We start from the raw sequence: 72,089 nt of genomic DNA on the forward strand, positions 1-72,089 counted from the left end.
CGTCCCGCCCCCTTTGACCTAAAATGCTTGCCCCCCCCCCCCCCCTGCCAAAAGCTCTTTGTCTCCCTCCCATATAATTCACCACCCGGGGCTTACATATTTATTGCACCACCCTAATTCGGTATAACTGGGTAAACATGGTAAAGTCATCAACTCGTCAATTTATAAAGCCGGTTACAAATTTCGCCAAGTCATAAAAAGTCGGAGATTGAAGAAACAAAGTACGTAAAAATCGTGAAGTCGTCAACTAATCAAGTCAGTTAAAAATAATTGGCAAAATGCAACTCGTCAATTCCTAAAGTAGAATCTCGGATTTAAAAAAGTCGAAAAGTCATTAAGTCGTGAATTCGCCAATTCGTGAAGTCGGTAAAAGTCGGTAAAATAATCATCAAGTCGTTAATTCACCAAGTCAGTAAAAAAAGTCGTCAAAATAGTCATCAAGTAGCCAACTCATCAAGTCATTAAAAGTTGGAAAAAACTCGAATTTGTCAACTGACATCAAGTTGTAAAAAGTACGTCATCACTGACTGCATCAAGTCGTCAATCGTGATTCGTCAAGTTTCTATATTTCAGAAATGTGATTTATGAAAACGAAATGTGTGCTACCTACAAGGAGAACGCAATTTACCCTTTTATTGTTTGGACCCTTTCTGAAGGAGAACTGCTATGCAGTGGCGGCGCCAATGAGGGAATGGGGGATGTCCTGAGTCTGAACTTTGCCCCCAGTATCCCCACGGTCTAGTCCCAAATTAAGGGATCTAAAATGAGCGTTTATTGCGTTTCGACAGTATTTTTGTGGGACATGAGAGCACCTCAGACCTATCGAATTGCATTCTGAATACGAAGCATGTCTTTCTGATATCAAATAATTTTCATTTTTGAAAATCACAATATAATACAAATTTTATGACAAATTATAAAAATTTGATATTTTTCAAATTGTTGATATATAACAGTCCTCGAAGTAAATTATATAAATGTAATGATATATTCTTAAAGTGTATGGAGGGGGGATGAAAAGCCGACGATCAATTGAGAATTTTGACCTTTCGTATTAAAGATATGGATTTTTTCCAAAAAGACCTATTTTTTTTGGTGTTTTGGGGAAAAAATCCATATCTTCAATACGAAAGGTCAAAATTCTCAATTTATCGTCGGCTTTTCATCCCACCTACATACACTTTAAGTATAAATCATCAGATTTACAAAGTTTACTTCAAGTACTGTTAAATATCAAAAATATCAATTTTTAATGACTTGCCATAAAATGTGTATTAAATTGCGAATTTCAAAAAATCAAAATTATTTGATATCAGAATGATATTCTTCGTATTCAGAATGCAATTCGATATGTCTGATGTGCTCTAATGTCCCAAAATAAATACTGTCCAAACGTTCATACCCCAGCCCTTAAATTACGAAAATTTCAAATTTTTGCGGCAATGTTGCGTAAAATTTGTTTATTTTACCCGCTGGTATTCAACCCTTGCACCCCCAAAAAAACCCAAAAAATTCCTGGCGCCGCCACTGCTGCAATATCACACATAATAGGATATTTAGCAAAAGATAACAGGCGAAAAATTGGTAGCGTAGAACAAGTTTGTTTTCAGTACCAATTTTACCTCACATTGTACGGAATTCGGAATAGGCCTACAAAATAAAATCAATTTTCAACTGCGTAGCTTGGGAATATTTGGCTCTTTAATTTTAATCTGCATTAAAGAAGCACACTTTCCATAACGTCAATGATTTTTATTATAAAATTGTGTGTGTTTTGTTTTGTTCTTGTATATTAATTAAACCCGGATAGCCTCTTCAGGGTCCTCATATTAATTCTATTCAGTCATACTGCAGTTACTGTCCGTTTTCCTATACACAATACACAGTGCTCTTTCCCATTGACGCGTGACCTTTACAAATAGCCCTACGTTAACAGTATGGGGATATGACTAGTTAACGTCGCTGTGTGAAAAATAACCGGCCAATATTAAAAGTACTCTTCTAAAGTTCTAGAAAATATAGTTTTTTAACTAATTTAGATGTTTGGAAATATTCGTACTTTGGTGTTTTAGTTAATGTTATAGGTAATAGTACATTGCCTAGTTAACGTCGCTGTGTGAAAAATAACCGGCCAATATTAAAAGTACTCTTCTAAAATTCTAGACAATATAGTTTTGTAACATGTCCTAAATTTTTAGCTAATTTAGGTGTTTGGAGAGGGTCGTACTTTTGTGTTTTAGGAAGGACATGTAAAGGACAGATAACACCAAAAATATGAAGAAATTATTTCCAAACCGTGTTAAGTCAAAAATCATTATGTTGCTCATTTTCAAGAATGCTGGTTTACAAAAAGCACGCCATTGTCTGATTTCGTGAACAAAGCCACACATAACATTGTTTCCTTTCGTTTCCTTTATAATCGGTTACCCAACTGAAGCTATGAATACCAGCTTTATTGCGATATCGCACATGAAAACAGTCACTTGTGCACAACCAGAGAAGATCCGATTTAATCAGTTGAGCTGTTTCAATGAGTGTTATCTTGGTTTAATAGCTTTTAATGGGGTTAAGTCCTGCAAAGGTCGAGATGAATTCTACTGTAGACATGACTGCATCATGTGCGGTTTGTATTTTTGTTTTGCGAACACATCACGAGTGTGGTGGCATGACAAAGGTGACGGAAGTTGTTAAAGGGACTCGCGTGCCGCCATGGGAAACATGATGGGAAAATCCCAGTACCCATTAATTCTTTGTTTTCTATTTAATAACAAATGAAATATAAAAAAGGTCCCAGGTTCAAATCCTGGATGGTCGGTGAATTTTTTTCACTGGCTGTCATTTATGTATGTGGAGACGTGTCTTAAAAACCCCCGGGTAAAAACCTTTCTCATATTTATATTAAAAAAATATACTTGTTGAAACTGGCAAACACAAAAACATTGGTCTAATAAATAAATCTGTTATTGTTTAATATCTCCCTCTTTCAATCTGTCCTAATAATATCACTATAATTAATAGTATAATAGGCCATATATAATTTATAGTATTGTAATAAATTAAATTCCAGGAATGAATAATGTACCAAAACAGAAAGCAGCTTGCGTGCACAGTTGGTTGCACAATATTCTCTTTTGACTCTCGTCTCGAGTCAGGGGTCAGGTCAATTTATTTTTCTGTGTTCAACTTCAATTGTTTGTGTGTCTGCTAAAATCTGCGATTTCTGCCACTTTGCCATGCATGAGTGTGACATTAAATGATTTTCACTCCTGCATTAGTTTATAGGCTACGTTGTAAGACATTCACCGGGACATTCACCCTTTACTAGAGCCGTGAAACGATAAGGCAACAGCATTTATCATAATATATGAGAAATTGTTACCTATACCGTGTGCTACACACTGTGTTGTTTTGATGCATGTATTAACTGGCTACAACGCAACCACCACCGAACATGTCTACAAAAAGGTATGGAGCTAATGAAATCACAACCATACATTTATCATTTGAATTTGCTATCTAAACGTCTGCTTTGGTGGGTCGTTTGGGTAGAAATATTCTGCCATCAGTGTTGGACATAATAAAGGTAGATCTATTGTAGATGTGGTGTACAGTACATGTTAAGCACGTTGATAGTCTGTTGTTGTAGCCTACATTAAATGTAGGCTAGAAAAAGAATATATTTAGAACATAGGCCTACGTGTAGGCTACATATTTATATATTTACCGGTATTGATCATGTTGTGCCCTATTTAATATCCTGTAGAAGTTCACCATCTACATCTTATGTATTCAATTCAATAATATTGTGTGTACAACATGCATGGTAGCCATGGTATGGTACATGTTGTGTAGTGCATTTTTACTGTTCAATGTACTTGTCAGTCTATAAAACAATTTTAGGTGCCAGTTATGTTAACCCCTGCATGTATAAATCCTAAACAAAGACAAATATATCAAAATTGATTGGCTGTACCCCGGGCCCCCAGGGCTGTACTCTTTTGCTCAAGGTTTCATTTCTTGAAATCGGTTATTATAAATAAATAAAGAAACGGTGATAAAAAACCAAAAAAAAACACAAACAAAAACCAAAAAACAAAAAACAGGCTGTGGAGGAGACTAAATCAAAAGACTATCAGAAACCCAAGGAATGATATACAAATGAAGCACGGCGCTAGCTTTCTTGTTCGAGAACACGTCGGGTAGGCCTATACACTCTAAATTCCTAAGATTTAAAAATAAGTCTAAGAGACTTGTTAGAATGACAAAACCTTTCAGAGACTTAAAATTCAAATCTTTATTAGAGTAAAATTTAAATCCATTAGATTTGAATTTTAAGTCTTTTCAAGGTTTTGTCCTTCTAATAAGTCCCTGGAATTTAGAGAGTATATGGCATCCAACGGCAATTATAGGCCCTACTGATCTTCCTTGGCATTGTGATTCATCGTGTCTTTATTTCTTGACCTACAATGTATTCAACTAATGAGGCCTTAAATCAGAGCTAAAAGATGCAGCGGTTCTAATTATGATATCTGTCTTTCTTTAGGACAACAGGGGTGAAAATAACTGGTACCTTCTGTATATGCATGCATGCTTTTTTTCCCCTTTTTTTGTTGAGATCAACCACTGTCAACTGTAGAAGTGATATGTGCCTATCAATAGGTCCTCTCTTTTGACGTTCGAATATACTGGAAAGAAAAAGAGCAAGGTATAGCCTACACCTTTTTTTTAAAAGTCATACCCGATGACTCCATCATAACCCGGCTACCAATTAATGACCCTCATTTTTTTCTAGAATATTATCATTCTTAAGGTGGCACGTCCTAAATGTGGCCCTGTATTGATTAATATGTGCTATTATTAGGGGCCCTTTTGGTGACAAACTGTAATAAATAGAATCAGTTCCCAGCCCCCCCCCCCCCCAATTCGGCATCTCGTTCAGCAGTGGCGTAGCTAGGGGTTGTGGCGCCCAGGGCCAATGATACCGGTACATAATGGCACCCCTCTCCAATTTTTTGAAACAAGTGCGCGCGGAAATTTGCACACATACGGCCTATCACTCATTAATTTTGGTTATAATGAAGTTGAATATCGGTCTTAAATTGATCTTTCAAATGAATTTGTGTTGAAATGCGCGCGAAAATTTTGATTCGATGCTGAATTTGTCAATTCGGCGCCCCTAAGGGTGGCACCCAGGGCACGTGCCCCCCTCTGCCCCTGTCGCAACACCACTATCATTCAGTTCCCTAAAAAACACGAGTTTGGAGCTAGATCACCACCCCAAATTCGGCATCTCGCGAGTTCCTTTCCGACTGATCAGTGTCGCAAAGGTGTGGGTCGTCATATGGGGTGGGTGGGTGGGTGGGGGGGGGGGTTGGTGCACCGACCATGATGGGGGGAACTGGGTCTAATTGGCATGATTGGGGAGGGGGCACATGTCATTTTCGGCAATTTTCCTATGGGATTTTCTAAATTTTGCAATCGATTGCCCCTATGACTTTATCCCGTGACGAAGATAACCAGTACGGCGCAACGCGCTATCACATGGAAGTTGAGTGCGAGCTTCTTGATATCGGGTATAAGCATTGTGATCTTCATAATGCATAGGCCTAAACCTGCGTAAATATAGCCTACATTAAGGGTAGACGAGGTATTGTTGGTCGAAACAACCTAAAAATCGATTTTCATTATCTAGATCAATATATTATTAAAAATTAACACCTTGATGTTTTGCAAAAGTTCATTCTACAAATCGTATACTTTGCAAACTTGCTTAATTTATTGTTGCTAATTAGTTATATAGTTTTACAAAAGTGTTGTTGTTTCAGCCCTCTTTACAACGTATAACTCAAGAACCGCAGCACCTATAAAAGTATATCTGTGATATTTTAATTCTTCTACACGCTCGCTATGAATTGAGCAATGCAGTTTTGCCAAAGCTCACTACCATTCGTAAGATGCTGTGAACTACCAAATCTCAACAGTTTAAAATAACTAATAACCTTAATTGCCTATCATTTTACCGACATTTAAGACGATTTCGGGATTTCCCCGACATTTTCACAATTACAAACGATTATAGGCTAATCATGATAATCTGGGATAATAATTGACAAATGGCATTTTGTAGATTGGGCCTATATTAGATATTATTGATAGAGCCTATGGTTTGCTTGTGTATCGGTCAGTGATCTTATGTGATTTCCGTTATTCCAACAAAAATAATGTGTCAAACTCGTCAGATACTGAAAGAACACGTATGCATGGTAGGCCTACGCGTAAATAAGAGGAAATGTCACGGGTAGGCCTACTATAGGCCCTCATGTGAAAATTGTATGTAAGAAAATATCTGGTTTTTTTTTTTAAGGATAAGTAATTTTATAGCTCGATTCAAGTACAAATCATTTGATTCACATAGGCAAACAGAGACAGCAAGACAGGCGAGAAAGAAAGAAAGAAGCACAAAAAGATACAATAAATTTTAAGACAAGGTAAGTAATGAATATTTTCAAAAAAGAAAAAAAATGGTTTGCCTCTAGATGCAGATTCAGGATATTCTATGTTGCAGAAGCACCGTTAATCACGTCCTGCTCGGTCTTTATTATCAACATCATTGTTTTTTAATTGACAAATGTCACTTTAGGTTGCGAAGTTTCTTACGAGATTCATTCTCCTACAAGACTTAGTGATAAAATCATATCATCGGCAAGTCACAAAGCTGATATGTTTAATTTATTGACGTCAATGTACTCACGCCATGGCATGAGCGAGTTGTTACTTTATGAACATTTTTACAGGTCGATCAAATCATGCCGTGGGGGAAGAACCTTTCATAGGACCAACAACATTCATGTGGAGACCCATGCTACAAACATCAAACAATATCAACATCGTATCTTCTAAAATTATATTCAAATTGTACTTTGTTTCACTCCGAGTTTTTAGAGTATAAGTGACGTATGTATATATGTTCGTTGGTCGTAATATCGAATCTCGCAAGTTTATATTCCAATCGTACAGAGCGTATGCACACACATACTTAAGGGCTTATTGCCTACTTAAAACATTATTGTTTGATGTTTTATCGTGGCAATGACTTTAAGAAATTATAAAAACAACAACAACACTACAAATAGCTTTTTTGTTAGGAACTGATTTTGAGACCATTTTTTCACGTAAATCAATACTTGTAATTTTCAGTCTCAAGATACAATTTCGTCAACAGTGCCGTTGTTTTGCTTGAATCAATTCATCAATTGAATAGATGTTATCCGTGTTCTATAAGCTGCATATCCTACCAGCGACTCCTATACCTTGTTCAGGACTTTCAAAAGAACTACCTGCATGTGCAACCATGACTATTTCAAAATAGCCCGCCGAAGTCATGCAGGTAACTCCGAGGTCGTGCATTGAATTAGTTTGAATGAGGAATACTACGGGAACCAGCGCCTTTTGTTAGAAGTCACGCATGAGTAAAGTGGAGAACCTCTATACTTGAATACAAACCCCACCAAAGTGCATACTTTGGCCAAATTGAAGGATGGGAAATTGTTGCGTATACATAGGCCTGTCATATGTATAAAAGAACAACACAAATCCACCCTCTACGTGCGTCTATTGAACATGTGAAATCCCAAAACCACCCAAGTCCAGAACTTGGGTGGTGTTTGCACACATATTATAGCTGACGTTCTAAATTGAGGTGATAGCAACAGTGATGACGAAATAAGTGGTAAAAAGGTAAAGAATACACTAACTATGTGATTTAAAAAAACCACCACCGAAGTCCCCGAAATGCTCATCGTAATATCTAATGTAGTTTAACCCACACATTTGCATGTAAAACTCGCCCAATTTACCAGGTAAATTTAACTGAAGGTATTAAATGATACACAGTTTCTTTATTTTTTTTAGTTCAAAATCACTTTCCATGGACTTGGGTGGGTTTTGGATTCATGTATTCAGTTCCTAATAGTCGATAATCAGTACCAACTTCCCATATTATACCCTGACCCCATAAATTAAAGTTAAAACAACAACACGAGGAAAGTGGTCACTACCAACATGACTAGACTCGAGGTGAAACCATATATATTTAGCAATCATTGAGGCGATGTCCTGGGTGATGTAAAACTCTTCGATAGACCATATACAGAGGATCCACTGCGCTCACGTTTTATGAAGTTTGGGCTTTTTACAATGCCCTGACGGTAACAGACCACAGACATCCGCAGTTGGCTGTACGTTGATTTTAGGAATTTGACCTTAAAATTTACGACTTCATGACATTATCATTTGAAAATCAACAAAAGATATTTCAGCAGTATATGGCCTCATTCTTTCTCTAGAGTGTTTTGAACATGTATGTGAAATAGCTTCAACAATGGTTCGCTGCATAATGGTAAAAACAGACTTGACCTAAAAAAAAAGGGCGAGAGGTGCCATATTTATGGATTCAGGCTAAATTCAAAATTGGTATAAAACGTTTGGTTTTTTGATCGATTACAAAAATTCATTTTTATCATTAAAAGAAATTGCGTCTGGCGTGAATTACACTACAATTTTTATTCCTAGGGCTCTTTGATTTCTTCAAATATTTTTTTATAATGATAGAGTGAATCCCCTGGCCCTCTATAATTACGCACAAAGATGGCCTCCCCTTTAAGGGGTACTACACCCTCGATAAATTTGTGTCTATTTTTGCATTTTTCTCACAAACTAATAACACAGTGGTAACAAAAGTTATGTATATTATAGGGGCAAGGAATCCAATTACTACACTGGAATTTCAGTGACCCAAGACAAGCGGTTTGTTATATATGATCAGAAATAAGGTACCGCTAGGATGTACCTCGTTTCCTATCATATATACTGAACCGCTTGTCTTGAGTCACTGAAATTTCAGTATAGTAATCGGATTCCTTGCCCCAATAATATATATAACTTTTGTTACCAGTGTGTAATTATTTGTTGAGAAAAATGCAAAAATAGTCACAAATTTACCACATGGGTGTAGTACCCCCTTAACCGTGATGCAATTTGTCAAGTGTTTATGGCCGGTCACCCGTAAGCAGGAAAGACGACAATCACGATATTGGGCTATTCCATATAAAATCCATACTAGCCCTGTGGAAGATTTAGCTAAAGTCTGCCACAGAGGGAGTATCAATTTTGAATAGAATAGAATAGACAATTGGGTAACTTCCATTTGAAATACTCACTCCAGTTGTTGAAGATATAGGTAAAGCCATAACGCATGGGGAGTATGGGTTTCAAAATGATTAACCCTGACCAATTGCATTTGAAAAACATACTCCCCCTATGGAAGATATTTCCAAAATCTTCCACAGGGGTAGTGTGGATTTCAAGTGGAATAGCCCATTGCAGCCAACATTGAGGTACCACCACACGTGCGTCTCCCTCGAAATGTCAACGATATGTGTCAATTCGTGCTTTTGAAAGCATAATGTAGATACAAGAAATAATAATTCAAAGAAGAAAAAAGACATAAAAAAGAAATGCCTTATTCAAGAATATCCAAAATATGCTCATAAGAATTCTTTCAGGTTTTATGTGGAAATTGCTCAAAATGATATCAATTTTGGGCTTCCTATACCATTTTATACTGTGTGATAATTATTCCAACTCCAAAGTTGTAAACATGTAAATGAATAAATTGGTAGCTGTTAAGAAAATTAAAATACATCACTTTCATTTTTCAACATCACTTTCAAAATGCAAGTTGATTTCAAGAGATGCACATTGGCACTTATTTTAGTATAGCCTATCGTAGTTCGAGACATTTTGTGAATATTTGCACCCGTAACAGATATGATTTTTTTTATTACTATTAAGATGATGATTGCCGCGCAGCCGAGGTAAATTGAGGTCACAAAAAATGGGTTAATAAGAAACATATTATTTGATGTTTTATCGAAGCAATGACTTTGAGAAATTATAAAAACAACAACAACACTACAAATAGCTATTTTGTTAAGGACTGAGAAGTAACACAACATATGAATTATGTGTTTTTAGGGTACATGTCTCATAGATAATAATTTATTATCACACACCGATATGGACATATTGTACCATATCGAGTTACGGAACATGAAGTGCACTAAATTTGGTAGTTAATGTGTAATTTGGATTTGGAACGGAGATGTTTCGCTGTCGATATTACAACGCTCGCGCTCAAGTTACAAAATTACATTTGACAAGTATAAGAAAATGCTATACAACCTGGCACACGGTTGTTTGGTGTGACCATTTATTATTTTTTCTAACAAAACATTATAATGATCAATTCTAGACCTGAATATAAATACCAAAAGCTGTCACACTAATAAACTGTATAATACACATATATTTTGTAGCAACTTTTAACATAGATTTTCGTTTCTATATCAAATTATTTATCTTTTTCTGATTTTTATAGTAATTTTAATTCTATAAACTGTACATTTGTGTGCAAATTGAGGGCGCTATTAACATATATTCTAAATTTAAATTAGCCAAATAGAGCTTATACCTTACATTTCATGATAAATTTTTTTTTTGAAAATTCCCTTGTCATTTGTTAGTGTGTTTGCTGATGTTTTCAAACCATTTTACAAGTGTCTACCCCTTGTAAAGATGCAAACAAGATTTTAGATAAATAGCGCCATCATTGTTCAACTTTTCTTTAAAATGACTCAGTTTTACATGCCATCAAACAGCCATGGGCATGTGTTATCCCGTAAACTAGATCTCCTTTATCTACAATCATTCACAAGACGTTTTCATTATTGTAGTTGCTATAACCGGAATTGATTATATTTATTTATTTTTCATTTGTCATTTTAGTGACATCGACCGGAAACCAAGACGTAGTCGAACAGAAAGACGTTTTCGTCCCTCCAACCTACCATCGGCACCCCGCCGTCATTCTGATGCCCCAGTACGCGGTCATGCAAGGGATCCCAACATGTCCACTCCTCAAATGAGTGAAGCTCTACTTTGCGCAATTTGTATACATATGCTGGATGACCAGTTTAAAGTACTAGATTGCGGCCATTCTTACTGTTTGAAGTGTCTAGAGAGTTTACTTGCATCCAAATCAAGGCGACGTCGTGGAACAATAATTTGCCCAAAATGTAAACAGGTTACCAATCTCCCACTACAAGGATTAGAAGGTTTAAAAACCAATTTTGACCTCAAAGCAGCCTTAGAGGTTATTCGTGAAAGTAGCAACGGCAACATGGTTGTAGCACCAGTTGGACCCTTACGGGATGACAAGATAGGAATGGCACAGATGAACTTAAACAATGCTACAGAAGAGTACCAGGATTATCTGAAAGATAGTAAAGATCTGGTGAAACGCGTTAAAGATTCGGCAAAAGCGGTTGAATATGATATCAATGAACATTTTAGGGCAATGTTAACTGTATTGGAAGAAAATAAAAAACGCCTCTTGCAAGATGTTGAAGAAGTCCGAAATAGTAGAATCGGTAGGATTGAAGAAGAGCGAGCAAAGGCTGAAAAGAGGGTGAAGATGTACAAAGATTGTCGGGAACGCTTGAAGAAATTGGACAAAATGAAGCCGTCAGAGGAAGAATGTGAGGCCCAAGTGAATTGTTTATCTGCAGAGGCGGATGCACTAACCAGCAATAGCCCACCAGAGATATGTCAGAATTTGTCTTGGATTGAATATGTACCAGAAACGAAAGCAGGAAGTATCCAATGTGGTCGAATTAAAACTGACAGAAAAATAGAACTAGATCTTCAAAGCGAGTTTGGAAGAGGATGGCTATCGAAGCTAGGGAAAGCTCGTGGTATAGCTGTCACGACAATGGGATGGATAGCTGTTGCGGAAAGCAGCTCTAATAGAGTAAGTGTGTGGGAAGAGATGAGAGGCGAGTATGTGCGCAAATTCTGCTTGAGGACACCTTGGCATTACCAGTCACTGAATAAACCAACTGATGTTGCTGTAACAGCAGGGGATAACTTTGTTGTTGTTGACGCAGCAAATACTATCAAAGTATTCTCTTCATCTGGAGAATATGATCCAAATGAATGGGAAAAAGAAGAAGGTACCACCTGTGTCACGAGTCATCCACGTCTTCATGACGGTGAGCGCATTCTAATGGACAGTAGACAAGATATTGCAAAATTTGATCTACCTGACCATCATTTTATTCTGCCACCGATTGCTGCTGGCACAGTTTCACACGCGATTGCAACAAATGGCAAGATTGTCGCCATTAGTAATCTCAGAGAAGTGAAGATATTTGATGCCGACACGGGTCAAAAGCTACTCAACTTTGAAGCTCGCGTTAGAGGACTTTGTTTCGATGATGAAACAGAGTCCATCTTAGCTACTACTTGTGATAGACAGATTGGACAATACTGTGTTAAAACTGGACAACTGTTGGCTATGGTGAACAATGAATGTTTGAATGATCCTTGGGGTTTGGCTATCATTCCTGGACGAAGACTTGCCGTGACGGATGACCAGATTGTCAAAATATACCGCATTGTAGATCACCAATAAAGATTAACGTATCTACAGACTCAGTAATATTCCAAGTTTCACATACATATGCATATTCGTTGGCGAAGTGATGTAATAATTGGATTAACTACCATAGCAATATATAGGGTAAAACAATATTTGAATATACCGCACTTCACTAGTATACGTTTACGCGGTACCGTACCTCGGCAATGAACCATATTATGCTGATCATTCGAACCTGTAAGATTAGTATCTTTGAAAATAACAGTATTGTATTCAATCAATGAGCGTGTTTATAGTGAATATACCGCATTTTGAGTATACCGTACACGATAATCCTTGTATATGTACCGATACCCTTGCTGTTTATAGTGAGACACAGTTACCGCACAAATTATATACCAACTAACATTATCGTACATTTGCAATGACCCCGAGGTCACACGGGGAATGTGTAAATATTGTGGCGCGAGCTATAAAGAGCCCATTCAACAATATGATCATGGCGGTGAACATGTAGCTTCTGTTTTGATAACTCTTGGGGTGAGAATCGTTCCGAATGTCCTGCGTGCATCCTACGCATCATGAAGAAGCTCCCACTTCCGGTAATACCGCACACAATTTATACTGGTGTGTTTATAGTGGGAATATCTCGCCACAATATCCTTCGGTTTAGAAGGATATCGATGTACCGTACATACATATACTGCTAGTGTTTATAGTGGGCAAGTATCCGGATAATCTCTAACCGGGTAGAAATTGTACCGCAATGTACCGCACATCTGCTCCCACTATAAACACGCTCTATGATTGCAGATATGCACAGGTGATGAGTGCAACCTGCTTGTAGTGCAGCACTATATACAGGCTGAGTCAAAAAGAAGTAAACTCATGTTTGAGGGGCTGTAACTCGAGATCTGCATAGAATCTGCTAAAAATAAAAACACCACTGGAAAGAGCAAATTATACACGGCTAAATAAAAACAAGAATTGTTGCAATTGCTCACAGCAAACTAAAGTTATACTCATTTGAATACAACCACCCATTTTTGTAGCTGCACACGGCTGATTGATTTTCATCCATTTCAATTTCGACGAATCAGCAAAGTGCTAACAGGATTTATTATTAATATTCAACAAAGTCCATGACGGTATTATAGTTTGTAGGTATACCAATTCAAGTCTTTACGAACGATACGGCAGAAGCTTGATTGGGGAAAGGATTCAGCTGTTCTTTGGTCTTGCTGTAACGCATGTCTAACTCTAGCAATGTTCACTTGTGATCTAGCAGTTCATGGTCTGCCTGAAGCTTCCGGCTGTCTGTTCCTTAGTGTCTCATGCACATTGAGCTTGTTCACATTCTTATATACTGCTCCCTTACATGAAACCCGGTTAGCTGTAGGAAATTGGAGACGAAAAAGACGCTGAACTTCAGTGGGACTCTTAGTTTCATGATACTTCGTCGACAGAAACGTGCGCTCCCGTGCGGTAAATTGTGGTGCCATGTTGTCATTTGGCCCGTTTTATTATAATGTAGTGCAATGAGGTAAAATTCATATTGAAAAGAGCCCTTTAACATGTAGGAATTATTGATCGAAACCACACCTGCCACATAACTTTATTTGCATTTGAATATCGCGCATTACCAATCAATATAATAGGTAGGCCGCTACTTGGGAAGTGAAACCGTGTACAGCTACAAAAATGGGTGGTTTAATTCAAATGAGAATAACTTGAGTTTGCTGTGAGCAATTGCAACAATTTTTATTTTATTTAGACGTGTAGAATTTGCTCTTTCCAGTGGTATTTTCATTTTTAGCAGATCCCTTGCAGATCTCGAGTTACAGCCCCTCAAACATGAGTTTACTTCTTTTTGACTCAGCCTGTATTCAACATTTTTTTGGGCTATTGTTATGGTGGTTAGTCCGATTATTATATCACTTCGCCAGCGAATACACTGTATGACATGGTGTAAGGGCAGTACATAGTTTGACGTTTTACACGAGTTTTTTCACCGGTACCAATGGGTACGTGTAAATTGCATGTTACATTCTACTGTCGTGTACAATGTAGAACAAAGAATGTAGAACGCATTCACACACCACCAACGGTAAAAACACGCGTAAAACGTCGACCGTAACATAATATTTGTGCCCTTATGACTTGATTGGACTCTTTACTTACCGTTTTGAAGTTCATTTGGAAATATGCACACCAAGTAACTGTAAGGTCATGTACCAATACTAATCATTGAGCCCCATACTTGCCCAATTTTGGTATTTTTGTGTATATTTTCTGTTCATATCTTCATTAAGAAAGAGGGCTTATCAAACCTCATTTAGAAGCATTTTTACTTTTGATATGGCTATTAGCAATATTATCATCCTGAACTCTTCCTCCAATAAGTCCCTGAATTTATATTTTATAAATCCACAGACCAATACATCATTATATTTGTATATAATGCAAAACAGTAATTTCTATGCAGAATATATATTTTGATGCAATATACAGAAGCTTATACATGTATTATACCAAAGCACCATTTATATTATAGACTCAATTAAAAGCACCATCATTTTTATTGAAGCTCTACCATTAATATTCAAAGAAATTTAATAACATGTAATAATTAACAGTACTATGTGTTTGGGGACCATCTAAGAAATTGTATAAGGGATGCAATAAAAAATTGGTTGAACCGCGTTCCACTGTTTAGAACAATGGAATCCAGCTCCAACCGGACGGAACCACCCGGAACCGGTGGTCCACCGCCGGTCGAATTTTGATTTCATCCCAAAGTTTTGATTTAGTCATGGAAGGAGATGCAAAGGAAGTGGTAATAGCTATCCGAATACCGTAAAACCTCGTCTATACAAGCATATATGTGACCGTCCACGTCGAAACGCTCGTATAGTCGGCCCCTGGTCAATTTTGTTTTCTTCCGTGTTTAGAAAATATATATCACAAGCTTTACAATGATATACCGTATCATATGACTTCAAACAATATCCAGAAGCGGAGTTATGGCTTGTTAAACTTTGCTCCTTCAGTAAAAGGGTACATTTGTTTTGGTGCTACATTATTTTTGATTTTCCACATCGCTGGTATTACATATCAAATTGTCATAATTGGCGGTCACTTCAAGTCATCCCCAAGTCAACGAGGTTCAGGAATGTCCTCTCATTGTTGATTGTTAGTTAACCCACCACTTGAACAGGATTTGGCCAAAGCAATCAAAGACTAGAGCTATTTACTAACTCTATACATAAGTATAAGCTTATTATCCTCTTCAACAATAGGATTAAAGATTGGCGTTTGACTGACACTAAAATGAGAAACATGTAGGACAAACATTAAGTAAATATGAATACAACCTTTATGTACATTTTGCACTGTAACTCGAAATACAATTTGCCGACTTTACGAGCGGTTTGAGATGGATGGTCACATATAGTGTTTTTGATGAAAGCTAAGTTAAGGTTATTAATTATTTTAAACTGTTGCGATTTGGTCATTCACAGCATCTTGCGAATGGTAGTGAGCTTTGGCAAAAACTGCATTGCTCATTTCATAGCGAACGTGTAAAAGAATTCAAATATCACAGATATATTTGGTAGGTCCTGTGGTTCTTGAGTTATGTTGTAAAGAGGGCTGAAACAACAACACTTTTGTAAAACGTACATAACTCATTAACAACAATAAATTAAGCAAGTTTTCAAGGTATAGGATTTGTAGAATGAAGTTTTGCAAAACATCAAGGTGTTATTTTTCAATAATATATGGATCGAGATAATGAAAATTGATTTTTTTAGTTGCTTCGACCAACAATACCTCGTCTACCCTTAATACGAAACAAGCGTAAACATGTCAATACAATTGATTGGTCTTACAATAATACTTGTTCGTATATGCTTGGATCTATCATTTATTTGCTCAAACTTATTATTGGCACCTGGATTAAATTATCTTTCATCAGAAGCACTCTATATGCTTGTAGACGAGCTTTTACGGTATTTCGATATATATGAGATATTTCAGTTTTATGAAATACGTACCCGGTATACATGGAGGAGATGAGATATTAGTACCAGTATTTCATAATAATTAGCGGCTATTCGGATTCACCAGACGCAGGCCTGAGTTTGCACAAATCTTTAAAAAACCCGACGTATGCAGAAAAATTAGATTGATTTTGTGAAGATACCTCAATATTGTATCTTTTTTATTCATATATCTAATACATTGAGATAATAATAATAAAGTAGTAACATATAGCAACTGTGTCAAATGATTAATTTATACTCATCAGTTTTCGACGTATAAAGACTTACCTGTTCCGAATACAACATCGGTTCCACTTGAAATGAATAGTGTTTTAAGTCTCCACCGCGAGGCATGCATATTCCAGCATATACTGTTTTTGCAATGTCCGTGCTTCCGTACCTACCTCCACACACCGACACCGCCTGGCTAATAATTATTTAGTGCAGCAGAGACACTAAAATGAATACACGGGATCGATACACGTGAATTGCTATGCACGATTTTGATATCAGACGAAAATCTTCGGATACCGGGTTAGAAAATGATGAATATCTCCCGTAAATGAATTTTTCTCAAGAAATCAGATGTGGTCTCATACACTTGAAAATACGTGTTGAACAGATTTGATGGTCGCTAGAATGCGCTTTGAAAATTGGCCGTGCGCTTTGAACTCAAAATCGGACCCAAACTCTAATTTTATATTGCGTTGGTCCTGTATGGACTACATCGTGTAGTACAGCTGCACTCACTACTAGGCAGTATAAAAGTCGATGACCATTGACCTCAATGGGGTATACAAGCTTATTCACGCACAACCAAGATCAATTACCCGGCTATTGTGAGTAGCCTTAGTCATGTCCCTCGACTAATTATTCGTCTCAAAGAGCTTCAAAGGTCTGAACCAAATGGCCAATCGTGGCTGTGGATTCAACCTACCATGGCGATTTGTGCCATGAAGATATAGGGTCGATGACACTGTGCTCCGTCCCTCCGGATGCTGGCATGAAAATTTGTGACCATCCACCACAACTGAGCCCGGATGTCTCCAGTGCCACTATTGAGATATACTCTATTGAACTTAACAATAATTTTATAAACAATAGGAAACAAAGGATTTATTGACTGTTTTATTGATTTTTCAATACTTAAATGTCAAGTACTATAGACATGATATACATCATTTTAAAGCTAATTTCAAGCAGAATATTTTGGTTGAATATCTCAAAAATTGTGATTGGCGACTTCATGGCTCGGATGTGCTGGATGGTCACATTTGGTCTCATATGATCAGTTTAAAGGAGTATTTCGTGATCCTAGCCGCCTCTTTTTATGACATTTGTCAGTAGATATCCTCGAAAAAAGCTTATTCCCAAAATTTCAGTTGATTATGATTTTGCGTTTGCGAGTTATGCATGACTATAATGTATTACACTGCTCCGTAGACAATGTGTTGTAATTTCCTTCTGGTAGGCCTATACCAGAACGAAATTCAAATTTCACGATATTTTTGTGAAACAAATTAATTTGCAAGAAATATTTGGTACATAAACATTATGTACCCAGAGGTTTCCAGTGGTACAAAAATCTCAACTTTTTTTGAGAAAAATGGGGGGGGTGAGGCTGTGGATCACGAAATGCCCTTTTAAATCGTATTGCAACCAAACTGAGGTCATAGCTGCCCTATGGGAACTCATATCTATAATATAGAAAATTGGTGTTGTTCAACGTATACTGAGGTCAAAGATCATTTGAGGTCAACTTGTAAAATACCAATTATGTAAGACTCTTGGTTTAAATTTGGTCTCATATGAACAGTTCAGTTGGTTGTTTCTAAGGTCACATAACTGAGAGCTACTGAGGTCAAAGGTCATTTGACGTCAACTTGTAAGTAAAAAGTTGGTCTCATGAACTGTTCTAATCTAGAACTATGTAATGAAACGGGTGATTGTATTGCAAATCTGTAAAATGCGTTGGAAGCAAAATTTATTTCTGCGCATTTTGACACCTCATTCGATACGATAGCCCAGAAAACAATAAAACACCGGTCAATTTAATGTAGTGAGGTCCAGATGTGAAAGTTGCACTTACATACAAATGTTTACAATACAAAAACACCGAGATATCATTACACAGATTTCCTTCCATTACATTGAATACAAAATCAATACAATTTACTGCAAATTTTAAATCTTGGGTTACATTGATTTAAATGTACGCTGTGACGTCAGCATTTAGTCAATTGCTACAAATGGGGTGTCAAAATGTGCAGAAATATATTCTGCTTCCAACGCATTTTACAGGTTTGTAATACAATCTCCCGTTTTTGAATAATGGTCATTATTTAAGGGGGTTAGTTACTTTTTTTGAGATGTTTCTTTCCATTGCCAAATTACATTTATACGTGGCATGCTCGTCTGCAACTACAAGAAGTGAATGGATACCAAATTCTACCAAACATTTGTGATTTAAGGTGGTACTACACCCCTTGATAAATTTTGCAACTAATTTTGCATTTTTCTCAAAAAATAACTACACACTGGTAACCAAAGTTATGTATATTATAGGGGCAAGGAATCCAATTACTTCAGTGAAATTTCAGTGATTCAAGACAAGTGGTTCATTGTATATGTTAAGAAATCATAAATAACGTACCACTTGTCTTGAGTCACTGAAATTCCAGTGTAGTAACTGGATTCCTTGCCCTATATAATATACATAACTTTTGTTACCAGTGTGTTAATATTTTGTTGAGAAAAAAATCAAAAATAGTCACAAATTTACCAAGGGTGTTGTACCACCTTAGTTCTGTAACTTTGGAACGTATCAGCAGTTGTTTCATAATCATGTATATATCGATGTAGATCCCAGGAAAGTAATCACTTTATAACAGGCTGAAAATGTCCGATATCTAACTTTAGACAAATTATCCATGAAATACGATTGGAACGTATCAGTTGTTAAAACATGATCATGCCCGGATATCAAGATAGATCCTATTTATGGAAACTAATCACTTTGTATAGTAACAGGCTGAAAATGTCCGATGTCTAACTTTAGACAAATGGACAACAAATGAAAACTTTTCATCTGCTCTTGAGGAAAATGTATTCTTGGCTAAATCAAGGTCGCTGATTTCAAATAATTATGAAGTCAGAATTTACCGAGCACGCCACACTTTCACTTATTTTTACTAAGAATGCTATAAAAAAAGACATGATAAAATATATCCGCCATCGATGTTAGGGTTAAACCGTCACTGAAATGTGACCGTACGCTACGAATGAGCCGTAAAGTCGGCAAATTGTATTCTGAGTAACAGCATAGTACTTCCGTGTTACAGTGTAAAATGTGCGTGAAGGTCGTATTCATTAAGGTACCTTAATTTGGTGCGACATGATTCTCATTTGATCCAATCAATAATCCTATTGCTGAAGAGGATAATAGTCTTCTACCTTTTTCTATAGAATCCTTAAATAGCTCTAGTCTTTGTTTGCTTTGGCTAAATCCTGTTCAAGTGGTGGATAATAAAGCATTGTATTTTGTCTAGGTATGTATAACCAACAATTAACAATGAGAGGACATTCCTGAACCTCGTTGACTTGGGGATGATTTGAAATGACCGCCAATTATGACTGTTTGATATTTATTACCAGCAATGTGGAAAAAGAGACTCATGTAGAACCGAAAAAGGTACCATTTTGTTGAAGGAACAGAGTTCAACAAACCGTAACCCCGCTTCTGGATATCGTTTGAAGTCAAATGATATACATGTACCATTTTAAAGCAAACATTTTGCTACTTATAGTTTTACCCCAGTAGCAAAATCTTTGTTATCCAGTGTTAATGTTATCCATGAAATAAGATAATGAGCAAGATTATAATATAAAACATTGGGTCACTCTTTGTTGACATGCGTTTTATCACAAGACGTTTATATTGTACATTTGATAATTAGTGTCGTCATTCCATCGTAGCAGAGGATTTTGAAGATTGCTGAGATTGTAGACAGGTACCGGTAGATCTCTGAAGATTATGCTATAGACATGTCCGCAGACCTTGATGTAGGCCTACCGCTTTCTTCTCAGATTGGTATTTCTTCCACCCGACACATACATTAATTATTCTACCACCACCATTTGCCTGCTACCTTGCAGAAACTAATGAAACCGTTTGGAGACCATTGTAAAGGTATCATTTTCAGGACAGACCTCCGTCTTTCCGCCATTCCATTGATAATAATAATAAAACGGCATTTATCCACGCTCATCCCTCAAAGCGCGCCACGGGTCGATAGGCTGCCAAGCCCCTAAGGGCGGCGCAAGTTGACCTCAATGCTGAGTGTGACAGACAACAGGCCTGGGCTGATCCCCTGCTCTTTACGAAAAGGCCTGCAACTTTTACATGTCCAGATATTGCTCGTCTGGTACACGGGACCACCATTTTACGTGACTCTCCGAACCACGGCACGCTATGCACCCACTGCGGTGTCTGCACGTTTAGGGCCACAATGAGTGGGATGGGATAGAGGATAAATGAGAAAGCTCAAGATCTTACAACCTTCCGACAGATAGCCTAGCACACCAAACTACATGACCAGCCTCTACCTCTAGGCTAATACTGTAGCCTTCTACAGGGTGGACTAAGGATAACCACCATTTCCCTTCTCCTCTGTTCATCCGCCAGTGGACTGCCGTTGACTTTGGAGGTCGTAACTCACACGCCTTCACTACCGATGCTAACTACTGATGCTGGCTCGCTAGATCCACTTGATTAGCCTTACCATACTGACTTATTTAATGCATAGGACATTTTCAACTCTACGTCATGTGAAATCGACAGGATATTAGATGTTTTGTAGAGGTATGATCAAAACCAACCTTATCACTGCTTACAGAATAAACCTGACACATGTGGTACTAGTACATTGATATGATCGTAGAATGTGATAAATAATGAACGTTGGTAGCAATGTACCGACTATGAGGTTATTTACTCCACTAGAGTATGAAAAGAAATCCCGAAAGAAAGTTGCGCCCTGTCTCCCTTATAATATCTAGTTGTTATTGAAGAGGCTACCGGTAGGCCCAATTCAAACAACAGCTCTTGTATGCGGTTCATGAGATATGTGTCAAAGTATCAAAAACTATTGTTGTTATTGAAGAGGCTACCGGTAGGCCTAATTCAAACAACAGCTCAACAGCTCTTGTATGCGGTTCATGAGATATGTGTCAAAGTATGAAAAACTATTGTTGTTAATATTTGAACTAGCGTAAGACCCTCGCGTATTTGAATTCCTTGACATTTTCCAGGAGGAAGCGCATCTACTTGTTTTTTTTTATATATTAAAATAAGTCAAGAGCTGTCAAGAGGGCTATTTAATCTGAGCGTCCCAGGCAAGCGTCTGTATGATGACAAAGAGGCCCATCCATCATGTTCCCTTTAGCCACTGAAGGAAAATGTGTTTGCTAAATTAATGAAGTTGTAGACATGTTTGGAAAACTGTCGTATATATACCTAACTGTATTAACTGCCATATGTATCTTATAGTGCTTTGACTATTCACAACGCCTATGTACAGATGTATTTGAAGCTCACGTTATGCAGGCCTATAAGCATTTTTCCTTTTCACGGTGGTAGGATATCTTTCTTTCCTTGTCCTATATTCAGAGTAAATATCATTATGTCATTGTATGTTGTTGCGCAGTTGTTACTTCAATGATCATGACAACGTATGTTTGGGGCCATGCAATATTTTGACAGTTGAAAAAAAATTTGCCTGAATTTATCTGTTCTTTAGTGTTAAATTGGTCATATGGTGTAAGTTGTTACAATGTTCAGTTTAAATAAAGACTCTTTGTAAAACTTGCCCCAGTTTACGACAGCATAAAATTGTCACATAACAGACACCCCAGTTTAGTGTAGCAGCTTACTCCATGGCGTCCATGCACACGAACACTGTTGACATGCTATATGAAATGTGCCTGGGATTTTTTTGTATTCTCATGTTACATCACTTGAAATGCTTTTCGGATATCATGAAAAATAAGTGTTTTTTTCTCGGTATCAAATTCGAGTCCAGGAAAGGACTCACATTCACCATCCTCAAGATTGAAACCTATCATTCGGTATCAGGTCCTAGTCTAGACTTGATATCAAATTCGAGTCCAAGAAAGTACTCACAGTCTTAATCATAAATAAGGTTTAAATTAGAATTACCATAATACTAAACGGCTCTTTTCAGAGCCACCAAGTTTCTATAAAAGAGACAGAAATTGGTATAATCTTTTCTGCATAGATATTCACAGTTGTGAATATTTTTTTTTAAAAGCATCACTTTGGTTATGTATAAATACAGGGTGTCCCAAAAGTCTCAATACCATTTTGAACCGTCATATTTTTCACTAGGATTGGCCAAGGCGAAATCAAAATACATATTTGAGAAGAGTAAATTCATGCAATTATTTGGATACCAAACATGATACATACATTTTCCTTCGTTAATAAGTCATACAAAACCCAAGAACAATACACCTCAAATGCGAAATAGCATGTCTGATGTGCTCTCATGTCCCTCAAAAATATGTGAAAACGTTATTATCCACTCCCTTAATATGATCGAAGGATGTGATCAATAATGAATGGTGGCACCGACTATGAGACTATGACTGTGAAAAGAAATCCTGAAAGAAATATTGCGCCTGGTCCCCCCCCCCTATAATATCTAGTTCATTAAGGGCCATGGTTAAGAGCCTTACAGGTAATGCAAATAATACATTTTCAGCTCAACAGCTCTTGTATGCAGTTCATGAGATATGTGTTAATATATGAAAATATTTGGACCTTAACGCGGGAAACATAAGACCCTCTCGTTTTTTATAGAATAAGTCAAGAGCTGCCAAGAGCTGTCAAGAGGGCTATTCAAATTAAGCGTCCCTAGCAAGCGTCTGTATGATGGCAAAGAGGCCCATCCATAAGCGTTCCCTTTAGCCACTGAAGTACAATGTGTTTGCTGAATTGGTGAAGTTGTAGACATGTTTTGAAACCTGTCTTGCATTAGACCTACCTAACATAAACTCTTCAAAAAAAGTTTGGAAACTTTCCAAAACGGCTATATATCAGAAATGTTTGACATTTAATTTCATTATTGTTTCATATCAAAAATGACACCAAATTTGTGACCATAACTTATTCCACGGTTGAATAACTGTATTTGAAAGACAGAGAGGTCTTAAACAAAATGTGCCAAATCTATCATTGTCTGCGCCATTTGCATCAGTAAACACGAGTAAAAAATATCACATTGTCTCATTAGTCTACGGTTTCGAAGTGCTTGATGTACCGGTCTTCTGCAGCCGTTGTTTTTCTTGGGTGGTCACTTCTGGGTCTGTCTTTGACCTCTCCGGTCCAGTCTCCGGTCTGACGAAACTGGGCTTTTAGCTTAGAGATTATACTGCGGGAAACTCCAAAAGTTGCCGCAACTTGATTCTGAGTTATGCCAGCCTCCAGCTGACCAATAGCTCGAGCCTTATCCAGATTAGCCTCGGTTCGAGGCGTTAGGGCGTTAGGATATTTTTTTTTTGATTTATTTGATTTTTTTTCTTTCATTTTTTAAGTGTTGTCCACCTACCTCTGATCTATAAAGTATATCCAATCGCCAGTGGTCCTGCTTGTAATGATTTAAACCAGGCAGGGATGTGACTACAATAATAGAGAAAATTGCTGATCCCAATTTTTCATCACTTAACTGCTCTCAACTACAAGAAGTTCTCAATCTATTACAGGCTCCTTTAGTGATCTTTCTGGCTGCCTCCAAGGCCTCGGTGATATTGTAATTAGATTAAAATTGCCCCATGTGTGTTCAATGAGCGCTTCTACGATACATCGTAGAGAGCTTTGATTCGCCATCATTCGGAGGGGGGGGGGGGAGGAAGCAAAATAGGGAGATAGACATTGATACGAGGGAAGGGCGACACTGCGGCCATGCACAGGCCCATAGCCAGGATTTATTGGGGTGCGACCGGCTCATAGGCGGACTTTTATGATTTAAGGACTTATTTTCAACGTTTTTACAGAAAAAAGAGGACCTTTGTATTCGGATTGGCATTTTGTCATATTAATGTGAATCAATTTAACAACATCAAAGACGAGAGGGCGCTAGACCATTAAAATACCGGTGTTCCGTAATCTTGTCTCTCCAGCCTTTATTGACACAGGCATCTACCTCTATTGAAATAAGCTGATTGGTACTTAAAAGTTAACAATGAATTCAAGTTACAGATCAACTTACTTAATCCCTTGCGTTTTCGTTTCTGAACAATAGACTTACGAAAACTGAAAAGATAACAAGACCCTAACTTCCTAAATACCTAAAAGATCTTAGCTAGGAATAAAATCAATTCATCTCAATATGCAACAATGTGCTCTTATTGTCACCAATTTTTCTATTCTATACAGATATTGTGAGACTTGGCGTTCAGCAATAGGATTTAGCTTGGGCATTTTGAAAAAACAACTAATACCTGAATTAATTACATCGCTGAGCTGTTAGCGATTGGTTTTTAGGCAATGATTGGTTTTTAACCAATCGCTCACCGAGCACGGAGTAAGTTAAAGACACGTGCTTTGATCCAAGTCGAATTAGTTCGATTACTACCTGTACAAAATAATTCTTTACCTGGTGCATACTATGTACACCACAAACACGCTCCAGAGTGGAAGTGGAAGATCATTGATGTACATGTTGATTGGAGTTAGATGCTTGAACCATATTTTGTACTCTTTTGTCAAAATTTTAAACACTCAACTTGTAATCGGCGGGAATTGTTAGGCTTTTACCGCTACGCCGAAAAGTAGACCTACGTTAAGAGTGATATAGTTGGCCTATCAGGTCTACATTTTGCGTGTTAAAGAAAGTAGACAAAATTATAGGACTTTAATTACCCGTAACCACTCGGGTATAAGCCCACCCCCCTAGGTGGCAGATTTCACTTCAAAAATGGGGGTGGGCTTATAACCGGGGAAGGGCTAGTGCTTGAATTAAAAAATAAGAACAATCACCCCCATTTGTATGTATGCCCAATGTACCAGTAATTTCTATCTTCTATATGTCAATTTCTTAAAATTATAAGTGTGGAATGTTAATTACCAAGTGATATTTTTTATATTTGTTCTTAAATATGAGAGAGTAAAGCATTGATTTGTTCTTAAATATGAGAGAGTAAAGCATTGATTTGATTTAAAAACTTGGCCAAAATTTAGTACTGGGCTTATACCTGAGTGCACCCTTGTTCCCAGAATGTTTTGAAAAATAGGGGGTGGGCTTATAACCGAAGGTGGGCTTATACCCGGGTGGTTACGGTAATAATTTGTGATGCTTCTGGCGAGATGTCTCAAAATAAAATAAATTGATATTAATCCGCGATGTTATAAGGCTCGCCGATTACGAGCTGATCAAATTATAGGCAATCATCGTAGTAGAGTGACGATATTGGAATGATTCTCCACACGTGGGATGATGTCAAATGCCAGATGACATGAACTCTTACTCTTCATAAAGGCTTCTGGTGATGGCTTCCATGCAGAGTGAAAACTTGTTTAAACGTGGCACTTAAACAACCTCAGTTGTTTAAATTTGTATAGTTTAAATATCTAAATTTAAAAAATATTTTTGCAGTGTATTTCATAATTAAATTTTGTTCATAATTAGCACATGGGTTATACCCGGCTCTCCCGTGCAAGGCTCTCCCGGGTATGCCGGTTCTCCCGAGTGTGTACGGCTCTTCCGGGTATGCCCGGCTCTCCCGGGTATGCCCGGCTCTCCCGTGTATGCTTATTTGCTGCATAGTTCCATATTAACACTCTAGATTTTAAGACTGAACATTGATTCAATCTGGGAAATAGTTTGTTTAAGTCGGCCAACAAATTGCCCCAGATTAACGTTCTCCCTATTAAAGGATCAAATATGGGGGCCCAATAAGCATTAAAACTACTTAAAAGATAAAACACTACAAAAATCAACCTATGAACCAGTATAGCTATAAAACATTAATAGTATTCAAAAGTATTGATTGCACCAAATACAAACTAAATATATAATTCATTTAATGTCAAATACAAATAATTCAATATGGAAACTGATTGCAGAAAATAGTAATAAGGCCTAGCATGACAGCACAGAAATACAACTCAAACAAATATTGTTTGCAAAACAAATGAATGAAGTCAAAACATGAAACAAATTGAAGACTACAATTTAAGAATTAAGATTTTAGTCTCCATTAAAGCAATGACGTCAGGCTTACACTCAAGAACTAACAGGCGCAGTTCCTTTAATTTTGCATATTTTGGCTGTATCCTCAACTAGTGTATGAAAAGAAATCCCGAAAGAAATATTGTGCCCGATCTTCCCAATAATATCTAGTTCATTAAGAGCCGCGGTTAAGAGCTTTACAGGTAATTCAAATAATACATTTTCAGCTCAACAGCTCTTGTATGCAGTTCATGAGATATGTGTCAACATATGAAAATATTTGGACCTTAACACGGGAAACGTAAGACCCTCTCGTTTTTTATAGAAAAAGTCAAGAGCTGTCAAGAGCTGTCAAGAGGGCTATTCAAATTAAGCGTCCCTAGCAAGCGTCTGTATGATGGCAAAGAGGCCCATCCATCATGTCTATAAGCTTCTATAAGCGTTCCCTTTAGCCACTGAAGTATAATGTGTTTGATGAATTAATGAAGTTGTAGACATGTTTTGAAAACTGTCTTACATTAGATCTACCTAACATAAACTCTTCAAAAAAAGTTTGGAAACTTTCCAAAACGGCTATATATCAGAAATGTTTGACATTTAATTTCATTATTGTTTCATATCAATACACACATTATTCTTTCCTGTCAAAAATGACACCAAATGTGTGACCATAACTTATTCCACGGTTGAATAACTGTCTTTGAAAGACAGAGAGGTCTTAAACAAAATGTGCCAAATCTATCATTGTCTGCGCCATTTGCATCAGTAAACACGAGTACAAAATATCACATTGTCTCATTAGTCTACGGTTTCGAAGTGCTTGATGTACCGGTCTTCTGCAACCGTTGTTTTTCTTGGGTGGTCACTTCTGGGTCTGTCTTTGACCTCTCCGGTCTGACGAAATTAGGCTTTTAGCTTGGAGATTATACTGCGGGAAACTCCAAAAGTTGCCGCAACTTGATTCTGAGTTATGCCAGCCTCAAGCTGACCAATAGCTCGAGCCTTATCCATTAGCCTCGGTTCGAGACGTTAGGGCGCTAAGATAGTTTTTTTTATATTTATTTGATTTTTTTCTTTCATTTTTTCAATTTATTTTTATCTTGATCTCTGTAAGTGTTGTCCACCTACCTCTGATCTATAAAGTATATCCAATCGCCAGTGGTTCTGCTTGTCATGATTTAAACCAGGCAGGGATGTGACTACAATAATAGAGAAAATTGCTGATCCCAATTTTCATCACTTAACTGCTCTCAACTACAAGAAGTTCTCAATCTATTACAGGCTCCTTTAGTGATCTTTCTGGCTGCCTCCAACGCCTCGGTGATATTGTAATTAGATTAAAATTGCCCCATGTGTGTTCAATGAGCGCTTCTACGATACATCGTAGAGAGCTTTGATTCGCCATCATTCGGAGGGGGAGGAAGCAAAATAGGGAGATAGACATTGATACGAGGGAAGGGCGACACTGCGGCCATGCACAGGCCCATAGCCAGGATTTATTGGGGTGCGACCGGCTCATAGGCGGATTTTTATGATTTAAGGGCTTATTTTCAACGTTTTTACAGAAAAAAGAGGACCTTCGGATTGACATTTTGTCATATTAATGTGAATCAATTTAACAACATCAAAGACGAGAGGGCGCTAGACCATTAAATTGCCCCAGATTAACGTTCTCCCTATTAAAGAAGAAACAAAAATTCCAATTTCAATGCATTGTTTCCATTTGTGGAAACGTTAGTTATAAAATCTGACCTTAAGTCCCAAAGGTCGTTTTACAAATTCGTTTGCTATTCCATTTTTACAAAATATGTTCTGTCCGTGAATGCCGTCACGCGTCATGAAAGCCTCGCTCTCTACTCCACTAAGTTTATTATGTTTCATTAATTTTGTTTTCAGTGAATGGTTTCAGAGAACATAACCTATATAAATGATCGATCATTATAGGTTACGTTCTCTAAAACCATTCACTGAAAACAAAATCAATGAAACATAATAAACTATTAAATTAATGAAACATAATAAAGTAAATTGGTGAAAAGCAATAATGAGTAACTCACAAGAAGAACATTCCAATTCCCGCTTTTAAGCTTATTGATGTGGTAATGATTTGTGACACCAGTAATTAAAAGCAATTCATTTTGTTATTTACAGTATAATAACACACTTATGAAAAAATAAATTGGAATTATTAAAATGAATGATATAATTGAATTTGGTACAATTTGACATGTTAGAAAAGCACGGGAGCACGTGTGGCCGAGTGGATAAGGCGCCCGACTCATAATCCATAGGTTGCGAGTTTGAGCCCCGTTCATGCCAACGTGTTATGTCCATGGGCAAGGCACATTATTGCCTACTGGGGGATGGGGTTGGGTTGGATTGGATGTTTGTATAGGTGTTTGTTTCAATGTTGCAATATTGGCGCTGATTAAGCTGCTGCCTGCAAATTGCATTGTGTCTGTTTAGTTGTGTTTAATGTACAATTCTAGCAATTTGACCTGCGGGTCACCATTAGAGTTTGAAATAAAAAAAACCTTCAAAAAAAAGTTGTTGCTTTAATGGATATCAAACATGCTCAAAGCTTTCCAAATTGAAAAGACCCGCACGGCTCGGAATAAATACAGTCCGCACCTTTTAGAAAGTAGTGCGTGTCGAGCTGTCTGTCTGTCAACCACACAACATGCCCCCGATGCGTCACCAGACATGTCAGATGTTTTAGAGGTGATGGCAGATAGAGTGCGTACATGTCGCCTGCAACAAAATTAGGAATCAACAACCCAAATTTACTGGCCTCGTAAGGGAGTGATCGTTATTAACGACAGGGGTGGGAATGGGCATTTTGAGAGGGGAACCCGAAATTTTATTGGGTCTTGAGGGGGGAAGGCGACATTTTTCGTTACACCAGGAGAGGGGATTGTTAAATTTTAAATGGAGAAATTTGGGAAAACAAGGGGGAATCCGAACATTTTGAGCGGACGCGAGGGGGAAACGCGAATTTTTTGCCCAATATTTTTTTCCAAAACGCCCATTCCCCCCTGCCGTAAATAACGATCGGTCCCTAACAGTGCGGAGGAATATCAACATCCCACTAGTCTAGTATAGTGATATCACATCCGGACATTGAGAGCGATTGGTACATGACCCGTGTGTCAGTTTCTTTATTTTCAAGCTGAATTTCAAGCAAAAAGACGTATAGAAATGCGGTTACCTTTCAAAGCGCCATAAGAAATGGCACATAAGTTTCACTATGGTGGTACTATGTGTTGACTAAAACCCTTGCAAGCGCCCTAGGTTTAACTATACCAATACCATGTTACAGTTTGCTACTGGGGAAAATGGCTAATATCGTGCTGAATATTGTCATATTTATGTCCGATAGTTACCATGATTAGTTACCATATATTTATAGCAATAGGCTGGATAGCCTTAATAGTGAAAACATTATATTAAAGGGATGCCCATTACATCAAAACAAAAACAAACATAGTATTTTACTTTTAGACCAACATTCGATTTTTTTTTTTTGTATACACTTGTCTATCGGTGTATTTGTTTCATAGACAATCTACTTACAAAGATCCTAATTTTACGATAGAATAAACAGCACCCAATAATCTGGCAACTGTGATAAGTGGAATTTGGAGTTTGTACTTGGCGTACTTTGAATAAAATTAAGGTGTACGACTTTTGGATTTTTGGTTGATTCTTTTTTTGGAAGAGGACTTTAAATAATCATATTTAGTCATTGTATGTTGTGGGCCATGATAATCACAACCTTAGTCAGTTAGTCAGTTAGTCTACATTGACTTGCATACGTTTCCGTCAGGTAAGAAACTAAAAGAGCATAATCAATTGTGTTTCAAATCAAACACCATCCACCAGTGAAGTGCGATAATCTATACAGGGACTATTGATGTCAAATATTATCGTCGTTCAAAAATATTGTTTTATCTCGACACAAATTTCATTATATGTCATCATGTTCCCTAATATCTGTGTCTGTAATGCGAGCGGACATAACCTATATGTGAGTGGACACTACGAATGAGCCGTAAACTTGCATTCTGAGTTACAATGTAAATGGTACGTGAAGGTCGTATTCATAGGTATCTCAATAACTTGAGGTGCGACAAGTATCTCATCAAACACTGTTTAAACCAATAAATAATCCTATTGCTGAAGACGATAATAAGTTTCTACCTATTTCTATAGAATAGTTCTTGTCTTTATTTACTTTGGCTAAATCCTGTTCAAATGTTGGATAACAAAGCATTGTATGTATAACCAACAATTAACAATGAGAGGACATTCCTGAACCTCATTGACTTGGGGATGATTTGAAATGACCGCAAATTATGACTGTTTGATATTTATTACCAGAAATGTGGAATAAGAGACACATGTAGCCCCGAAAAAAGCTACAATTTTGTTGAAGGAACAGAATTTAAAAGATTCTATAGAAATAGGTAGAAGCTTATTATCCTCTTTAGCAATAGGATTATTGATTGGTTTAAACAGTGTTTGATGAGATACTTGTCGCGCCGAATTGAGATACCTATGAATACGACATTCACGCATATTTTACACTGTAATTCAGAATACAATATGCCGGGTTTACGGCTCATTCGTAGTGTCCAGTCACATATACGTTGTCATGAATTCGACAATATCTCCCCGTTTTAACAACCACGTATAGCTTGAGACAAAATCAAAACAAAAATAAACCACTTGTGGTGATTTACTGTGCACTAAACCAAACTGCCTCAAGACACCTTTTTCCTCAGAACACTTCTTGTTCTCTAAAAAGCAGACAGAACCTGTTATATGCTATTAAAGCCATAATATACGATTTCTGTCAATTTGTATTATTCTTCTTTACCCTATGCGAGGTTTTCTGGTAATTTTAAGCCTAAAATATGGTCAAATAAAAAACAAAGTTTAAGTTGCAAACATAACAATGCCAAAAAAACAAACACCAAGATTAACTAAATTCTTTTTAAAAGGTCGTATATTATATATATATGTCGGAATGTGCTTGGTTAATTCTAAATAAATTGTATTGTTTCTTGCCTTGTAAATAGAGACAAACCACCGGTCACAATGTGGCGCAGGAAAAGACAAGGGACATTTTTACCAGGAAGGAGCCGGACAAACCCTTCTGAAGCATCACCAGGTCCAGCTATGCGGGATGTTTTAAAATGTAGCATCTGTCTCGATTTTCTGGATGAACAATTTCGTGTCCTTGAATGCGGTCATTCGTATTGCTTGCAATGTCTTCAGAGTTGTGTTGCTTCAAACCCCGAACAGCAAGAATCTCTCGCGTGCCCCAAGTGTAAGCAAGTTACAACCATACCATCCGGAGGAGTATCTTTCCTCAAAGTGAATTATGATTTGAAGGCTATAAGAGACGCTATTGTGATGACACCTGAGAAGAACGATTGTAGCGATGATTTTATTCAGAATGATGGTCAAACAGAGAAAGAACGCGCTCAGTTGAACTTAAACGTTGCAACAGCTCGATATCAAAATTATCTAGATAAAAACAAAGATGTAAGTCAACGAATCAATGAATCTGCAAACAAAATGGAAAGTGAAATTAATGCGCATTTTAAGGATATGATAACAGTATTAGAGGAAAACAAGCTGAAATTGTTGAGTGATGTTAAAGATATACGCCAAGCGAGGATTAGGGAGGTAGACATCGAGAGAGTGAAGGCGGAACGGGCCATGAAGAAGTTCAAAGAATGTCAAGAACATCTCAAGAAAGTTAATAAAATGAAGCCGTCGAGTGATAAATACAAAGCACAACTTAAATCAGTCTACAATGAAACTGAAGCGATGGTTAACAGTAGGCCACCAGAAATTAACACCACTGTAGCGTGGATGGAATATATTCCAGAAACTGCAACTGGCAGTATTCAGTGTGGTCGGTTGAAAACGGATAAGACCATAAAACTTGATTTACAGAGTGAATTTGGACGAGGGTGGCTCTATAAATTAGGGAAGGCTCAAGGTATAGCTGCCACACCGCAAGGATTAGTAGCTGTTGTTGAGAATACGGCCAATAGAGTGAGCGTATGGGAAAATGTAAGAGGCATATATGAGCGCAATTTCTGCTTAAAAACACCCTGGCATACTAGAGCTCTCAACAAACCAACTGATGTAGCAGTGACTCCTCAAGGAAAGTTCATAGTCGTTGATGGATCAAACACTGTCAAAATCTTCTCTGCATCCGGGGAATACGATGAGAATGAGTGGTTGAAAGAAGAAGGCACAACATGTGTTACCTGTGATCCCGACCACGGCAACTTTATACTGATGGATAGTGGGCGAAACATAGCGCGCTTTGATGTGGCAGAGAATATCATATCTCCAATCCAGGCTGACACTGCTTCGCACGGAATCGCTACAAATGGAAAGTAACTTTAAAGACGTCCGAATCTTTTATGTTAATTCGGGAATATTATTACTCAACTTTGAAGCGCGTGTTCGAGGACTTTGTTTCGATGACAAAACAGAGTCAATCCTTGCAACTACATGTGACAGACAGATTGGTCAGTACTGTACTAAAACAGGACAACTGTTAGCCATGGTGTCCACTGACTGTTTGAATGATCCTTGGGGATTGGTTATCATACCTGGACGAAGACTTGCCGTAGCGGATGACCAGACTGTGAAAGTATACCGCATCATTGATTCATAATGACATTTTGGGAGACCTCTGTCATGTAACCTGCACTTTAATTCGCCGATTAAAGAATCTGTAAACAATTTTAAAATAGGACCCCTCCGGGTCCACGGGATGTTTTAAAATGTAGCATCTGTCTCGATTTTCTGGATGAACAATTTCGTGTCCTTGAATGCGGTCATTCGTATTGCTTGCAATGTCTTCAGAATTGCGTTGCTTCAAACCCCCAACAGCAGGAATATCTCGCGTGCCCCAAGTGTAAGCAAGTTACCACCATACCATCCGGAGGAGTATTTTTTCTCAAAGTGAATTATGATTTGAAGGCTATAAGAGACGCTATTGTGAAGACACCTGAGAAGCACGATTGTAGCGAGGATTTCATTCAGAATGATGGTCAAACAGTTTTAGAATAGGACCCCTTCTTACATAAAAGCTATAAACTTGGCCACTGTTTAAAAGATTTTAACATTCATACACTCTTTGATAGCGAGAACCAATCAGAGCCATCGTTAGAAGAATCCAAACCATGAATTGATTAGAGGTTAATAACTGCGCATCGGTTATTTGGAGGGCATTGTGAAAAATCTAAACATTTTGCCTTTGGACCCGAGGGATATTCCGAGGTCCAAAGCAAAATGTTTAGATTTTTCGCAATGCCCGATATATTACCGACGCAAAGTTATTAACCTCATTCATAACCGTCACTTTAATAATAATAATAATAAGTGGGATTTATAAAAACGCGCCTTACATTGAAAACACAACCCCAAGGCGCTTACATATGAAAAAAATAAGAAACATAAGAACATAGCTAAAATATTAAACTACATAAAAAGCATATAAGGACACACCCATAAATTACATATTAAAGTCATTACATATTATAATACAGTTTTAAGAAAATATATAAGTGATAAAAACATCATGTCCAGCACATATAATAACAAAAATTAATGACACTTCATAATAAAACATGTTTGAAATACACCATAATCTATACAACAGTGTTCAGCAACAAATATTTAAAGAAAACAGTGAATGTACTCAAAGATTAAAAAGATATGTCTTCAATGAGTTCTTGAAGCATTGCACAGATTTGGCACGTCTGACAGACTCAGGTAGACTGTTCCATTCATACGGCGCCGCGATGGAAAAAGCTCTTTTTCCGTAACCAGATTTAGCGGATCGAGACGCTCGCGGAATCTGAAGAAGTCCCTTGGAGCTCGATCTTAAAGTACGCGAGGGTACGTATGGAGTGAGGAGTTCACTTATGTAGAGAGGAGCCAGGTTTGAAAGGGATTTGTAAACTAACAAAAGCATCTTAAAAAGAATCCGCTTTCTGATTGGCAACCAATGCAAATCTCGAAGGATTGGTTGTATGTGGTCGCGTCTTCTAGCTCCCACAACCAGGCGAGCTGCCGAGTTCTGCACACGCTGCAGTTTTGCGATATCAGCATCTGGAAGTCCATAAAGAAGACAGTTACAACTGTCAAGTCTCGACGATATAAAAGCGTGGACAAGACGCTCTGTAGTAGTCTTATCGAGGTACTTCCTCAGCTGGCTAATTGACCGCAGTGCGTAAAGGGCCGTCCGACACACATTACTGACATGATTTGACATGGTAAGCTGGTTATCGATGAACACTCCTAGATCTCGTACACCTTCCACAGGTTTAATGTCAGCAGTACCGACCTGGACAGAAGGCACAGACGTTTTGGATCGAAATCGAGACGATATATGCACAATTTCTGTCTTTGCGTCGTTTATCTTGAGCTTGTTGGATGTTGCCCAAGCCCGAATGTCTGAAACACAGGCTTCTATTGACGCGATGGCTTGTGTGCTAGAGGACGGATCAAACATGATATACACTTGTGTATCGTCAGCATACACCATTCCGCTAATCCCATGAGCATTCAGAATATCTTGGATTGGACCAGAGTACAAAATAAACTGTATTGGACCGACCACAGATCCTTGCGGAACACCGTAGATTAGAGGATGGTTCTCAGAAACAGTCTTGCCAATGACAACTGATTGGTCGCGTTCAGAAAGGTAAGATCTGAACCATTCAAGGGCAACTTCAGTGACACCATACCTTTCCCTCAGCCGAGTTAGTCTCTTCACCTTACAAAATAACACAAAATTTTGCTCAAAAGTTTATAAAAATAGATGATTTTTACATCTTCCCTTTCCAAAAATCGATCAGGCAAAATCAGGACAACCAATAACAAAAGTGCGTATCACAATCTGTGCAAATATGGTAGCGCGCAATCCAAATACGGCAGCCAGCGCGAGTAGTTTTTTCGACGCTCAACAACACGCAAACGCCGGTCCTCGATTTGCGTTGTTCGCGTTTTAACAAATAACTAAATGTAATTGGATCGCACGCATCGCGTTTATTAATGAGGTTATGAATTGTGTCTAAATGCACGGGCGCACAAGAACACACAATCCCATGGCCCCAGTATACTTGAGATGCCACGCAGGATCACTCAAAGTGGTAAATTATAGACATTGGTTTGTATCATGTGTATCATACTGCAGTTACTGTCCGTTTTCCTATACACAATACACAGTGCTCTCACCATTGACGCGTGACCTCTACAAACAGTGTATGTTATAGGTATATGGGCATTGCCTAGTTAACATCACTGTGTGAAAAATAACCAGCCAATATTTAAACTATTCTCCAAACTTCTAGCAAATATATTTCTCTAACATGACCTAAAATTACAGCTAAGTTAGATGTTCAGAAGGGGTCGCACTTTCGTAGAATATGAGTGAGGGCAAAGCATAGCTAGCTCATAGCTTGCCAACTCCCCGTGTTAATTGAATGGAGATTTGACCGAAAATATTGAGCTATATTGGTAACGGACCGCTCCGTTCTGAAGGATGGCACAAAAAACGGTACAAGCTACATTCAAACTATTCTATGAAATTCTAGAAAATATAGTTTTGTAACATGTCCTAAATTTTTAGCTACTTTAGGTGTTTGGAGAGGGTCGCACTTTTGTGTTTTAGGAAGGATATGTAAACGACAGATAACACCAAAAATATGAAGAAATTATTTCCAAACCGTGTTAAGTCAACAATCATTATGTTGCTCATTTTCAAGAATGCTGGTTTACAAAAGGCAGGCCATTGTCTCATTTCGTGAACAAAGGTACACATACCATTGTTTCCTTTCGTTTCCTTTATAATCGGTTACCCAACTGAAGCTATAATACCAGCTTTATTGCGATATCGCACATGTAAAACAGACACTTGTGCACAACCAGAGAAGATCCGATTTAATCAGTTGAGCTGTTTCAATGAGTGTTATCTTGGTTTAATAGCTTTTAATGGGGTTTAAGTCCTGCAATGGTCGAGATGAATTCTACTGTAGACATGACTGCATCATGTTGTGTCTTTAAAAGTAATGATGATAAGTATATAAAAGTATGCATTTTCAGAAAGCAGATTTCTGCAAAAATGAGCAGTCAGCGAAATTCCAAACGGAAAATGTATAAACTGCCCTTAGTCCGTGACAGCTTGCACAACATACGCAACATAAACAATAACCACTTTGCCGCGGTATGTCGTGCCTTAGTTTGAGAATCTGTGATGACATTTATTTCTTCGACCCTTTAACATTTAGAATCACGTAAGAAAGTGAACGATGAAACTGTGAAAACAAGTTAACTGGAAATCTGACTCGTATAAGCTCCGTGATCACAATCTCCATTTTAGAGGTCATACTCTATTTTTCAAACATTTTCTTGCTTTGAAACGACGTATGTTGACATAATTCGGGCAAAGAAACCCGACTACTACGTTGATAGCAACTGATAAGAAATGGTTATATAGCGTACATAAAAAGACATGTGCACTTTCAAACTTTCAAATACTGTAGTATCATTTTATAAGCTTTAATATCCTTTCCCGATGTTCATCTATAAAGTAGTATGTGTAACACTGTGTAGCGCCGTCAGTCAAATTGATAACGTATTTCGGCTGGCTTCCTATTCGCTGAATACGTTTCATGCATCATGGACATCTAAACAAATCTATTTAGTTTGCTCCAATTCACCTTCAATAAGAGTATATAGTACTGGTGGATTTGAAAGATGATTTTTTCATTTTATTTCTAACATTCTCAACCATAACTTCTCGAATGTAAGCTCACATGGTGCTAAACAATTTCTAAAAGTTGAACCCTAGAACTACGAAGGTGGGGGGGGAACCAATCCGTCATGGTTTACGCCCAAACGACCGAAGCTAATCGTAGACCCATCCTTTGCGCTCATTTTAGTGATACAATTTTTACCCCAGCACCTTACCGGGGGTAGGACCGACCATCAAAGATGACCATTTTAGGGGTATTGGTGAGGCCCACCATTGGTTTCTACAGTAAAATCAATAATTTTCATTCATGATACAGTTATGTCTACAGTAAAATTCACCACGACCTTTGCAGGATTTAAACCCCATTAAAAGCTACTAAACCAAGATAACACTCATTGAGAACAGCTAAACTATGTTAAATCAGATCTTCTCTGGTTAAATCCACACTACACATGTTTCTGTTTTGACCAGCCTAATCATGAAGCTCCCGTGGCCAAGTGGTTAAGGCGTAGGTCTCGTAAACCTGAGGTCCTGGGTTCGATTCCCAGGCGGGATCACTTTTTCTACTTGTCTCCTTTATTATTTGCGACGGCGAACCTGATGTTAAATAATGTTTATCTATTCTAACCTTTTGCGAATGACGTCGAAAACGTTTTGTGTTTGCTGGGATACTCTCATTTTGCATACGTTCTACCGTGGCGACGCGACGTGTAGCGTTTTTAGTTCTCCACGTGCGATCACGTCGAAAAGATTACTTTATCATGTTTATTCTGCTTTCTGACGTCTTTTTGTAATAATAGTTTTTGGACTCTGGGATATAGTCCGACGTCTTGCGGGTGTTTTGACATTGCAACAGATGCAGCGGCTCCGTAGCGTCTTCAGCAGCCAGTTTGTAGCAGCGATTTCAAACCTGATCATAAAAAAAAAAATTATGAGCGGAAACACCCTCAAATCATGGCAGAAAAACGCGATGTCTAAAGCCGAAAATTCGGACTATACTGAGCCTGTAATCTTAGATAGAGAACCGAAGTTTTTTGCGGGCGTTTAGTTGATGTATCTTTCAGGCGTCGCGTTATTGGTTGTTTGGTGGTCCACTGCGGCCTTCCATTCTTTCCGCTCAAATGACTTGGTTTTGGGTTTTTTTCCCTAATTGATGTCTTTAGCACCAATTGATGTCTGTCGCACCATCAAAACACCCAACAAACGTCGTGTTACTATATCTCAGCCATGTACACTGTAAATCCCGCATTTAGAGTATTTAGAACGAATATAAGTGTTTAGGATGCGTTTAGATATAAATTTAAATTGTGATAACTTGTAAACCAAAGGGACGGTGTTGATTTTATTTTGGATTTGTGATAATATAAGGAATATGTTGATAATAATAACAATTTGGCTAAACGCCTAATGTGTTACAGCTCTACCGTTTAACTAAACGACATGTTTAGATATCACACATCCACCTGTATATAATCTAAACACAAGCTAAACACTATAGTTTAGCTTGTTTTTTATTTGTTATTTACAGGTTGATGTTTGATATCTAAACACATATAATATAAACACAAGCTAAACCTGGTGTAAGGAAAACTAGCCCATCAAAATCTAAAAAGAGAATAATCGTAAGAAAATTGAGCTCAGACTGTTGTAATAAACAAGGCTCCAAAATGGCGAAGGATATTTAACTGGCGTTACCTTTTTCTACTAGAAGTACTTGGGTGCTAAAACAAGATTTTGAGTGGATACAAACGTGCTCTTTCAGATTGTGTCACACAATTCTGACATTACATAAGATGTATACGAATAATGGAATCAACATTCGACGACCGATGTTGAAGGGTATAAACCTTTTTCTAGTTTCTAGTCTCTACATTACGTATTCCTTGTTGACGAATTGATTTGCTGATAAGCTGGTACCATTGTTTCAGACAAAAGGGTTTCGTCATTAAATTGGTGGTCCTCTCGTGTCAAAATGATAAATTTACATTTTTTTAATGAAAATTTAAAACTCACAGTTATTGTCAGTATGTCCATCAAATTATAAGGGGTTAAGGGGGTACTACAACCTTGCCCAATTTTGTGCCTATTTTTGCATTTTCTCAAAAATTATAGCGCATTGGTGACAAGTAAGATATGTATATTATAGGGGCAAGGACTACAACTACTGCACTGGAAATTTTATTTCAATACATACAACAGTTGTGGAGTTACAGTCAAAAACGAGGAAAACAAAATTTGATCAATAAATCAATAACTACTTGCCTTGAGTTGCTGAATTTTCAGTTGTCAGTACGACTCGTAATTAATTTATTGGTTTCAGTTAGTGATTTTGTGGTTGAGCTCGGTTTCTCATTTTTGGCGTTTAACGTCATAACACATTGATAACATCACAAAATAGGTCAACGTCAACAGGGCTCAATGGATTTTGATCTTTTTGGCCGTGTAGCCAAGGTAACAAACCACAGATATTGTGTTCCAATATCTGTGAACAAACCACTTCAGATATGGCAAACTATTCTGGTTTTTTAAAAATGTTTTGCAAGCGGACCAATTTGAGACCATTTTGATCAAAATCAGATAATGTTTTAGATTTCTGTCCCCTGTGAAATCAAAATTTTGACATCGATCTTTCCCCTATAACTCAAGAACCGTACAACGGAGATAATTCAAACTGTACCTTTTATGAACCCTTATGACGAGAGGAATACATTGGTATGTTTTTTTAAAAAGATTCGACCAACTTTCATTTCATCCCCTGCATAAGCAGCCATTTTGGATTTATGCAAATTTGGCACTGAGCTTTTAGAAGATGGACGCATGTGTAATGGATTTTGTTGCCATTAGTGGTGGATAATTTCATAAACTTGACTGGCCTACAGGTCAGAACAATCATTGTAGTTAGCAATCCTGTCATACTGCAGTTACTGTTCATTTTCCTATACACAATACACAGTTTTCTCACCATTGACGCGTGACCGCTACAAACAGTGTATGTTATAGGTATAGGGCATTGTGTGAAAAATAACCGGCCAATAAGTTTTGTACTCTCTGAAATTCTAGAAAATATAGTTTTGTAACATGTCCTACGTTTTTAGCTAATTTAGATGTTTGAAAATATTCGCACTTTGGTGATTTAGTAAGGAAGGGCACACATGGCCTGCTAAATTCCCTGTTTAAATCGAATGCAACCTTTAGTGACTATCACTCACTTGTGGACCGCTCTCTTCCGAAAGGCATTAAAGCTAAAGCACTTAACGGATATTTTATGTACTTGATGTCAATCAAGAATAATGTATATATTACATGTAGGCTAAAAACCGAGTAGGTGGGGCATCTGTAAATGTTCGTACCTACCTGATATGTAAGTGACAGATAACAGCAAAAACAACTCCCATATCTGTCCATAACTTTGGTCAGTGGAACGAGCCAGGGGATTCCAAGTGGGTGATTATTGATTTGCAAGTGCCATATTTGGGCATAAGTACAGTTTACCATTCAATGTGAAGGATTGGCTAGATTTTATCGATTGATTTTGCTGGAGTAATTTCCTGTTAACCAGGTTTAAGTACTGCAAAGGTCGAATCATGTTTGCTGTGCAGAATAACTGCACTATGTATAATAATAAATAGAGCTCATTGAAATTCTATGTGCTTGCGGGTGTTTAACAAAGATGCATACAACTTGACTAGCCACTTTAGGCACACTTAATCGGCACTCTATAATTATGTAACCTCTGGTATTAACCAGTTATTATTATACTGGATTGCCGGGTGGGTGTGTGTGGAGGTGTCGATAATTATATGGGTGTATGGGTGCATGTTATTTTCCCCTTTAATATGTTTTAGCTGTTAGGATATTGAAAGTGCGTCATATTGTGTAGTAGGGTGCGAGTTAGCTCGAGATTTACATTTTACTATCTTACATTATCTTGCTGGTGTAAATGGGTAAACCGTAACACATCCTCAAAAATACGTGGGGGAGGGCTACATTCCGATAAACCGTGGACACACATCCAACCGAAGTACATAAATGCCTATTAGTGCGAGGGGTGTGAGAGTTGATCAGTCAATTTGATATGGTGCTACGGTGTGGTGCGGAGCGTCATTGGGGTGTGTAGGGGATCTTTGTGCCGAGGTGTTCTTGGATTTGTGCGGGGGAACATTTGCAAGTTGTGAACTTATCAGTTTACCTACCTTGTGCAATTTCACTAATGTTTATTGAATTATGCGATGTCTTTACCCTATATTTGGCAACTCAATTAGTATTATATTGTATTTTTAATGTATTTTATAGTGTTTTTTAAATATGTTTATAATTATGTACTGTGTAATTTTAGTTCTTTTATGTTGGTGTGTGTATAAGGGCCCCCATCCAGTGGGCCTGCGTGCCTGTTCGGGGTTGCCCTTATTTGATATTTTGTGCATGCAATAAAGGTATTAAACTAAACTAAACTAAATTAGTTTTGCAATGAGTCCTCTATTATGATGTGTTATAGAGTCAATCAAAGTTCTTTCCTTTCTCCTTCTTTCCTCTAACATCTAACGCTAATGTGACCCGATTGGGTAATCATGGTAATCCTTCGAGACTACATTATACACGCGCGAAATTATTGGCCTGGCAACGTTCATACGAATGGCTTGCTATCAACGGTCTTGTCCTGCACTTGATGGGTCGGTATTTCAAAACGGGGGCGGACAAAACAACATTTCTCCTCATCTTATATTTTCCTTCCTTCAATAGACAAATGACAGAAACTGAGTTACGATTAGTTAAAGGATGGGGTATGAACGTTTGGACAGTATTTATTGTGGGACATTAGAGCACATCAGGCATATCGAATTGTATTCTGGATACGAAGAATGTCCTTCTGATATCAAATAATTTTGATTTTTTTAAATTTATTCGTATAAATTAAATTCAGCATCAGTCAATTTCATACTTCTAACCCTTCTGATGAGCGATGGGTTTTAGCTGATGAACTGACTCGTACGTTATTTTAACGAAACCTAGACAATCAATGTCAATCGCCTAGGCAAACAAAGCTTCAAAGTAATTGAAGGGTTCAAAACCCGACTTGGCATATATTTTCCCCTCGTTTCTAAATAATGTCACTCAAAAGGGAACTTTAAACAATTAATAACCTTTAGAAACTACACCGTAGCTTAAAATAATATAAAAATGACCTGAGCAAGTCAAAGTATAAAACAAATTGATATAAATATAGCCTATTAACAAGTCGAAACTGATTAAAACAACAATCTGTAAAACTACTTGTTTGCAGAGCACATTTCTAAAAATAATATTTCGATTTTACTACTAATTTCTAGCGATAGATCAAATATGGGTAGCAATTTGAGACATATTATATTAAGCTTTACTGTTTATAGAACAACCTTTTGCTAATTGAAGACAAAATTGCCAAAGGTGAATCTCGGGTGATTCTACTTTATTCACCTTTGTACTATTCTTGTTAACGCGTAACATAAGCTAGGAACGGTTGATCTGCAATATGAATTAAAGAACTGATTGTTGAACAAAGTGACCGACTCCTGCATTATACAAACAATGAATTAGCAATGAGATCATCCAATACTTTAATAATCATCCTTTTAGATACTTTAAAAGAGTGGCCTCTTTTGTCTACTATGTTATGTCTTATTAACATATGTGATGCGATCAAGTAAAATCAGTCGGAACTCGGAAATATTGATTTTGAGATATAGCCAAATAAAGGAAATATTTCCTTTTGTTTCTTCCTGTTTTGGAAACTCTTTAATTGCTTATATCTTTGGAACTGGTTGTTCAATTTCAATGGGGTTTTCTGCAAAATCCAGCTTTGTAAATGTTTTTTACTTGATCGCATCACATATGTCACCATAAACCTGTAGAGGACAAGAAAGGCCATGCGGCGGTGTTTTATGACCAGAGGGAGATGCAACTTAACATTGAAAAGAATAAAGTTGCAGGAAAATTGCTAAACTTTCGATTTCGAACTTAGGATTTCTAACCAGGTCGATAGTTAATACACCACAATACATGTTAATCTCTTTTCATTATAGCTAGGAATAAATACAAGAAATGATTTCAAGTGGCGGTCACTTTAATCATCTCAATGCAACTATGTGGTTTAGGAATGTGCTCTTCATTGTCACTGAGTTCTAGCTAAAATAGCAGAAATGATTTCAAGCGGCGGTCACTTTAATCATCTCAATGCGGTTTGGGAATGTGCTCTTCCTATGTGGTTTAGGAATGTGCTCTGCATTGTCACTGAGTTCTATACAGACAGTGAGACACTATAAATAAAAGCTCATAGCTGAGCTATAGCGATTGTTTTTTAGCCAATGAGATCTCCGGGAAAAGCGAGCTACTTATTGGTCAAATAGCTTGACGGTGCTATTGCAAATCCATATGATTGGCTGCATGGCGTATTTTAATTGGTTCTCTTACCGCCTGTACAAAAATAATTATTTGCATGGTGCGGACGATGTGCATTGGTGGCTGAAAGTTGAAAAAGTGCTTAGATTTGCAAGAAGGTGGAAGAAGTTTTAAGATTTGCAACAAATCTATTTTGAACTCTCCAGTTCACTAGAATATACACGTAGAGGTGCTCTTATTGTATTAAATCGTTAAGTTTAAGGGTATACGATGTATTGTTGGTCGAAGCAGCAGAAAAAAAGTAATTCACTGAATCTTGCGAATGGTAGTGAGCTTTAGCAAAAATTGCATTGCTCAATTTTATAGCGTGCGTGTAGAAGAATTCAAATATCACAGATATACTTTTATAGGTCCTGTGGTTCTTGAGTTATGTTGTAAAGAGCTCTGAAACAACAACCCTTTTGTAAAACGTACATAACTCATTACCAACAATAAATTAAGCAGGTTTTCAAAGTATATGAATTGTAGATTGAACTTTTGCAAAACACCAAAGTGTTATTTTTCAATAATATATTGATCTAGATAATGAAAGTCGATTTTTTGGCTGCTTCGACCAACAATACCTCGTATTAAGGCAACACTTTTTATTTATACATCAATCCAGTCTACTTTATGGATCTGTTATTATTTATAGGTGGATCAGGAGAAAAGGACAGTACCCATCACGCCCTCTGCGGCAGTTTCTGTTGCCTATAAAAGGAAACTGTCAGACGTGATGGGTTGCCAGTCTGATGAAACTATAGTTCATACTTTTAATCGCTTTAGCGCCTAAATCGACACTCAAAAATGTAGCATCTTTAAGAATTTCCAGATCAAAATCAAAAGATGCTCCAAATATCACGATAATGAATTTAATGCAACGCTAAGATTTCTAGTTACGATAGCCATGATCATAACACGATTGCACGGTATACGTAAATGTATATGCCTTGTTGAAAGATTGAATTGCGAGATTATAGTCATCTAGTGGCGATGAAATTGTGTCAGGTCCATGACTTTCATCTAAAAACAACTCCTAAATCGACATGTTATTTGTTTATCTTGTGGGCGATTAGATTCCTTACAAGTGCAATGAAAACCAAACGCATTATAAAAAGCGCACCTGTGTCAGACTTTGAGGCTTTGATCAATATTGTCCTATATTGTTATTTCAATATTCGACGAGAGGACTTTATAATATGCGCATATTTCAGATAGAGGTGACAGAGGCAACTTATAGGTCTGCTGACTTTTAAGCTACAATTTAATGCATTCTTAGGAAAACAACAACAGGGCTTCTTAAAGAGAATCTGTTGTCAAGTCAGGAGCACAATATTTGACTTATCTTATTTTACAAGAAAATCCACGTATTATTACATGTCATACTGTTATTGTGAATAATAATAATTTATATTTAATTAAATTTTGTACCCTGTATACATTTTGACCTAAGAAATCTTCAATTGCCAGATGGTGACAATTTTACACCCACTAGGCTCAAGCCGTTTTTCGTCAATTTTCCTATGGGATATTTTAAATTTTCAAATCGGGGGGGGCACGTGCCCTTATGATGCTACGCCACTGATGTATCATGGCTCCTACACATTCTTTTCCTCACAGATTCGTTAGTTTTTACCCAGACATGCAAACTCTACACACTTGTCACGTATAGATAAAGACCTCTTTGCAAGTTGTTGAATTAAATGGTGTATAAATCATAGTTATTATTCGTCACCAGTTAAAAGGTCCGTTAGAGTCACGAATTCCTTACTCTACAAAAGTCAGTTAAATGGGATAAATGGGAGTGTAAAAAAAACCCCTTAGGTGTGAATTGTAGCGTTTGTACAAATTGCCGGTTAACAATTACCGATCTACAGGTACGAAATGGTACCGCAATAATGTTATTTTAAAAATAATTACAGTGAGTGTGTGATCTGAGAATGTTTGCCTTTGAATTAAATACGAACAAATCTCCCGAGTTTAATTTACTTTTCAGAAAGAAACTGAGTTAGGATTAGCTAAGTGATTTCCCAGCAAACACAAAAACGTTTTAAAAACATTTTAAATAAGTTATATTTTGGCTTTTGGTTTAGGTAAAAACGTTTTAATAACATTAAAATGTCGGGTTATATAAAGGTCATGATAACGTTTTAAAACGTTTTGTATGAAAACACACTATGAAAAGCAAACTATTTTTGCAAACATTTTTGCCAAATATTGTGTCAACATGGTCAATACTTAAATAACATTATGTTAAAATATTTGAACCCAGCAAACACAGAAAACCTTTTATTAACATTTAAATGTCGGGTTATATAAAGGTCATGAAAACGTTTTTAAAATATTTTGGGCAAACATTTTTCGCAAAATATTTTTTCAACCCCAAAATAACATTCTGTTTAGAATGTTTTGAATCAAGTTTTCAAGAATATTTTTGGAATGTTATTAAAATGTTTTTATATCCTTTATATAACCCGACATTTAAACGTTTTCTGTAAAACATTTTTGTTTGCTGAGCAGTAGATTATCAAAAATGTTTTTAAGGTTATGAAAATGTTTTATACTCTTAATATACCCTTTATATAACCCGACATTTAAACGTTTTCTGACAACCTTTTATAACCTTTTGCGAATGATGTCGAAAACGTTTTGTGTTTGCTGGGTTATCCGTATATAAATTCAGCGTCAGTCAATTTCATACTTCTAACGCTTCTGATGAGGGATGCGTTATAGCTGATGAACTGACTCGTACATTAAGGAATCAATCATTAATGTCAATCACTTAGGCAAACAAAGTTTTCAAAGTAATTGAAGGGTTCGAAATCCGACTTGGTATGTATTTTCCCTTGTTTATAAATAATAGGAAGTTTAAACAACTAATAACCTTTAGAAATCTACGCCGTAGCTTAAAATAATATAAAAATGACAGTAGTTAAGAAAGTGAAAGTACAAAACAAATTGATATATAGCATATTAACAAGTCGAAACTGATTAAAACAACAATCTGTAAAACTACTTGTTTGCAGAGCACATTTCTAAAAATAATAATTATTTCGATTTTAATGCTAATTTCTAGCGATAGATCAAATATGGGTAGCACTTTGAGACATACTATAAAAGCTTTACTGTTACTGATAGAACAACCTTTTGCTAATCGAAGACAAAATTGCCAAAGGTCGATCTCGGGTGATTCTACTTTATTCACCTTTGTACTATTCTTGTTTACGCGTAACATAAGCAAAGGACAGTTGGTCTGCAACATGAATTAAAGAACTGATTGTTGAACAAAGTGACCGACTCCTGCATTATACAAACAAGGAATTAGCAATGAGACCATCCAATACTTTAATAATCATCCTTTTAGATACTTCAAAAGAGTGGCCTCTTTTGTCTACTATGTTATGTCTTATTAACATATGTCACAATAACCCTGTAGAGGACAAGAAGAGGCCATGCGGCGGTGTTTGCTGACGAGCGAGAGATGCAACTTAACATTGAAAAGAATAAAGCAGGAAAATGGCTAAACTTTCGATTCGATTCATATATGTGATGCGATCAAGCAAAATCAGTCGGAACTCGGCAATAATAAATTTTCAGTTTCTTACAGGATAGTAAAAACATTTACAAAGCTGGATTTTGCAGAAAACCCCATTGAAATTGAACAACCAGTTCCAAAGATATGAGCAATTAAAGAGTTTCCAAAACAAGAAGAAACAAAAGGAAATATTTCTTTTATTTGGCTATATCTCGAAATCAATATTTCCGAGTTCCGACTGATTTTGCTTGATCGCATCACATATCATTCAAATTGCCTTTTGTTGAAGTAGACGACCAGAATGTATTTCGCTGACTGTGAATTAATCTTCATGCTTGTGAACGTGAGTGACGTGACTGTTGGACCAAAATGTTATCACTCAATATCGCTTATTTAAGGTTAATCCCACCAATGACACAATTGTGAGTCGTGTCTTACGTCATTACAATCTCACGTGCCACATTTACGCCGATGACATCCAGGTGTATATGAAGCTGTAAATACCAACAAAACAGTTGCTGTTGCATTTGACATTTTTCAAAGTAATGCAGTGCATTAACGAAATTAATTGTTGGATTGTATGAACAACAAATAAAACTGAATTATTTGTTGCATCATCTGTTCATCACCAGTAAAAGCTTCAAGATCTGAGCATTCACATTGCTAATACCCTCATAACTATGGTATCGGCATTCTTAAATGCTGGGAAGGTAACAGGTGTAGCGTGTAGGTGGAGGTGGAGGAGGTGTAGCGATCCCCGTATAGCAACATGGAGGACTATGGCCCAATCGCCAATGAAAGAGAGATGGGCACTCCGATAACTGTTTATACAGGATCGTATCCTTTACTTTTAACTTTCAGTTGCATTATTAATAGTTTAAAAAAATTAGTGCGCTACGCACAGGCACAACGCCTAGACGTTGATCTACAAGCCTCAGCACACTTTACAGGTTGTCGCTGACCACTATGGCCCCACATCATTCCATAAACCATTTAACAACAAATCAGGGACTTTGCTGCCTCAAGAGCGCACACCCTAGGCATTCCACAAATAACCATCGCAACGAGGATCAGCTCCCAGAGTTTCGTACGGGTTACAACGATACAATTAGCAGTAAGTTCCTTGTCTAATGGAATTTCAAGCTAACTCAATTTTTTTTCACGAGAGCGTACTAGGTACCACCAGAGTTCGAACCCGCAACCTCTCGCACCATAGTCGAACGCCTTATCGATTGAGCTAACTTGACTGCATAGCAACACGATTACAAAGTTTACCTTTAATGTGTACAAATCCTCTGTTGATAGATTGAGTTGAAATATTAAATTCATCTAGTGAGGAGATGCAATTGGGTCAGGTCTGTTAGGAATTAATGATTTGCGTCAACAAAACAACTCCCAAACTCCTGCTTGCATCTCATGTCGTTTCAATGACTCCAAATGTTGTCTCAGGTTACCGTTAAACCTATTTCCCGCCACAGAATAAGACTATAAATATGGCTCATTCATAAATGACAATAGAATAAATAGTTATGTCAGTCCCTCATTTCAAATATATAGTTTTGGTTTCTCTTTTGTTCAGAAACCAAAAATCAAGGGATTAAAAAGTAGAGCTGATCTGATCTGCAATCATAACACTATTATGCTGGGAGGGCACAGTATAGGGTATATAACCAGAAGTATACAATAGCCTATTGTGCTAACATAATTATTATCATAATTGATATCGGAAATCTATCCCGCGGACGACAGTTGATGCTCTCTGTCGAAGGTAGGTGGCATATTACACTCACGAGTTCTAGGCCTAGAAATCATATACATGCGCGTATACTGAAGGATGGGGTGGGGTGGGGGAATTTGTTTGTTTGTATGAAACATAAACGATGCATGGAGATGATTTGATTATGAATTAGTTTATTATCCCCAGGAAGCACAACCCATACCTCTTTAAGAGGGGGCTCCCTCCCTATATAACCACCGCTTTCCTAAATTACCCCTTTCTCCCTCCTCCTCCCCTACACTGATATCTTCATCTCGAGCTCTCCTCCCCCCTTCTCTTTCACTTCCAATGCTCTCTCTCATATGTTTCTCTCTCTCCCGGCCCATATCCCCTTGCCCTCCAACCCCCCCCCCCCCACACACACACCCCAATCTTCTCCCCTCTATCTTCTACTTTTTGCAGTAAAAATTGCTTCAGTAAAAGTCATTAGGTTATTAGAGGTCATAATTATAATGGCCTTCCATCGATTCTGGTACATGGGATTAAGGACATGAATCAATTTTGTTTATAGCACCTATACAATTACAGTAGTGGCCCCTTTTGTAATGTCGAATGCGAATATTTCGATGGTCTATATATTTTCACAGTGAAATCAGCTTAGGCTATTTCGTAGTCTCAAGCCAATGCTTTCAAACTAAATCAATGCTTTCAAATGTAGACTGTTTTGTTCGACTTCTCTGCTCGTGAATATTGCACTGCGAAAAATAAACATTTCTTTTGTATACTTAGATCAGGTAACTCGAAAATCCTGTAATTTTATTCGTCACACCACTTATAAGAAACTGAAACCAAAACCGAAACTACCTGTCACAAATGTTTAGTTTTAAACAAAAGGTAGAAACAAAGAGTTCGATATCTTGTGATTCAAGTGGTTAGGCAGGACAATAGGAAACCACGTGACCAAAACCAAAACCAAAACTAAAACTATATATTTGAAATGAGGCAGTGTATAGTTTTGGTGTTTAGTCTATTACTCAAGATCAGTAATTACTTTAATCATAAAATCAAGATCAGTAATTACTTTAATCATAAAATCAAGATCAGTAATTACTTTAATCATAAAATCATTTCCATTGCCTACTCAAAAACTCCAAAATGCACAAAAAACAGAGACGAGAGCTGGAATCTCGCCTAGAATTCTTGAATTGACGGTAGAATTGACAGATGGATTCTGTGTTTTAGAAACGTCATCCAGAAGTGTGGGGTAAAATTACAGCTAGGAATGAAGTTATGGAAGGTATTGATTTGAGAAAAAATATCGTCTAAACTTGAGACAAAAGTGTTAGAAACTTACTTTTTGGTCGAAGGTCGTAATGTTCTATATACCATGCTGCAATATACCTCAAATTGTTCCCCTTAATGCTAGGAATAAAAAAAGTCAATTGTTATATTGCACTAGGGTGCTTAGTTAAATGTCAAATATCTCATGCACAGAGGCCAACTTTTCAAAATGCACCGATTCAATCGAAATTTGTCTTAAATCACTCCTCTCGGCAATTCAAATAGAAAAATAATTTATTTGAGATTTTATAACATAAGAATCGGATGAAATTATGGGTCAAATGTTATGCTTGTACATATTTCTATTAGACTTTGGCTGCATGAACTCTGAAGGGGGGGGGGGCATGACAATACAAAAATGCACTTAAATTGTGAATTAAGTATATGTTTGAGATTTCTTATGTTAAGGGGAATAATATGAGACCAGTTTTGATGAAATCGAACCATTTTTAAATTTTGACCTCTGTGTATGAAAGTTTTGACATTTGACCTATTCGACCTGAACTAAGCACTGTAGAAAAATATGACAATTGATTTTTTTTATTCCGTTTGATAAGAGGAACAATTTGAGATACATTACAACATGATGGGACTATTTTCAAGTTTTCCTCCACTGTGACCTTCGACCCTTCGTGGGAACCACAGGGGGCATAGAAACAAATGGAGCCAATCAAAATTTTTATCATTTCAGGTGTAAGGATGCCAAATACATTGGTTACACCAATGTAGGAATATAAAATCCCAAACTCATAGCGTCCTGTACCATTGGTCGTGAGTATATCATTTAACATGTTTAATAAGAACTTTGCATCTAAAGCGTTTGAAAAACCCCATAGGCCAATAAAAAGCCTCTAAATAACATCTTGAGTATGTTTTCTGAATTGTATGCTTTATGTACATTGTCTAGTATGACATTTGTTCTAACGAGGTAATTTGTTTCTTTTTAAATTACGAAGAATGTCTGTTAAACTCCAGACATCATAAACATGGCCCGTACCTACTCGTTTATCTCAGGCGAACACTTTCTCTGCCTCACAGATTCATGAAAGCTAATATGCTTGTCACGTACTTTCAAAGTTCGAACCAGCATTAAATATAACTTACCATCGATAAAATAAAAGTCTTCATGCACGTTGTTGAAATAAATGGTGAATCAATCAAAGATATTATTCGCCACCAGTTGAAAGGACCTTCAGAGTCACGGGTTTCTTGCAGTCAGATAGTCAGGTAAATGGGACGATTGCGAGTACCGAAAACAAGATGAAAAGGTGAAGTGATTTAAGGAAATTCAATTTGATTTTTTAACTTCATTCTCAACGATGTTGTTCTCATTCCATGTTAATATGATAATGGTATTGTACATTCAAGTGGATTCACCTCTCTTATGGGTTCTACTATTTGGATCAAAAGAGTTCTATACTATTAATGTTCTGTGTGCTAGCCATAGGCTTCAACATAAAAAGCCCAAGTTTTGTGATATTTTCTCATTAAACCAATACGAGATATTTTTCACTAAACCAATACGAGACTTGCTTGAGGCTCATTTTAATGCATTTTTCATGCTGTTTCCAAGTAATGGTCATGAAAATTTATATAATTTTTGATATTGCTTTAAAAAACTTGAAACTTGTCGTTTGCAGTCGAGAAAGTTAAAGAGCTCAATAATGTAGGTCAAATGAGTTAAATAATGTCAACCATGTATATATGCTTTTCGAAATCACGTGCTTTAAAGTTTGGAAAACATCGGATGATGAGTCGACGACTCTAAAGTAAAAGAAACAACGTAGTGGTAATGACATAATTTCCCCCACCTCACTACCAATTGATCCAAGGTTGTTACTCATCAAGTCACAGTCGTGATTGGTACTATTCATATTATTTGCATCGATAACTTTGTGTCCAATTGAACAAAAATGATCATTGATCTGATTTGCACGATCAATACTCTCACTCTCATTATCATTTACAATAATACTTTTACTTTTTTTACCAAGACCACCATGATCACGCAGTGTTTTCCAAAGTTTGCGTGTATTATTTGCATTATCATTTATAACCTTTCGGAAATGTTCCTTTTTTTTTTTTTTTTTCAGTTCATTAACTTTGTTTCTGATTTCTTTTGCATGTTTCCAGTCGTTTGTATCATTAGATAACTGAGCCTTTCTCTTTAAATAATCTCGTTCATGAGAAAGTTTTTTATATTCAGGGGTTATCCATGGGGGAAGATAACCTTTTACTTTTCTAGTCTTAAAAGGTACATGCTTGTCACAAATACCAAGAAACATATTTTTCCACAGCTTCCAAGCATCATCTGGATCATCAATGGTAGTTATATTTCTCCAATCAATACGTGACAAATCATTAGTAAATTCCAATTCATTAAAATGCTTATAACACCTACTTGTAACCGTTTTTGGCATCAGTTTCACCCTATTATACTTCTTACACATCTTAACTAAATAGTGATCACTTACACCATAATATACCACTTCACAATTTGAAATCTCTTCTGGTTTGGAAACACAAATTAGATCAATTAAAGTACTCGTCGTTTCTGTAACTCTGGTCGGTTCATCGACAAGTTGTGAGAGTTGGCTATTAGTACAAAACTCATGAACTTTTTTGTAGGTATTTTCAGATAAACAATCAAGATTAAAATCACCTAATATAACAATGTCGTCAGCATTTATACTTTGTACCTTTTCGTCAAACCTTTTAAAATACTCAACATAGGAACTAGGTGGGCGGTAAAATGTACACACAAGAATTGGTTTTCTATACTTGGGCTTAATTTCAACCCAAAGCTCTTACATAACAAGCTACACCACCATGATCATCTTCATTATGTTCATCTATATGTGCAGATCTATCTCTTCGATACGATTGATAACCAGGTACATTCACTTCATTATCACTTACGGTTGAATCTAACCAAGTTTCACTTATTGTAAAAACATCAATATTTTCATCAGCAGCAATAAGTTTTACATCGTCCATTTTGTATCTCATATTTCGAGTATTTAAATGAGCAAACACGAGACCATTACTTTTCCTTTTTTTGGCTGATATAGTACATGGATTCTTACTTGTACAATCAACTTGTTTGTTTTCACAGTTTCTTTTAATTTTATGATCAAGTATATTAACATTATTGTCATCATCATCAGCAAAACTGGTATTGAAACACTTAAACAACTAAAACGGTTTCTATGATTTGATAAACCAAAGGTAGCTTTAACATACTTATCACAAAAGCTATTCTCTGTATTTTTACATGAAAACTCAGTTTCTTTCAAGTTACCTTCACAAACTTGTTCACGTGACTTTTGGCTAATTGGTCAATTTTGACTGTAGACATGGTAAAGATCATTTTGATCTCTATGTGTCCCAGGTTCTACATTGAACTGGATATTTGAAAATGCATTCACTTGCGTTCCGAATGGCGTTTTGCCAACCTGAGTGTCCATTTCGAGTCATTTGTATATCTTTGATTTTCGTACCCGTCATGAATTCGAGACCACAGGTTCTGTAATGTTCTGTGACGTTGATTGTCACTCTTCTGTTTACGGACATTGCCTTCGACTTTCTTTGAGTTGAACTGGATATTTGAAATGACATTTCCTAGGCTTTGTTTTCAGCCTTTAATGCTTTCTGTTGTTCAACATTGTACAGCCTTTTGTTAATTCCAGGTCAAATTGAAACACGCTTTCCTGGAAGAGTTTCTTTCATCGTATTTTAAACCCAGGTCTCTCGTACGTTCTCTTATCTGTTCAAACTTTTGCCGGTACTTTTGAAAAGCGTTTGCTCTATCTTATCATTGTGCCGGCGATTTTTCATGATTACCGTGTCATTGCAAGCGGACAAGTGTGCAGCAAGCTCCTACACACTTGTCACGTATAGATAAAGACCTTTTTTTTTTTTATTTAATAAATGGTGTATAAATCATACTTATTATTTGTCACCAGTTAAAAGGTCCGTTAGAATCACGAATTTTACTCTACAGAAGTCAGTTAAATGGGATAATTGGGAGTGCTAAAAACAAAAACAAAAACCGGAAAGGTTTCAGTGACACGCCGTAAAAATAATAATAATAATAAATAACAATTACCGGTAGAAATAAACCATATATTTTTATGTGTGAATTGTAGCGTTTGTACAAATTGCCGGTGAACAATGAACGATCTACAGGTACGAAATGGTACCGCAATAATGTTATTTTAAAAAATAATTACAGTGAGTGTGTTGATCTGAGAATGTTTACCTTTTGAATCAAATACGAACAAATCTCAAGAGTTTAAATTACTTTTAAGACATAATCTGAGTTAGGATTAGCAAAAAAAAAAAAACGTATATAAATTCAGCGTCAGTCAATTTCATACTTCTAACCCTACTGATGAGGGATGCGTTTTAGCTGATGAACTGACTCGTACATTAAGGAATCAATCATCAATGTCAATCGCTTAGGATTAGGCAAACAAAGTTTTCAAAGTAATTGAAGGGTTCTGAAACTGACTTGGTATGTTTTTTCCCTTGTTTCTTAATGATAGTGAACTTTAAACAAATAATACCCTTTAGCAATCTACGCCGTAGCTTAAAATAATATAAAAATTACAACAGTTATGATAGGGAAAGTACAAAACAAATTGATATAAATATAGCCTATTAACAAGTCGAAACTGATAAAACAACAATCTGTAAAACTACTTGTTTGCAGAGCACATTTCTAAAAATAATATTTCGATTTTACTACTAATTTCTAGCGATAGATCAAATATGGGTAGGACTTTGAGACCTATTATATTAAGCTTTACTGTTACTGATAGAACAACCTTTTGCTAATCGAAGACAAAATTGCCAAAGGTCGATCTCGGGTGATTCTACTTTATTCACCTTTATACTATTCTTGTTTACGCGCAACATAAGCTAAGGACGGCTGGTCTGCAATATGAATTAAAGAACTGATTGTTGAACAAAGTGACCGACTCCTGCATTATACAAACAAGGAATTAGCAATGAGACCACCATCCAATACTTTAATAATCATCCTTTTAGATATTCATAAAAAGAGTGGCCTCTTTTGTCTACTATGTTATGTCTTATTAACATATGTCACAATAACCCTGTAGAGGACAAGAAGAGGCCACGCGGCGGTGTTTTCTGACGAGCGAGAGATGCAACTTAACATTGAAAAGAATAAAGTTGCAGGAAAATGGCTAAACTTTCGATTCGATTCATATATCATTCAAATTGCCTTTTGTTGAAGTAGATGACCAGAATGTATTTCGCTGACTGTGAATTAATCTTCATGCTTGTGAACGTGAGTGACGTGACTGTTGGACCAAAATGTTATCACTCAATATCGCTTATTTAAGGTTAATCCCACCAATGACACAATTGTGAGTCGTGTCTTACGTCATTACAATCTCACGTACCACATTTACGCCGATGACATCCAGGTGTATATGAAGCTGTAAATACCAACAAAACAGTTGCTATTGCATTTGACATTTTTCAAAGTAATGCAGTGCATTAACGATATTAATTGTTGATGTTATGAACAACAAATAAAACTGAATTATTTGTTGCATCATCTGTTCATCACCAGTAAAAGCTTCAAGATCCTGAGCATTCACATTGCTAATACCATCATAACTATGGCATCACAGTCGCCACCTCTGGTCGCCACCCACTCACCACCATTCGTAGCCAATGTTTTTAATCGTTGATTCTATCTCATCTAGATAACTGAGTATATTGTTTAATGGCATGATATTTATCGTCTCCAAAAATTACAGAATAATGCTCATCTGGACTTCTTGAACAAAATCACCAATATATACGCCTTCAGATAGCCATTCAGTCCCTTGATTTAGGCACTTTATTTCGATTACTCCTTCCACCGAGGTGTATAAATGGGTACCGGCATTCTTAAATGCTGGGAAGGTAACAGACTGCTGTGGAGGAGGTGTAGCGATCCCCGTAGAGCAACATGGAGGAGTATGGCCCAATCGCCAATGAAAGAGAGATGGGCACTCCGATAACTGTTTATACAGGATCGTATCCTTTACTTTTAACTTTCAGTTGCATTATTAATAGTTAAAAAAAAGCGCAGTGATTTATAGTGCGCTACGCACAGGCACAACGCCTAGACGTTGATCTACAAGCCCCAGCACACTTTACAGGTTGTCGCTGACCACTATGCAGTTAGCATCATGGAAACCGATTCTTTTGTTATGCAAGGCTCAGTCAGTCATTGAATGAGGCAATACAAACGATCGAATTTGGTGTTGAAATGAGCTAATTTTTTAGTTACACCTTTTCGATGTAAAATTAATTTTCTCGGCCAAATGAAAAGCAATCATTTTCATTTTTTCAGTAAATGTCAGGAAAAATTGTAGTGCTTGATACTGTATTTTTTTTCAAATTCTAGTGTTAAACTTAGGCGTGAAATTTAGTCATTTAGTGTAAGATTTTCGATTTTGATAGGCTTAAACTCTGCCCGCGAGCCTTTTTTGGATCAACCTTTAGCTTTTCAAAGTAAGATAGTTCGCTAATGAAGGATTTTTCCCAACTTTCTAACGCACATCACCGTGAGCGATATATCATAGTTTTGTCAGAATTTGCGTTTTCATTTCACCATTTTTACTGCCGGCTGACCATTTTTCAAAATCAACGAGTGAAATCTAAGGCATTGTGGATCGATATCCCTGGGTTTAATAGGAATACCGGCATGGCTACAGTGTTGCTAGAACTTCAATATAGCAAAGAAATTCCCAGGCCTATAGCGCTCCTACTGATCATGTTTAACCAGAACACTCAATTGGGGATTTGGGCTACCAAATCGCTGGTCGGGCAATTTGCTTTCAATGGAAAATTGACCTGGATAAACAACAAAGGAAATATCGACTATTTCTGCTGGCTGCTCTCGAGATAAAAAGTACTGAGTTAGACATGTTCGGAGCATGAAGGGAAAAAGGGTAAAACAAAAACGGAAATTCTGACAAAACTATAATATATAGACCCACACGATGTGTGAGAGGACTACGATACTTACTCGGACGTAATTTTGTGTGCTCCGAAAAAAACGCAAGTATTCATGAATTTCTCGACTAACTTCGTGATATCTGCTGAAATATAGTATATCTAAACATCATCTAAGATCATCTAGACAAAACCTGACTTTTGAAATTTCGTGCAACGTGATTGATTCCTGAGAAATAACGAACTGGAAATTTCTCGTTTTTAGACTATAAAGTACTATATACCCGTTGCGTGTAAATACATATAGTAGTCGTATTGATCTAGTATATTGATTTTTGTACTTTGTGAGCACAGTGTATCAAACTATCTTAAAGACCTGATCTACATCAACAAGCCAGTGAGGTGTGATAAACTCTATTATAGTATTCGTCCAATTTAATTGGAAGGCGAAGGCCTAGTTAACACAGAAAATGTTTCGCTGTAATGACTGTAACAAATTAGACAAGAGTGTTAGCAGCAGGCAATGCGATTATTTCTTATGTGACAAGTGTGAGGAAATAAGGAAACAAGGGGCCATACCCAAGAAATATCAACGTGTCCGAGGAGCCTTGGCTTTAAATACCCCATCTAGCCAAAAGGTTTCAGCTAAGAAAAGTCCTGCTGACCAAAAAAGCCCCTGCTAAAACTGTTCCATCATTGCACAAAGCTGTCGCAAAGAAAATTCCTCATGATCAAGGAGCTGTTACAAAGAAAACGGCATTAAACATTCCTTCTAGCCGAGAAGCATCAGTTAAGAGAACTCCTCCTGACCAAAGAGCCTCCCCTAAAACTGTTCCATCTCACCAAAAACTCCAAAAATCGTCCGCTAAAAAAATTGACCAAGGAGCCTCAGCAAAGAAAACAACATCTGGCAACTGGACAATATGTGAAACTCCCTCAAAAATTTCACCCAGTGAAAATGCGAGTGTTCCAGTGCAACATTGTAGCGGTACGTGTAAGACCATCAAAGAGGGCGAAGTATCATGTCGTTGCTTTATTTGCCAACAGGAATTTCACCTTTCATGTGCCAATCTTAGTAGAAGACCCGCTAAGACTAGTAATTGGTGCTGTAGTAATTGCAAAAACGTGCCTTCTCTTATTAGAGAACTAAACAAAAACATAAATGTGCTCTCAGCTTGGCAAAAGACAATGTATGAACAACAGAAAGCATTAAAGGCTGAAAACAAAGCCCTCAAAGAGCAAATATCTGAAATAATTGAAGTTCAGAAAGAAAGCATGTCACAAAGAAATCAACTTCCAACCGTCCCCAGTCCTGATATTAGCGAAAGTGACATATCACTAGGCTCAGCTGTGGACAATGACGAAGACAGCCCGCCTTGGTTCACCGTAACGCACAGACGCAACTCAAAGAGCAAGTCGAAGGCAATAAAGCTGAACGTCCGTAAACAGAAGAGTGACAATCAACGTCACAGAACATTACGGTATGATTCCCGTGAATCTAGCGATCATGACATCCGCTATGCAAAACGAAACACGGAACCAAGATGGAAAAAGAACATCCACAATTATCTGAAATTCATATGTGATCGTTACCACGATGAGTTGTAATCAATTCATTCTGGTTTTGAGTTAGTAATGGGCATGAAGGTCATATTCATAGGTATTTCAATTTTGTGCTACATGTATCTCATTAAATGAGGTACACGTAGCACCAAATTGAGGTACCTATGAATACGACCTTCATGCCCATTTTACACTGTAACTCAGAATACAATTGAGGACATTTACGGCTCATTCGTGGTGTACGGTCACATATGATCATGACGGGTACACCAAGAAAAATCAAAGATATACAAATGACTCGCGAAATGGACACTCAGGTTGGCATAAACGCCATTCGGAACGCAAAGTATACAGTCACGAACAATTTCGGTCTCATGACCACGGTAATCATGATCGCCGGCACAATGAAAGATATGATACATACGAGAGACCTGGAAAATACGATGAAAGAAACTCTTCCAGGAAAGCGTGTTTCAATTGTGGATTAACAAATCCTACAAGTAGTGAATGTCATTTCAAATATCCAGTTCAATGTAGAACCTGTGGTGAATTCGGACACAAAAGCAGGTGGCATAGAGATCAAAATGATCTTTACCATGTCTACAGTCAAAATTGACCAATTAGCCAAAAGTCACGTGAACAAGTTTGTGAAGGTAACTTGAAAGAAACTGAGTTTTCATGTAAAAATACAGAGAATAGCTTTTGTGATAATTATGTTAAAGCTACCTTTGGTTTATCAAATCATAGAAACCGTTTTAGTTGTTTAAGTGTTTCAAATACCAGTTTTGCTGATGATGATGACAATAATGTTAATATACTTGATCATAAAATTAAAAGAAACTGTGAAATTGTCAAAAACTAAATACATGATATGTGGTACACAAAAGGGCATAGAAAAATGTGAAAATATAAATTTATCTATAAGTGGTAAGGACATTGAACGTGTTGACAATTTTAAGTATCTTGGGACATGGATTGATCCGTTGCTAAAGTGGGATGATCATGTTCACAATACCTGTAAAAAGATCTCTCAGCGTATTGGTCTTGTGAGTAGATTAAGAAAGTCTGTTCCACCCAAAGTTACCAAATTACTTGCCAATACACTCGTAATGCCGTTCTTTGATTATTGCAATCTTGTATGGAATAATTGCTCTAAGGAACTTAGTAACAAATTACAAGTTCTCCAAAATAGACTTGTGAGGTTAGTACTTAACGAAGGCCCAAGGGCATGTGTTTTGGATATGTATGATGTTCTGAAATGGAAAACTTTGAAAAACCGTTCTCATATCAATCTTATTAATCTTGTTCATAAATGCTTGACAGGGAATGCCCCAGATTACCTGCGAACTAAATTTTCCTATGTTAACACCCACCACGCCTACGTAACAAAGTCAAGCTCAGGTCTATGTCTTTACCATAACAAGGTGTCGTGAGAAGCAGGAAAAAGAACTTTTCATTATCGAGGTGTTACAGCGTGGAATGAAATGCCACAACATTTAAGGTTAATAAATTACAACTCAAACTTGTTCAAACGGGCACTTCACAATAATTTCTGAACTTTTAATATCTCGTAAAATGTATATATGAAAAATGTAAATAATGCGCCAAAGTTTTACTTTATGACTTTTAAAGATTGATGTATTTTGATGTATGCTTCTATATTTTGAGTGTTATTAATTATTCTACATATATTATGTTTTATGACCCAGTGAATATGTAAATAACTAGCCAATGTCTTTACTATGATTTTAATGGCTTTAGATATTATTTGATGTATAAGTTGATGTATGTTTGGATGTTTAAGTTATTAATTATTTTATGTATACTAGTATTACATGTATATTTTAAGACACAGAGAAATGTAAATAACTAGCCAAAGATTTTTACTTTATGAATTTAATGACTTTTGATATTTGATGTATTTGATATATGGTTTTATTTGGATGTTTGTATTTTTAATCATTCTAATATGTATAATTCTACCAATTACTATATACTTTATATTTTATGACATGACACAGTTCCCCTGTAATAGCAGATTTATCTGAAGGGTAACCCTGTATAAATATGGTTTTAATAAATAAATAAATAAAATGTGCTTTACAGAGGTGGGAAATATCTTTCTTTAGCAAACTATATTAGTTTGAGACGCTAAAAAATGAATTCCGTAAAAAGCTCGCGGGCGAACTGAAGGCCTATAAAAATCAAAAATATCACACTAAAAGACACAATTTGATGCTTAATTTTAACACCAGGATTAAAAAAAAAATGTATATCCAAGCACCAAGTTTTTAACTGACATTACTGAAGAAAAAAAATATTGCTTTATATTTGACCGAGAAAATTAATTTCATAGCAAAAAGGTGTATCTCTGAATTGTGCTGATTTTAACATGTATCGATCGACTTTTAGCGCGACTAAGCATTTCTAAAGAATCGGTTGTCCAGGTTGCTAACTGTATGGCCCCACATCATTCCATAAACCATTTAACAACAAAACAGGGACTTTGCTGCCTCAAGAACGCACACCCTAGGCATTCAACAAATAACCATCGCAACCAGGATCAGCTTCCAGAGTTTCGTACGGGTTACAACGATACAATTAGCAGTAAGTTCCTTGTCTAAGGGAATTTCAAGCTAACTCAATTTTTTTCACGAGAGCGTACTAGGTACCACCAGAGTTCGAACCCGCAACCTCTCGCACCATAGTCGAACGCCTTATCGATTGAGCTAACTTGACTGCATAGCAACACAATTACAACGTTTACCTTTAATGTGCACAAATCCTTTGTTGATAGATTGAGTTGAAATATTAAATTCATCTAGTGAGGAGATGAAATTGGGTCAGGTCTGTTAGGAATTCATGATTTGCGTCAACAAAAGAACTCCCAAACTCCTGCTTGCATCTCATGTCGTTTCAATGACTCCAAATGTTGTCTCAGGTTACCGTTAAACCTATTTCCCGCCACAGAATAAGACTATAAATATGGCTCATTCATAAATGACAATAGAATAAATAGTTATGTCAGTGTATAGTTTTGGTGTTTAGTCTATTACTCAAGAACAGTAATTACTTTAATCATAAAATCAAGATCAGTAATTACTTTAATCATAAAATCAAGAACAGTAATTACTTTAATCATAAAATCATTTCCATTGCCTACTCAAAAACTCCAAAATGCACAAAAAACAGAGACGAGAGCTGGAATCTCGCCTAGAATTCTTGAATTGACGGTACAATTGACAGATGGTTTCTGTGTTTTAGAAACGTCATCCAGAAGTGTGGGGGTAAAATTACAGCTAGGAATGAAGTTATGGAAGGTATTGATTTGAGAAAAAATAATCATCTAAAATTGAGACAAAAGTGTTAGAAACTTACTTTTTTGGTCGAAGGTCGTAATGTTCTATATACCATGCTGCAATATACCTCAAATTGTTCCCCTTATTGAAAAGAATAAAAAAAGTCAATTGTTATATTGCACTAGGGTGCTTAGTTAAGGAGTTATAGAGTTATAGAATTTTTCATTGCCATTGCTGAGCATCTCAAATGCCATCTGCCACCAGTGAGGCTTCGTGTTGGTGATAAGTTTATCCCTCCTGCAGACAAGGTTCGCAACCTCGGTGTTGTTTTTGATTCAGCCATGTGTATGTTCTATGTTCTGGTCTCAATCTGCAACTGCGCAACATTACTCGCATCCGCAAATACCTCGATCACAACACATGCCATATTGTTGTACGTTCACTTGTGCTTTCTAGATTGGATTATGCAGATTTACAACGTCTACAACGCATACAGAACTGGGCGGCCAAGCTTATTCACCGTGCACAGAAGCGAGATCATGCCACACCTTACCTTCAAGAACTTCACTGGCTACCGAACGCATCACCTTCAAGATCATGGTTTACATCTTTAAGTGTTTACACGGACTCGCTCCAGGCTATTTGTTATCTTGCCTGCATTTGTACCATCCTGCACGACCAAGTCTCTGTTCAGCATCTGATGCCACTCGACTAAGTGAAATACCAGACGCCATCTTCATTTTGCTTCAAATCGCACTTTCTCATATACTGCTCCCAAAACATGGAATGCTCTCCCAAAGTCTGTCAGAAACTCTGATTCCATATCCACTTTTAAGAGGTCTCTCAAAACTCAGTTATTTATGCATTAATTTGTTTTTTTCATTGTTCCTGTTGTTTCTTGTGTTTCCAAGCGCATCGTTCTTGATGTAGATGCGCTATATAAATGCCTGTAATGTAATATAATGTAATGTAATGTAATGTAATGTAATGTAATGTAATGTAATGTAATGTAATGTAATGTAGATAAGGTCAAATGTCAAATATCTCATGCACAGAGGCAAACTTTTTGAAATGCACCGATTCAATCGAAATTTGTCTTAAATTACTCCTCTCGGCAATTCAAATAGGAAAATAATTTATTTGAGAAATTTATATCATGAGAATCGGATGAAATTATGGATCAAATGTTATGCTTGTAGTTTGTACATATTTCTATTGGACTTTGGCTGCATGAACTCTGAAGGGGGACATGACAATACAAAAATGCACTTAAATTGTATATGTTTGAGATTTCTTATGTTAAGGGGAATAATTTGAGACCAGTTTCGATGAAATCGAACCATTTTTTAATTTTTTTAATTTTGACCTCTGTGTATGAAACTTTTGACATTTGACCTATTCGACCTTATAACTCCTGAACTAAACACCGTAGAAATATATGACAATTGATTTTTTTTTATTCCGTGTGATAAGAGGAACAAATTGAGATACATTACAACATGCTGGGACAATTTTCAAGTTCCCCCCACTGTGACCTTCGACTCTTCGTGGGAACCACAGGGGGCATAGAAAAAAATGGAGCCAATCAAAATTTTTACCATTTCAGGTATAAGGATGCCAAAACCATTGGTTACACCAATGTAGGAATATAAAATCCCAAACTCATAGCGTCCTGTACCATTGATCGTGAGAATATCATTTAACATGTTTAATAAGAACTGTGCATCTAAAGCGTTTAGACCAATAAAAAGCCTCTAAATATATCATCTTGAGTATGTTTTCTTTCTGAATTATATGTTTTATGTACATTGTCTAGTATGACATTTGTTCTAACAAGGTGATTTGTTTCTTTTTAAATTACGAAGAATGTCTGTTAAACTCCAGACATCGTAAACATGGCCCGTACCTACTCGTATATCTCAGGCGAACACTTTCTCTGCCTCACAGATTCATGAAAGCTAATATGCTTGTCACGTACTTTCAAGTTCGAGCCAGTATTAAATATAACTTACCATCGATAAAATAAAAGTCTTCATGCACGTTGTTGAAATAAATGGTGAATCAATCAAAGATATTATTCGCCACCAGTTGAAAGGTCCTTCAGAGTCACGGGCTCCTTGCAGTCAGAGAGTCAGATAAATGGGACGATTGCGAGTACCGAAAACAAGATGAAAAGGTGAAGTGATTTAAGGAAATTCAATTTGATTTTTTAACTTCATTCTCAACGATGTTGTTCCCATTCCATGTTTATATGATAATGATATTGTGCATTCAAGTGGATTCACCTCTCTTATGGGTTCTACTATTTGGATCAAAGAGTTCTATACTATTAATGCTCTGTGTGCTAGCCATAGGCTTCAACACAAAAAGTCCAAGTTTTGTGATATTTTCTCAAAATATCAAGAGTTATCTTAAGAGCCACTGAACCAATACGAGGCTTGTTTGTATTCAATTTAATGCATTTTTCATGCTGTTTCCAATACAGTCATTACAATTTATAATTCTACAAGTTTTGATATTGTTTAAAAAAATTGAAACTTGTCGTCTGCAGTCGAGAAAGTTAATGAGCTCAATAATGTAGGTCAAATGAGTTCAATAATGTCAAACATGTATAATATTATGCTTTTCGAAATCACGTGCTTTAAAGTTTGGAAAACATCGGATGATGAGTTGACGACTCTAAAGTAAAAGAAACAACGCAGTGATAATGACATAATTTCCCCCACCTCCACCCCAAAAGTAATGAGATTAATAAAAATAATATAAATGAAATTCAGAGATCCTTTGTTTTGCATAATGTCCACAAATCGATCAACTCAAGGAATGAGGTCAGCTTGGCTATAGTATTCCATGCTTCTTTCCCATGACAGAAACTAACCTAAGTACCTTCTTTATTTGATTTGTTTCAGCGGTATTTGTTCACGTACGTATATTATGTTATTATACGTATACATGTTTTTTTTAATCCAACAGCTACGATCAGAACTAATGGGCATTGCACAGCGTCATCTTCCCGACATCTTCGTGTTAGAAATTGCAACGATAGTAGGTTGAATCCACAAGTTCTTCAATATCCGCGCATGGCGAGTTTGTTCCGCCGCGACCGAGGGACTCAGGCTAAGTATAAAAAATACATACGACAGATTGGAACGTTTCTTTCCTACTACGCACGCGCCGTAGCCACTCATCGGCTTAAAGGACTCATTTTTTTGTTCCTGACATAGTAATTACGCATCTTTCGCTATAAAATTTGATTCGAGTTTATGAGATCAAGGCACATACTGGGAGTTCAAGGCACAGGCAGAAGGCTGCTTACCATATTCTTTCAACACACATAATTATTCAACTGCAAATCTTACAACAGCCTACAGATATTAAAAATAACGGGATATATTCAAGGATTTCTAACCAGGTCGATAGTTAATACACCACAATACATGTTAATCTCTTTTCATTATAGCTAGGAATAAATACAAGAAATGATTTCAAGTGGCGGTCACTTTAATCATCTCAATGCAACTATGTGGTTTAGGAATGTGCTCTTCATTGTCACTGAGTTCTATACAGACAGTGAGACACTATAGATAATATACAAATATATACTGCCATGAGAGGTTCTGGTTAAAACTATGGGCCCGAGGTGAGATCAATAGTACTGTTTTCCTGAGGGGCGCAGCCCCGAAGGAAAATAGTAGGCCTACTATTGATCTCAGCGAGGGACCATAGTTTTAACCAGAACCTCGAATGAAGGTAGTATATATTTGTTTTATATCCTTCATTCATAGATTTTTTGTTCACTGATTGGTTAAAAGATTATATGAAAACTCATGCTTCAAGATAGGCCTAGGTAGGGCCTATGCACGGCAGTCCGGTTTAGGCGGTTCAAAAACTCGCACTGTCATGTTCATGTGTTAGTGGTTGTTAGACTTACTCACTGTCAGTGTTTATTTGTTCAAGTTGTTACATGTAAAAAGATTTACATGTGTAAACTCGAAGGCCATCGTGCAATCGTGATAGGCCTCCATACGCACGGTACTAGGCCAGCTACCTTCATGCATGCCTAGGCGGTCCGAGACTGGTCTCGCACTGTCAGTGTTTGTTTTTAAGCTTACCGTGTCAGTGTCGCTCTGAATCTGACTGTGTTGGTCTGTGGTATGAATTCAGTAAATATTCCTGCGCTAGAACTGGTAACAATTCAAATTAAACAGCTGAAATTGTGATCTTCTTCAGCAGTAGCAGCCCACTCCAGCTTGATTTATATTTCGCCATTTTTGTGTTGTCGTTTCTCGGCAGTGACAAAATACCGGTACTCTTATAGTCAACGTCGACGTACAATGTTATTGTTATGCTTTATGGACTGCGACGTGGGTATTCTGCTATCCGTAAATAGTAAATATCCAAAAGTACTATTTACGGCTTGAAGGTACTATTTACGGACGTAAATAGTACTTTTTGCACTTCCTCACAGAATAGTGTGTTTATTTTTGATCACGTGACACACTTTTAACCAATCAATGAACAAGAATCTATGAATGAAGGATATAAAAGCTCATAGCTGAGCTATAGCGATTGTTTTTAGCCAATGAGAAAAGGAAAAGCGAGCTACTTATTGGTCAAATACCAATCGCTCGATCAGCGGCGGAGTATAAATTCAGCTTATTTTGTAACTCAGTGCGTGTCAGCGCTTGACGGTGCTATTGCAAATCCATATGATTGGCTGCATGGCGTATTTTAATTGGTTCTTTTACCGCCTGTACAAAAATAATTATTACCTGGTGCGGACGATGTGCATTGGTGGCTGAAAGTTGAAAAAGTTCTTAGATTTGCAACAAATCTATTTTGAACTCTCCAGTTCACAAGAATACACATGTAGAGGTGTTCTTATTAAGTTTATAGTACTACACCTGGCCAATTTGTGCCTATTTTTGCATTTTCTCAAAATTATAGCGCATTGGTGACAAGTAAGATATGTATATTATAGGGGTAAGGACTACAACTACTGCAGTGAGAGAATTCAGCAACTCAAGGCAAGTAGTTATTGATTTATTGATCAAATATTGGTTTCCCTGAAATAAAATTTCTAGTGTAGTAGTTGTGGTCCTTGCCCATATAATTTACATATCTTACTTGTCACCAATGCGCTATAATTGTTGAGAAAAATGCAAAAATAGGCACAAAATTGGCCAGGGGTGTAGCACCCCCTTAAGGGTATACGATGTATTGTTGGTCGAGGCAGCAGAAAAAGGTAGTTCACTGCATCTTGCGAATGGAAGTGAGCTTTAGCAAAAATTGCATTGCTCAATTCATAGCGAGCGTGTAGAAGAATTCAAATATCACAGATATACTTTTGTAGGTCATGTGGTTCTTGAGTTATGTTGTAAAGAGCGCTGAAACAACAACACTTTTGTTAAATGTACATAACTCATTAACAACAATAACGATTTTTTGGCTGCTTCGACTAACAATACCTCGTATACCCTTAAGGCAACACTTTTTATGGATACATCAATCCAGCCTACTTTATAGATCTGTTATTATTCATAGGTGGATCAGGAGAAAGGGACAGGACCCATCACGCCCTCTGCGGCAGTTTCTGTTGCCTATAAAAGGAAACTGTCAGACGTGATGGGTTGCCAGTCTGATGAAACTATAGTTCATACTTTTAATCGCTTTAGCACTCAAAAATGTAGCATCTTCAAGTCAAATCCAGATCAAAATCAAAAGATGCTCCAAATATCACGAAAATGAATTTAATGCAACGCTAAGATTTCCAGTTACGATAGCCATGATCATAACACGATTGCACGGTATACGTAAATGCTGAAAGATTGAATTGCGAGATTATAGTCATCTAGTGGCGATGAAATTGTGTCAGGTCCATGACTTTCATCTAAAAACAACTCCTAAATCGACATGTTATTTGTTTATCTTGTGGGCGATTAGATTCCTCACAAGTGCAATGAAAACCAAACGCATTATAAAAAGCGCACCTGTGTCAGACTTTGAGGCTTTGATCAATATTGTCCTATATTGTTATTTCAATATTCGACGAGAGGACATTATAATATGCGCATATTTCAGATAGAGGTGACAGAGGCAACTTATAGGTCTGCTGACTTTTAAACTACAATTTAATGCATTCTTAGGAAAACAACAAAAGGGCTTCTTAAAGAGAATCTGTTGTCAAGTTAGGAGCACAATATTTGAATTATTTTATTTTTACACTAAAATCCATGTACTATTACATGTTATTGTGAGTAATAATAATTTGGTATTTTGGTATGGGTTTAAAAACATTTGAGCAAGTTTTGAGTTTTGACCCCTGTATGAACTTTGACCTTAGACATCTTGAATTGCCCATGGTGACAATTCTACGCCCATTATAATCTAATTTTGTACCACCTGTAGAATAATTATCAGCGAAGAAAAACATTTTAACAGGAAAAACCATGTAACCTAATAAAACAAAAGTTTGCAGTCGGACTATTACGAGAATGTTGACTTTAATTTTTTGAATACGAAAATCGGTCTACAAATTAATATTGAAAACGCCATGCATCACAGTGGCATGCGCGTATATGGCGGGGGGGGGGGGCGGCATTGGAGGGCATGCCGCCGGGGCAAAAGCAGGGGTTTGACAAACATGATGGGCGGCAGAAGAAGAAAAGACGGCAAAAAGAATTATTAAAAAAAAGGGGAAGGTGAATTTTGCCGACCCTTTCAACAGTCCGAAAAGGTGGTTTGAAAAAGTGAAAAGCAAAAAAAAAAAAACCTCCAAAAACAACAACAAACAAACAAACATAGTAGAGAGGTTGCGATTTCCAAACGTAGACATCGGACGTACGTTGATCTATTCAAAACCACTCTCCTGTATCGAAGCGAGGTCACGTATTTAGCTATTTTGAAGATATTCCACGTGCGAAATCGACGTAGATACATCGTTGAAAATGCACAAAATTTGTCCATTTCACAATATGTTAAAGACAGTCAAGGAAAATGAACATACGAAGGAAAGTCTAATTATTATTATGATCCTTTTTGTTTGTAACAAATCATTATAATAAAGGTACAGCGATGTGTTAAAAATGGACTAAATTTAAACGCAATATTCATACGCAGAGATTGTCTATTGAAATGTGTGTGATACTTTGCGTATAAAAAATTACCTTGCGATTTGACATTTTGGACTCAACGTAGCATTAAAACGTACGTTCCACCATGGTTCCACGTGGAAATAGGCTGATTTTACCTCGAATCTAGGTAAAGGAAACGTAGAGAACGAGTGTTTCTCTACGAATGTTATAGTCAAAATATCATGTGTTTTTTGTACAGCTGAGGGTTGTGCAATAACTTTGTGTATCCCGAGGTGGTGAAGTATTATAGGGGGTGGGGGGGGGGTCAAAGATTGGTTGGCAGGTCAAGGGGCAAGCATGTTTTTTGCAGGTCGAAAGTTGGGTGGGGGGAGGAGCAAGGAAAGTTTGGCTCAGATATTTTAGGAACATTAGGAACACGTTCAAATAAGCACAATTCCTGATCGGTTATTTATTTATTTATTTATTTATTTATTTATTTATTTATTTATTTATTTATTTATTTATTTATTTATTTATTTATTTATTTATTTATTTATTTATTTACACACAAATTCAAAGTATAGACCTCTGGCAAGGCAACGGTTCACTCGCACCTATAAGATTAGTATTTTTGAAAAGAGCTGTATTGTATTCAATCTATGTTTGCAGACATACACAGGTGATTAATGCAATCTGCTTGTGTTGGCATGGTTGGGTGATCTATTCAAACATTGTATTCATCTATTGCGATTATTACGTCACTTCTTAACTTATAGAGGCACTGCATTCTTTTATTGATTGGCTCCAAACAAAGGATTTGAACCGGTGTCCTTCACCGTAGTTATGGCGGAGTACAGTTCAACAAAAGCATGATTGCAATCTACCATGACATTTCGGCTCACACACATAAGAAATGTACTACGATAAAATAAGTTGATGAAAACAGTGCAACGAATGCCCAAAATTGAAAAGCTGTATAATTTATAAACAATATACACTACACATAAAAAATACTACTACAAGGGATTTTCAACATATAAGAATCCAAACAATCAAGTACCAACATGCACAGTTTTGTCCTTATATCACTTTTGGGTTTATAACAAAATGTTTTTAAGCCTCTATCGTGATTGGCAGCTGCATAAGACATCTCTTTGACAGCTGATAATGCCCATCTATTCACCAAGTGGCTATTAACTGATGAGTACTGTCATTATGCTAATATGAAATCATTGTTTATCAACAAAGGCGAGAGACTCGTCTGTCGATATGCTCAAACAAACCGCTACACTGTTCAATGGCTTTCTTGTACTATATGAAATATGGTGGGCGATTTGAAATGCACGTGCCCTGAGCAAACTACGATGCGTACGCACACTGCAGGGCAAAGAACAATGGAAATTGTCATAATTCGCGCGCATACTGCCGGGCAATGACGTCACATGCCAAGTGGTCTATACCCGATCAATGTTGGAGTTGCCTATAGTCTATATGTTTAAAATTCAATATGGCTACTGCACTGTTATGTGGTCCAGTGGATTAGTGCGCTGGACTTCTGTATTCTGTATGTAGCAGCGGCGTGGGTTCGAGGCCCACCTGTGCCGAACTGAAATTCCATTTTTTTTTTAAATTTAATGTAACCGGCATCAGAATCGTTGGTCTTAATAATAAGGATAGGGTTTGAAATGTTAGGACTTAAGGTTTATCATTATTTACCATGTTTATTATTTTGTTTATTTTGATTGTGTCATTCTTAATTAATGCATGTAGGTTTTTGGTTTCATGTCAAATTATATTTCTATCTGTTGTGTAATTAATCGATCATAATCATCATCAAGTAAACTTATTTTCCATCGTAATCATTATTGTCTTTAAAATTATTTTAATAGATCATGGTTTATCTTTAATTTGAAAAGGTCATTCACCTCATGCATTGATCATGAAAACGCTGCATCCTTTGATTCTCAAGTTTATGAGTATTTCAAATGTTTTATGTCTTCATTGTTTATTGTCTTCCATTCATAGAAGTTTTAAGAGCAATTTAGCAATTGATTCCTTTTATATGAGTGTGTATTGTTATCCCAAAAACTTAAGTGTGGTGTAAATTATTGCCACTTACCTTTTGGCTTAAGATGGTAGGTGACCTACTTATGAATTATTCATGAGAAAGTGTTATCTCTTTATCAGGTTGTGTATTGTTAAGATTTGTCATAAGGTAAATGCTTAGTTAAGGTTATTATTTATGCTGTGGCAGAGATGGTGCTTAAGTTGGTTTTCAAGTGTTTTTCCTATATGAACTTGTCTCTGATCATTTAAATTCACTTCCATCCAGGCATCCAACTTGTAAACATCAATTCAATCGTGATCATATTCATTAAATATATTTATAATATTGCATCCATCTTCATTGTTTCTACGAATCATCAGATATTATTATATTAAAGCCGGAGCATAACAACAGCGTATATCTACAAGTCTTCAATCTGTGTGTATTTTATTTTGTGTAACGGGATTGGACATTTATTATCGCCCGAGTAAGCCCCTGGATCCAAAGTTGAACAAAAAGAAAATCACCCTAAAAA

The 72,089-nt window shown here is 36.8% G+C and overlaps 1 protein-coding gene and 1 non-coding gene across 3 annotated transcripts; both read left to right on the forward strand.

The window, feature by feature from the left end:
- Positions 1-3,314: 3,314 nt before the first annotated feature.
- Positions 3,315-16,777, forward strand: LOC140155488 (uncharacterized). Of its 2 annotated transcripts, none has more exons than XM_072178354.1 (2): positions 3,315-3,465; positions 10,846-16,777. In XM_072178354.1, the coding sequence occupies exons 1-2, from the start codon at positions 3,452-3,454 to the stop codon at positions 12,530-12,532; spliced, it is 1,701 nt and encodes a 566-aa protein (XP_072034455.1). In that variant the 5' UTR covers positions 3,315-3,451; the 3' UTR covers positions 12,533-16,777. The 2 variants fall into 2 exon arrangements, with proteins under 2 accessions (XP_072034455.1, XP_072034456.1); XM_072178355.1 differs by lacking the exon at positions 3,315-3,465 and adding an exon at positions 3,482-3,583.
- A 21,290-nt stretch (positions 16,778-38,067) lies between these two features.
- Trnat-cgu (transfer RNA threonine (anticodon CGU)) lies at positions 38,068-38,141 on the forward strand. The gene has a single exon. It is a non-coding gene; the product is annotated as a tRNA-Thr (tRNA).
- The last annotated feature ends 33,948 nt before the right edge of the window (positions 38,142-72,089 follow it).

The sequence above is a fragment of the Amphiura filiformis genome, chromosome 6 (genome assembly GCF_039555335.1).
Source record: "Amphiura filiformis chromosome 6, Afil_fr2py, whole genome shotgun sequence".
In the NCBI taxonomy this organism is placed as follows: Eukaryota; Metazoa; Echinodermata; class Ophiuroidea; order Amphilepidida; family Amphiuridae; genus Amphiura; species Amphiura filiformis.